The sequence below is a fragment of the Malaya genurostris genome, chromosome 2 (assembly GCF_030247185.1).
Source record: "Malaya genurostris strain Urasoe2022 chromosome 2, Malgen_1.1, whole genome shotgun sequence".
Lineage (NCBI taxonomy): Eukaryota > Metazoa > Arthropoda > Insecta > Diptera > Culicidae > Malaya > Malaya genurostris.
In genome coordinates this window covers 288,510,267-288,582,355 of record NC_080571.1, presented here as the reverse complement: position 1 = coordinate 288,582,355, position 72,089 = coordinate 288,510,267, and the positions used below count along the sequence as shown (strand labels likewise).

General features: G+C 37.2%; 1 protein-coding gene across 1 annotated transcript; it reads right to left on the bottom strand.

The window, feature by feature from the left end:
- Positions 1-21,085: 21,085 nt before the first annotated feature.
- LOC131430474 (uncharacterized) lies at positions 21,086-40,471 on the bottom strand. The gene is made up of 4 exons (XM_058595490.1): positions 40,219-40,471; positions 39,672-40,124; positions 22,683-22,929; positions 21,086-22,613 (listed from the first exon to the last, which is right to left on the bottom strand). The coding sequence occupies exons 1-4, from the start codon at positions 40,246-40,248 to the stop codon at positions 22,327-22,329; spliced, it is 1,017 nt and encodes a 338-aa protein (XP_058451473.1). The 5' UTR covers positions 40,249-40,471; the 3' UTR covers positions 21,086-22,326.
- Between the last annotated feature and the right edge of the window lie 31,618 nt (positions 40,472-72,089).

Here is a 72,089-nt window from a genome sequence, read left to right as displayed (position 1 = left end):
TCGGCTATTCGAAAAACAAAAATGACAGTTTAGTTAAAACAACAATCGATTAGTTGTACCAAATTTTAACCAATCGAATTCAGAAAATCAACTAATATTTTGGTTGAAATGGGATCGCGAGTGGTTCCGTGTAGCTACAACGTATTTATAGGAATCAATTATATATTCACGTCTCTAACATAACCAAATGAAACGGAAGAAAGAATCTATGATCGTTCTCTCTGTTGCACTGTAGTTGTTTTTATATTCTAGCTTTCAACGCGACTCAACTAGTATATAGCAGTATGTATGCGAGAAAGTAATTCTACAGGAACACACTAACACAATTACGATAGCGTCGCGTAGGATGTATGCTTAGTAGATTTGTATTTGTTGGAGAATCGCATGACACAAAATCATTTTATGACGGAGGGAAGCACATGAGTTCGCATCATTTTTGCGAATCCTCCGAAATAACAGCTATTTTAGTAAACCGAAAAATTCAGAAATCTATATAGAAACCGCATATTTCGAAACCTGAGAAATCCCATAAAAGTAATCATATGTCTTATCAAGTTTGTCCGGGACCAGACAGCTATTAATTCCTACACAAGCATTGTAGAAGAAATTTCTACCGTCAACCAGTATAAATCACGAAACAAACAAATAGAATTTTCCCAAAAAATAGCTTTCTACTGTTCATATTATCGAATACTTTTTGATATCAATGTTGAGCAATGTTGAGGAAGATACACTACTCTTAAATTATCACACACAAGCTTTTTTCAATCTTCTAACCAGTTTGTAAACGTTCGAAAAAACGATCTTAATAAATCAAGATTACAGGAATTTCCAACCCAGAATTGCACACCAGCGTCACCAAGTGAGAAAAATTTTTACAACTGTTGACACTATTTAATCTGTTTTTACCTCCTCTACTTTCTTTCCGAAAACACCGCCAATCTATATCATCAGGTTTTAGAGATATCACAAAATAAATTTTATACCGTAAGATTGTGATCAGACTAGGGCCGTTCTGTGGGTAAGTTCTCAACTAACATAGTTTTCATAATGTAAACTATAGCATTCCTAACAACTTTCCAACAAACAAAACCGCTCTATATCTTTATGTTTTTTTTATAAGAACATAATTCTGATAATTGATATTTGAATTCAAGCACACTAGCTACATCTGATGGAGTAAGTCCAAGTTAATACTTTTGCTGTTTGACAAACTTTGAATTCCCGCATTCTTCAAAATACTATAATTTGCGAGTTACTTGAAGTTCAAATCGTTTTGTCTGTGTTAAGCGAATGAATTATATCGTGCATTTTTCAAAGCGCCCCCAGCGGAGCAGTTCTCAACTAACTGTCGGTCAAACTACACTAAATTGTTGGTCTAAGTATCTACAACAAGTTTGCCGAAGATTCTGTCGACCGAAGCGAGATAATCGTTCACAGCCTCAATCAGTCGAAATCCCATATGTTCTGGGTCCCGTTTATCGCGGTTATCCGGCAATAACGAATCCGGCAACAACGAATACCGGCAAAACCAAATCCGCGTTGTACGAGACCTCACTGTATGTTGTTCCTTCCAAACTGGTATTGTTGCTATGGAATCCTACCGTCGTTTTCCAATGTTTAAAGCCTGTTCGCACTATACCAGGACGACTGGGACGGGACCATCCGGGACTACCAGGGACGTTTTTTTCCTCATCGGCGATGACTGAGCTGCCGGCGTGTGTATGTATTGGAATCCCGGATCCGGGAAAGAATCCAGTTGGTTGCCACCGATATTCCTCGCCGAGTTTTATCCAGCGCCGACGGTGCGTCCCGGTCGACCCGTTATAGTGCGAACAGGCTTTCATCGACGCTTATTAGGTCTTACACGAACATGACATAACCTTACAAAATGAACTTTTTTTGACAGCCGCCGTGTGTTTGTTTACAGTTCAAAAGTTCATCAGAGGTTCATCGTTTGAATTGAAAAACTGCCAATCGCCTCACACTAAACAGATTTATACAATTCGCGACTACGAAGTTGAGTTTGACAGCTTATGTGTGTGAAGTGGAAGTAAACAAGCAAAAGAAAAAGGTGATAAATTTTCAAACGTACCGTTTTCTTCGATTTTAGTTTTACTGTTTGAAATGGTAAGTACCAGTGTTCCTAAAATCTTTGAAGATACTAATTCAGTTAATGAGTATAAAAAAATCGCTTTGTGTGATGTCTAAGTCTAAGTCTCGATTCTTTTCCAATTGATAGTTTTTATCAGTAGACGGTCAAACAAACCGATTTCGGTCATTCTTTTAAGAATCGAAGAATATTATTTTGAAGAATACCACCGTATTATATATGATAGTATGATTGTTATCAGAATGGCATCATTACACCACTAAGTGGATTAAAACAGGTTTTTTTTTCTATACATTAACTTTTCTAGGCGATGGCATAACCGATTTCAACAAGCTTAAGTTCATTTGGAAGCTACTATTAGATTATTGGTCAAGTTCGATGATCACATTTGATTTGAGGAATGTTTCCGAATATGTTTGTTATCTACCCGAATTAATCAGAATGAATTTGTATCGAAAATGAGCCCTAATTCGTATTTAAAATTATCCTAATAGAACAATGTTTTTCCGAATACATCACTGCAGAAAAACTAGTCAGAACTTAAACCTATTATGTTTGGGAATGATGCACTGTGCTTTGAAGATTCTGCAAATCCGCTCACAGTTTTAAAACGAATAGATATTGTGAATATTTCATTCAATTTAAAGCTTGCTTCAGATAGAATTGGAACAAAGACAATTGCCTGTATTTCAGTTATCTATTATTGAATTCAAGATCTTTTTTATACAAATGTAGCGTTTCCTTCATACTTTGAAGAAAAAATACGGATAAAATTATTCGTAACGGTTTTGAAGGAATTCTCGAATTTTTCCTGTAACACGGCTCATTAGACGGCACACACCTTCTTCGTCCATCGTTTTAGCTGTCTTATTCCGGCAGGTCGTCATCTGATTGATGTCTTTGACAACCTTTCCATTTGCCTTGAATCTCCTCTCTATGATTGCTCAGTATTTCTCAATAGAGCGGAACTGGGGGCAGTTGGGTGGGTTAAGGTTTTTCGGAACAAACTGGACCCCTTTCTTTGCATACCATTCTTGAACGACTTTACTGTAATGACAGCTTGCCAAACCTGGCCAAAACATTACAGGATGGTCGTGGGATCGAATGAACGGCAAAATTCGTTTTTGGAGACACTCTTTTTGGTATAGATCCGATGTCATTGTCTTATTTGTAACGAAAACTTTCGTTTTTTTTTTGCCACAGCTGCAACTGCCCTGCCAAATCATAAGTTTTTTTTGCAAATTTGTCGGCAACAACAAATTAATATTTGGCTGGAACATCCCCCCGAGCTGTTGCCAAGTAAAATTTTTGACCTGGGATTTGCCCGAATTCAGCCTTGACATAGGTTCCATCGTCCATCAGAAGACACCCGTCGAACTTGGTCAGCACCTGGTCATATAGTTTCCGAGCACGAATTTTGACCACACTATTCTGTTTTATGGTCCGATTTGGCAGTTTGCTAGCTCGATTCGACTAAATGAAAAACTGAATGAATTTTAATGTAATTTTACATCAATCATGGTTTTAAATCAGATTTTCGTTTCAACTGATGTCTATTTCATAGTACTATCGGTTTACATGTCGTGTAAGTTTCATCTTTACTCTCTGTGTTACCACGCAGTTTCCGGTCGACAGTTCCACTCCGACGATTGGCTTGAGGCTTCCGAATAGTCGTCAATGTTTCCTTATACCGTTTGATAACGCGCCATACGGTATTTCTGGGCAATTTCAGTTGTTTAGTTAGCCTAGATGCAGACCACAATGGATTTTCGAAATAATTTGAGCACATTTTTGGCATTAAAAATGCCTTACTCTTCACTATATGGGGCCGGGTGTCAATTAAAAGTTTCAAAAATAGTCGCGTAACCTTTTTGTGTCATAATTTTGAACGTTAATAACTCGGTCATTTGTTGATGGATTGTTATAATTTAACAACCAATCGATTCGGAAACTTTTAACTTAAACATGTATGACGACGTCGTTTCAATATTTCAATAGCATACTCTTGAAAAAATGGTTGGAATCGATCTATGTTTTCATCCGCCAATCCCTGTTGGGCAAAATGACGTCAACTTCTTGTTCGGCATAGGAGGCTTTGTGTCATGCATAAAAAACACCACATCGTTCTGCGTAGTACGAAGAGAAATCTATAAATATAGGCTGCACAATATTTCTTTGCCTAGTTGATGTTTGACTGTGAATGAAACAAGTAGCTTGTCCAGTGAGCTGATGACTGGATTGTATATGCGTTCACTCGCTGGGTTGTCGCTTTTGCATTATGTGTTGGTGAAATTTCCTGCTGTCTGTGCAACACCGTGTTCGCTTGAGTATCTTATATTTCATTTAGCTATTGAAGAACCGAATCAGCATGGTTACCGATTCTTTTGAAATATCCCATGTATTTAGCAAATTTTTGGTCGATTTTGCCATTAAAAATGCTTTACACTTCGCTTCCCGAGGCTGGGTGTCAATTTAAAACATGTCAAACTAATCGCGTAATTTTTTTCTGTCATAATTTTGAGCGCTTATAACTCAGTCATTTGGTGATGGATTTATATAATTCAACAAACAATCGATTCGGAAACATTTAACTTAAACTTATGAGACAACGTCATTTGAATATTTCAATTGCATACCATTGAAAAATTGGTTTGAATTGAGTATTTTATTTTGGTTCTCTGGTAACTATCAGGCCAATTTAGAATTATCGGCAATAGATTTTTTGGATCTAATTTGCAGCGCTTGTTCCTCGATGATTTGTTAATGGATTTTCCTAATTTAAATGATTCCAAAGCTACAATATTGTAAGCTTAAAAATGTTTTAATTTGTCAACGGATCGGTTTGCATACTTAAATCTCCATTCCTATACGAACAAAACGTGACAATGTGACTGTACAAGTTGTTGTCCCACCAGGAATTAAACGCTTCAAAAGATTCGAAATTAAATTCTGAAACTTATCTAAAAGCGGTCTCCTCGGTTTAGTAGTATAAATGAGTTCCACAGGCTCACATATACAGTACAATTAGATGCAATATCATATAGTATCAAAAATAAACTAAAGGTAAGTTTAACTGCGATTTTACATGTATCGTTTGAATAGGAACCCTCGTAGAATTTGGTTAATGACCAGTTTCAGTTCAATTATTATTTGCTTCAAAAGAATAAGCGTCTGATGGCTACACGCGCTGTAACTGTTACAATGTCCATTCATGTGTTAATAACATCAAGTTACAATATGAACAAAATTTCGGAATTTCGTTGCGTATCCATTCCGTATATTCCTAATATGCCAAAGCGAAAATCAATGTAAGTAACTAAATATTTTATTTTACTGAGATTACTGGTACAACATTCTCTTGGATCGATTAACTGTTTATAAAATTAATAAGTTCACCCAGTGAACGACCATTATTAGGTTAAAACTGGGGGTAAATAATCGAATCAAATTAATAAGTTTGTACGTTTCTCGAAAATTATCATCATAAAATAAAATAGTTTCATTAAGGTTTAAATCTTTAGGTTGTTTTTATCTAAAATTGAACTTTAAAGTAACTGTGAAGTGTAGTGAAGTTTAGTGTATCATCATCATTATCATTTTTTTTTTGTATTTATTATGAAGACCCTAGAAACATTTCATTTTTAATGTTATTGTGCTCGGTCGTGTCTTGAATACAACCCTCTAATTTTTTCCCTTCTTTCGACTTCCATGTTGATTGTTTACAAAGTACAGTCGATTTGCGGAATGTCAAAAATCATACGTGAAGCTGAAAAAATTCCCAACACGTGGGCACCAAGAACTTCCAAATCCGTCCACCAGGAGCGCCACAATATGAGTAAAAGTTTGTTCCAACTCTAAATGAAGCAAGCTTTAGTTCCGTGTCGCTGATAATGTGAGTTTATATTTTTTGAGTTTCAAACATACTCCCGAAGGCAGGTGTAATACAAAACCCGTACATGTTTCACGTTCGAAACCACTGAGCCAATCATATCGCTGCAGTAGCTTAGATGTTGGCGATATAAATTCCTTTCGTGCATTTTGCCTGACATCTAGCGGTGACTGGCAGTTATGACGAGAAAACTTGTAAGCAAATTCTTACAATGAATTGCTATGAGGAATATAGGATAAATTTCATCTCCAAATCAAATAGAATACCGCAAAACCGCTCTAATTTTAACATCTATTGAGCTTGAAGGTTGTTTGTCTCGAATCTCTTTCATATCCTGAAATACCTGCGTCATATTCTGGTCGTTTGGGAGTTTGGTTAAAGATGACCTAGCACATAAGCAAGTTTATAATGGTCTCCTGTATAACCAATTCATTCAATAGTCCAACCTTTCTTAGGGGCTGTCCATAAAAGACGTCACGCCGCAAGGGGGAGGGGGGTGTTTCATAAACGTGACCTTTTGTGACAGGGGGAAGGGGGAGAGGTTTTTGGAATGTGACGTCCAATATTTTCAATGAGCGCATTTTTGAAATACCTAATTATATTACTGCTTTGCCCTATTTCCTGAAAAAATCTCCACAATAAACGTTTACATTCTATAGAAAAACGTGTATTTGTTGATGTAAAAGCTTCTTCTTGTAAATTCGGAAATGAATTATGCAGGAAATCATTTCTGTTTTGATCAGCAAAAGTGCACGGAGGAGCGAGTAAATTAGCGAAATTAATAAATTTTGCCTAATATGAGTAAAAAAAGAAAAAGATGCCTTCAAACGGTTTAACTTAAGTGATGCACTGACAATTTTTCAGTAATTTGATTTTCTAGCATTGATAATAGTATATCATTAGAATTTCTCTTATCTGATTCTGATGCAGTTTATTTAATTGTACTCCATTTGAAAAAGGGCAAGAGATCAAGGATTTCAGACGTAGATCATGTCATGTTTTATCTTGATCATATGTGATTTTGCTCCACCAACATCAAAGCTTATCGAATCATCCAATGATTGAACTTACATAAATCAAGAATCATTTTAGCTTAAAATCACTACTCATTGTGTGACGGAAGATCAGTACCGATATTGATCGATGTGATTTAAATTCCACTGATCAACTGATAATGAAAGGATTCTCCGGCAGTGATCTCGTTTTGATGAGGTTTGGTCTTTATTTTCTCAGCCCTGTATGCTACACTAAGGAAATATTATTCTTTACCTAAAACAATAATATATCTGTGTACCCCTAGGAGGAATAAAACAGATGATTTAAATGTTTCATCAATTCCAACCAAATACTTTTGTTAATTTAAATAATTGATATTAATCAAATAATTCCGATGATTTTGTAGTTTTAGGGATATTTTTTTATCTAATGACAGCATGTAGTAAATCGATTTCTCCCTCATATTTGTATGGTTTGTCATACATATTGAGAATGTATTGAGATGAATTTTATTTATTTTGAACTCGTGACATGTGACATAGGGGGGGGTGGGGGGTCTTTGCTTCTGTGACAATTTGTGACAAAGGGGGGATGGGGAGTCAAAAATCGTCAAAAAAGCGTGACGTCTTTTATGGACAGCCCCTTATATCGCCGACCGATTATTACTAACTAGGATTCAAATGAAAGGTCTCGCTATAAGATAGCCATCATTACACCACTAGGTGAATTAAAATAGTTTTTTTTTCTAATTAAATTTCGGGTGGAAGGTTCAAGTTCAGTCTAACTTATGGTTTGAGTAGATGAGATGACTATTGGAGCTTATATGAAGTGGGTACCTTCATTATATTTTCTTCATTAACATAAACGTAACTGGCCTTTTGAACACTTCTACCAGTATTATCTGATAAAACGAGATTTTTCTGATGAGTTTCTACTTTGTTTTGTAATTATAAAAGACTTGCCGATGTCCGGAAGGCTAAGTGTCATATAATGACCGATTCAGCTCGACGAACTGAGCAAATGTTCGTGCGTGTGTGTTGTTTACTAAGAGGCCGAGATCTCAGAGAAGGCGAGACTAGTCTTAAATGAAAGGTCGCCTCGTCAGACTGCACGCAATTGATAGGATTTGCGATTTGATGAGTTATGCATAGTTTTATGTAAAAGTATTCAGTTTTTTTTACAATATCTGTGACAACTGACTTTGAGACAAAAATGTGTTTCTAAACTGCATTTGCATTGCGTTGCATAGTTATAAGCCTTTTGGGCTTTATCGCAATCAGAAAAAAATATTCAAGACACGACCGAGCACAATAACATCAAAAATGGAACGTTTCTAGAGTCTTCATAATTAATACGAAAATAAAGATGATAATGGTGATGATACACTAGACTAAAAACTTATTCAATTGACTAATTACAAACTTGCTCTAGTTTAAGCGCTTAGATTGTTAGCGAATGATAAAATTGACAATTAGATTCTTTCTTGGTAATTGATTCTATTCAATTTTGATCCCTTTCCACAAATTTCTACATTGTTAAGTTTTTGAATAAAGTTTAACTAGAAGTCAATTATGATGAATTCAAAGTTACTTGAAAGCTCAATTTTAGATACAAACAACCTAAAGATTTAAACCTGAACAAATGAAACTATTTTATTTTATGATAATAATTTTCGAGAAACGTACAAACTTATTAATTTTATAAACAGTTAATCGATCCAAGAGAAGATTTTATTTATTTTAACGCAAAATGTTGTTCCAGTAAACTCAGTAATAGTGTAATTTTATTAATCCTTCTTCGGAAAGTGTCGGTAAATAATATGGCAACAATACGAGGAAGAAAACATGTGAAACATTCCGCATAAAAAATTTAGTTACTTACATTGATTTTCGCTTTGGCATATTAATGCCGTTTTTCATTGAAAAACACTGGTGGCGTGGATTGCTCTGGTTTTGCACTTTCGAGCAGAAATGCAATATTCTGACGGTGTTTCATTGCCATTTCTGCTCGAAAGTGCAAAACCAGAGCAATCCACGCCACCAGTGTTTTTCAATGAAAAACGCCATAAGAATATACGGAATGGATACGCAACAAAATTCCGAAATTTTGTTTATATTGTAACTTGATGTTATTAACACATGAATGAACATTTTCATAGCTACAACGCGTTTAACCATCAGACGCTTATTGTTTTGAAGCAAATAATAATTGAACTGAAACTGGCGGTTAACCAAATTCTACGAGGGTTCCTATTAAAACGATACATGTAAAGTCCCAGGTAAACTTACCTTGAGTTTATCTTTGATACTATACGATATTGCATCTAATTGTACTGTATATGTGAGCCTGTGGAACTCATTTATACTACTAAACCGAGGAGGCCGCTTTTAGATAAGTTTCAGAATTTAATTTTGAATCTTTTGAAGCGTTTAATTCCTGGTGGGACAACAACTTGTTCAGTCACATTGTCACGTTTTGTTCGTATGGGAATGGAGATTTAAGTATGCAAAGCGATCCGTTGACAAATTAAAACATTTTTAAGCTTACAATGTTGAAGCTTTGGAATCATTTAAATTAGGAAAATCCATTAACAAATCATCGAGGAACAAGCGCTGCCATTTGCTTCCAATCCATGACGCATAACTTGTCAGGTCAGTTCCAAAAACTACGACACCACCAAAAATTGGATCATTCGTAGAATCCGAGGAAAAGGAATTTTTCAAACGTGGAATCCGAGTCTTACCAGAAAGTTGACAGAACGTGGTACATAACGATGGACTATACTTTGAAAAATGGTACTGCAATGATCTCATTAAAAATTAGAGCTGTGCGCCGATCAAAATTGTCAACATCGGCGGCTGAAAAGTATTTTTGACCAGCGGCGGCGGCGAATCGGCGTGACGCTATTTCCTGAAAACATCGGCGGCGGAGGCGGCGCGATTCGGCGTAATCAATTTATTTATTTGAATCAACAGACATAATTTAGTCCAAATGATTATTTCTTAGTATATATAAAAAATTAGATCGTATGGCACGGCGTGGCAGATGGAAATCAAATCCTGATGAAACTCTGTTGAAGAACCGCTGCATTCCTGTAATAGCACCAATCCAAAACATATTAAAAATTTTAATAGGACAATTTCTCTATCTTATTGTTTTGTCGACCTACAATCAAAGATCCTAATGTTTATGTGATCCATTAAAGCCAACGTAGTGAATAGAGATGGTAAATGGTTTCGAATGCATCGAATTAGAAGAGAAATTGAGATGAGTATAAGTGCGACTATTTGGAGATGGTTGACTATTGTTTAAATAAATATTTCATTCATATACAAAGGGTTTTTTTTTATTATGAGCAAGAAATATAAAGTTTTATTCGGAACTATTTTTCAAATCGCTTTTTACATAGTTGATAATTCTCATGTATAAAAATCGTTTTATCAACTCAAAAAATAAGTATATCTTTTTCGTACGTATGTAATTAACATAAAATCGATTTGGCGCTCAAATTCATTCAGATATCAAAAATAATATCAAATTAACAAATTCAAATTTTAATTACTTCACATTTGTAACGATTTCTTATAAAAACTTATAAATTTGAAAAGTCATAGTAGAAGTAGAAGAAAATGTTTTTACTTTGAGTTGGTAACGTTGATCTTAATTTATTGTGCGAAAACTAACGTTTATTTAGAATGGAGCATGAGCAACTTTGTTCAATACCATTTTTCAAATGCGCGGAAATAACAAATAAAGTATCCAAAATAAATGATACTCGATCGCTAAACATTCTAGTACCCGAGAAATCAACACTACACTGGTTTCTAAAAAAAAAATGTTAATCCGAAAAAACCTAGCATTATTTTTTTTCGGAAGAACCCTCCTTTTCTTGGTTCCATTTTTCATTTTAAGATGTCGCGACCGATAATGTTGCGATAATGTGCCAATAGCTCAAAACCTTTTAAATAAAGACAGAAAATAGACTTTGAATCAAATGACATTGGCTTCGGTTGATAACGGTAGTGCTGAGTTTCAGTATAAGTAGGAGGAAAGTGACTGTACTGTAATTTTCAATGAATTTTCATGAAAACTGTAAACAATTTTCCACATTGATAAAATCATTTTTTCGGCTGATGTAATATTATCGGCGGCACGATTAAAATGGGATAACCGGCGCGCTGATCATATTTTTCTTAAATTGGCGGCGTGTCGAAATTATCGGCGGCGGCGGCGTGGCGCGACGGCGCACAGCTCTATTAAAAATCATGAAACTTAGCAGAAAAAACGCTACTAATTTATTCCAACGCCTGATATTATAAATAGATTTACATAACGACATTTATATAGGTGTTTTATGTTATGCATGTTATAAATATTCTGATTTTATTTATCATATAGGGACCGTGCACGAGGGCGTGGTTTAGTGGCCGGCGACGACAGCGCACGAGGCGGCGAGTGGATAAAATAATGCGACCATAGCAAAACTTGTAAACTGAGTTTGAAAATACTTTCTAGCGTATTTTCTCTGCGGATTTTTTTCCGAACCCTATGGAATTATTCGCGTGTGGTGCGAACGATTGTGCAACATCGACTGACTATTAAATTTTGAATCGAATTATTCATTCTGTATCTAAATACGGCCACGTCATTTTCTGTAATTGCAGTTGGATTTGTGTTTAATATTTGTCATATTCACTCAAATTCAAACACTCGAACGATATTCTCAGCACATTAAATGATTTTTCAATCGACTTGACCGGAAACACTGAAAAATATCTTGCTAAAACATTCTAATTTCAGACCATTAGTAAAAATTGCTTCTGTGTAATTTCTTTTTATACTTTCACTCAAAGAAAATAACCCCAATAAAAAGTTTAAATATTTATTAAATGAAGTACGTTTATCTCGAAGTTGTTCTTACTTTCGCTGAATTGCAATCATTACACCACTTGCTATTACTTTATTTTCAGAGCAAAAAAGACCCAAATAATTTTCCATCCGTCAAACTTTGAAATGGGTCACAGTTTTAGATAAATTTAGCTACTCGATAAAAAATAACTGCCCGACCGTCAAATTTTAACTAAAAGTTCAAATAATTCACAGGATGGTCCATAGCAAGAAAATAAATTGTAATCGTAAAAATGCTAGCAATCTCAGCAATAGCCATTTTGACGTATATTGAAAATACGAGTCACGAAGCTAACAACAACTAATCATTTTATTGAAACGCTGAACTGTTTTGCCTTTCTCATATAGAAAGGTTATACAATCACTTGAAAATCGACTAGTAAAAATTGACCAAGTGCCATATGCCATATGCCATATATTGTGTGTGTTTCTCGAAAATGACTTAATGGATGTTCACAAACATAGATTCAAATGAAAGGTTCTACACGGAATTCTTGGATTTCATCCGGATCCGACTTTCGGTTCCGGAATGATAGGGCAAAGTGTGTTAAAAATTGTGTACGTCACTTGAAGAGTCGAAACGAAAAAAGTAAAAAGTTTTCTAAATTGGTCTCGAAAGTATTCCCGGTTTTCGAAAAACGACGGCAGATAATAGTCATACACTCAAAAAAGGATCTCACTTACTTTTACACTTAGTCCGGTATTCCTAATCTTAGGTTCAAATGAATGATCTTATGCTCCTACCGAAAATTAAGCATATTTTTCGGTTGCAATTAAAATCATGTTAGTTGATGACCATACGAACCAACTTCGATTATATGTTCTCGGGTTCTAGTGCCCGAAATACCTACAATAGTGGAACTCCCTTCGTTTTCTCATCGATGTCAGAGAACTGTTTCATTCTGTAGGTTATACTAGTTAATGCACAAACAATCTCTTTGGTTTATTTTAAGAATCGGAGAGAAATATTTTTAATAGTATACCACAGTATAATATATGAGAATATGATTGATGTGAGAAAAGGATCATTACACCACTATGTTGTATTAAAACAGGTTTTTGACTATTTTATTCAGCGTGAACATATGGTAACCACAGATAACAGATATACAGGCTCGAACAAAATTTTTCAAAATCCTGTGTAAATTTCAAATTTGCTATACGTTGGAAACACTATTGCCACCTACTCGACTGTTCGCCGCTATCTTTCAAAACGTTCCACTACGTTCCGGAACGATAACAAAATCCTCCTGCCAGTTGTAGAAATATTCCAACTACAACAATTTTAACACTTATCACACGATTTCCCTAAGTGTTAAAGACAATTTTATTACCATGTCGCATAAATCACACGAGAATCCGATCGGAATAAAACAAAAATAAACTTGTCATTTTAACCAACAGCAAAACAAAAATCTAGCGAGAAGTGAATGTTGCACTCAGACCCTGTCAGCTTGGAGCGAAATCAATATTCAGTTCAGCAACGCCATCGCACGGCATCACATTCAACATATCATGTCAATTGTATGGGTGCGCAGTGCTGCTATTTTGGTGCGCACGAGTTATCTCCTCTACTTATATGCAAGGGATTCAATGCTGACTCACCTGAGGGCACCATGCTCGCAAAAAAGGATGTTGCCAATGATTTGTTCGGGAAATGTGAGAGCTGGATATCTTGTTAATATGATTTCTTTGGTTGCACCCAAAGTTGTGTCTCAAGTGAAAGCGGCACCCAAATAGCGGTGGCACCTCGTGTCGATCGTGGTGACATCTGCAAGTGTTCGCCATGCTGATTGAGCAAATTTTACACACAGTTCATATGTGAGCCTGTATATCTGTTATCTGTGTGGTAACAGTGTAAAGCTATGGTAGAGTTTTTTCGCCTATTCGCCGCTAATGGCGCTACTGCACGGTCCCTATAGCCGTTTATTTAAATGTTACACACACCGACCTCATTTACAAAAGTATCGCCCTTGTCTTTGTGATTTTCATTGTCGACACCGAAAACAATTGAAAATAACCTTTAAGGTGCAGAGATGTGCAGGATCGCATAGTGGTTTTTGGAAAGTAGAGAAAAAATGCTATAAAATCAAATACTATTGAACAGATGCTGCCCTTACCTATCTATATAGAACTCTAATCGCATTGGGCCATATATTTTGTATGGAAGGATGAAAAGAAAGTTTACCCTATCTTTGAGAGGATATGGAGAGATTATTTCTTATTCAAAAATTTTTATACTTTAAACTGTAATCCTTCTCTTATCTGAGAATTCAAAAAAAATTAATACAGTGCAGGAAAAAAATAAATTTATTTTTTGGATTTCTGCCACCTTGGTATCACTGTGCGGTGGTTAAACTGAGCTTCGGTAGAAAGAGAAACGAATGAAGGACGGGATGAAGCCCATTCGGTGCGACAGCGAAGGTTGTGTGTTAGAATGTGAGGTTTACTGCAGAAGAGTGGTCGTCAGTGTGTCCACACATTCGATTTCAATTGAATTGAATGAAATTTCACAGTACTGATGGTTAGTCTATAGCGGTGGAAATGGTCACGGGACGAAAATGACCACTCGCAATAATTCGAACATTAAATGCCATGTTTTGGTCAAAAGTAAAATTTTCAAGTTCCAGAATTTTCGTGTTGCAGCAAAATATTCCCTGTTATAAATCATATTCGGTAAGTGTTTTAGCTACTCTGATCTCTCTTCAATTGTCGAATAAATATTTCGCCTTTTACTAAAAAAACGTGATTAATCCACCTAGCAGTGCGATGATACCTTTTTTTTTATCAATCCGCATGTGTTTTATGCATGAATATTCTACGGTGTTTCAGTTTTCATAACATTATTTTAATGACCGTCGTTTTAAGCGACAATTTGAGATTTTAATCACTCATTACTCTGTAATGTCGAAACTGCAAACCGGATCGAATTTGAATCTAAAAGTATAACGATCGATTAAAGATCCCATGATATGTCGAAGAAAGTTCCACTTTAGAATTTACGGGAATTTAAGGTACTTCAGGAACCAGCATAACCCAAACCGAATTCGTATGGCCATATGACAATTAAATTGCAATAGTTTTGAGTCCAACTTTAAAGCTTTTCGGGATTGCCATCTTCTATATCGGTTCGAAAGTCAGGATTGGATAAAATTATTTATTTTGTATGGGACTAGTTTCTTTATTTTAATTTGAATTTTTGTTTCTGAAATTCGATTTGGCCTTTTTCAGAAAACGATTGAGCTTTGAGAAACGATTCGATACTGGGACCGGAATTCAAAAATCGGTATGGCCGAAGTCAGATAAATTCACCTGAGTAGCTGTATAGTTTACATTTGTTTCAAAATGTTTGAAAATCAGTGTAGACATCTTTGAGAAATCGTAGTACGAATTAAATTTTTGGGTGTCTTTTGAATCGAAAACTGAAATAAGTTTATTTGGTTATCGACTATCTAAATCTGCTAACCCAATAAATCTGATTAATTTATGTGAAATAGACATTTTTATACTAATCACCCTGTATCTCCGAAACCGGAAGTTGGATCTGACTGAGAAGCAAGATGTGTTATATAATCTTAAAACTTTTCATTTGAATCTTAACTCGGTTCAGCTATCTACGAGAAAAATGGGTTACGTAATTTTAATTTCGTTTCACATATCATCCTGTAGTTCCAGATCCAGAGATTGGATCCAAACAAAATTCAGGAACCTTGTTTGGAAGCATACGACTTTTCATATAAATCTGATTTTGTAGAAAACGGTTGAGTCATCTTTGAAAAAAAGGTAAAAATTTGAGTGAAATTATTTGTCACATACGCATTTGCTGATCTCGAAGAACTGATTCGAATGGTATATGGGTATTATGTTCTACCAGCATTTATTGCTGTGAGGAGCTTAAAACAATATAATTCTGGAATTGCTTTCAACTCGAATATTCTGCCATCATCTAAGTCTGAAAAGATATTCTGTTTTCAAGGTCAATTGTGACAGAAACTGTCAAAAATTTTGACATAAAACTTCGTATTACTCAAAAAGTAAATATCCGATCTCAAAACCATTCAATAGCGTTCTGGGGGACGGGGAGACCTTTCATTTGCGACTAGTTTGATCAAAATCGGTCATGCCATCTCTGAGATCTCGACCTCTTTGTTGACAACACACGTACAGACACACATCGTCAGTTGATCCAAAATATCAATTACAGTAGAAACATAAATTAATTGTTTCCTCCATCAGTTTTCATTTCTAACACTCTCAAGCACTTCTTATTACATTTCAAATAGTTCAAAATTATCGATTTAAACTTGCTGGTAATAATTCAAAACTGAAATATGAGCCACCATCCTCTATTTTTAGTTCCGCACGGAACCACCCGCGATCCCATTTCAACCAGAATATTAGTTGATTTTCTGAATTCGATTGGTTAAAATTTGGAACAACTAATCGATTGTTGTTTTAACTAAACTGTCATTTTTGTTTTTCGATTAGCAGAAACGATGGTTGAAACAACTAATTCAACTGTTTAAAAAAAAATGCTGTCAATTAGTGAGAACACATACCTTTCAATTTCAACAAATATTTTAGTTGAAATAACTGGTGTTGTTATTGAAACAAAATTCTGTTATTTGAAAAATAAATCGGTTTTATTTGTTTTAGAGATTGCAAATAGTTGAATCAACTCGAACAATGATCATGATCATGTCAAGTCGAGATCAGTAAAGATCTAAATTCTAAAAAAATACTTCTGATTCGATCGGAAATGATTGATGTAGAAAAACGTTTTTAATCAGCAAAAGTGCCCGGAGGGGCAAGTAAATTAGCGAAATTATTAAATTTACCTAAAATGATGCCTTCAAACGGTTGAACTAAAGTTATGCACTGATAATTTTAGTCAATTGGGTGCATCACCGCTGGGAATTGGAATTTTGCGACGACAATTCAAACGCGCCATTCAATCGCAGCGCGTTCTGTGTGTTTGAAACCCTTAGCTCCTGTTACTTTTATAAATTAAATTCATGTCAAAAAGCGTTTTATTTCTTATGCATGAACATCATCATCGGTATCAAACAGCTGGAAGTAAAACAGTCTGTTGGAAGTAAATCAATGATCGAATTTGAAGCATACCATTTTTGCGCATACCTGAAAGATTATGAGATGATCATTCATTAACATTTTCTAATTTGTCACCAAATCTTTTTCATCTCGAGGTTAAGTTTATCACAACACCGCTGTTAGATAAACACTTGCTATCATAAAGTTCTCAAATCGAATGAACACAATTTCACCAAACGCTTTAATCATCGATGTTGTTTTCGTTGACATTTTGAAGCGACGCGAACAGAGTTCAACTAAAAAAGTTGTTGATTTTGCATTGTGATTATTGTTTTGCTTTCAACTGTCTCCAGCATTTGACAGCATTCAAAACAACATATTTTTCAACTACTTGAAAATATGCAAATCAAAAACCATATTGGTTGAATCAAAGATTGATAGATATTGAAGGTGCCTTTGATAACGTGTCTTTCAATTCAATTCTGGAAGCAGCCCGTGGTCATGGCATACCTTCAAGTATCACAAATTGGATACACGCAATGCTTAGCAATCGACTTCTTTGTTCATCGCTTCGGCAAGCAGAGATTAGAAAGCTAAGTGTCTGTGGGTGTCCTCAAGGTGGTGTACTATCCCCACTTTTATGGAACCTTGTCGCTGATGGTTTGTTAAGGAAACTTAATAACCTTGGATTTCCGACTTATGGTTTTGCCGACGATTATCTTATTTTGATGACCGGTATAAGCATTAACACTCTCTTTGATTCAATGCAGCAAGCCCTGCGATCTGTTGAACAATGATGTTGTCAGGTTGGATTATCTGTAAATCCGGGCAAAACATCACTGGTGCTTTTCACTCATCGTAGGATAATCACAGGAGCTCGTCCGTTGCAGTTCTTTGGTTCAGAGGTCACTGTGGTCGAACAAGTTAAATACGTCGGGGTTATTCTTGACTCAAAACTGAATTAGTCTGCTCACATTGACTTCAGAATTAAAAGAGCTTGCATGGCTTTCGGTCAATGTAGACGAGCTTTTGGAAAATCATGGGGACTCAAACCCAGATATATTCATTGGATCTACACAACTATTGTTAGACCAATTTTAGCATATGGATGTCTTGTATGGTGGCAGAAAGGAGAAGTCGCGACAGTTCAGTCAAAGCTAAATCATCTCCAAAGGATGGTCCTAATGGCGATGACAGGAGCATTCACGACAACTCCTACGCTGCTCTAGAGGCGCTACTGTGTATTAAACCACTACATGTGTTCCTAAAACAAGAAACATTATCTTGTGCATACCGTCTTAAGGTTACAGGGCTTTGGAACAGTAACCAATTAGATTATGCTACCAGCCACACTCGCTTGTGGTCTCAAATGGTTACGTGGGATGAGTATTTACTCGCTCCTAGTGACCTAACTCTCACATGCAGTTTTCCTTCCAAAACATTCAATGTGAGCTATCCTCTTCGTGAGGAATGGTTGACTGGTTGTCTGGAACGACAACTTGATGAACACATAGTTTGTTATACGGACGGTTCTATGTTGAATGGTCGTGCTGGTATCTACTGTCGTGAAATGAGGCTGAAGCAGTCTCATTCACTTGGTAGATACTGTACTGTGTTCCAAGCAGAAATTTACGCGGTTCTGCGTGGAGTACAATCGGCACTTCAGCAGAGGATCTGTGGTAAACGATTTTATTTTTGTTCCGACAGTCAGGCAGCCTTCTTATAGGTACCCGGCCATCCTGGTATTACTGGAAATGAATGGGCTGATGAGTTGGCTAGAGCTGGTGCAACGAATGATTTCGTTGGTCCTGAACCAGCTTTACCACTTTCAACTAGTTGGATAAAGCACAAGATTCGTTCTTGGGCTGTATCCAAACATGCCAGCTACTGGCGCAGCTTGCAAACTTGCGCTCAGACAAAAGCATTTCTACCAGATTTAAATCTGAAAATGTCAAAGTGTCTACTGCATTTCTCCAAGCATCATTGCAGTATTCTGGTCAGAGCTCTGACTGGACATTGCAAACTCAATTATCACATGGCTACTATTCAACGTGCTGAGGATTATTCGTGTGATTTGTGTGAATGCGATTATGGTACTTCATATCATCTGATATGTAACTGTCCCGCATTGACGCAGCTACGTATCCGGGTTTTTGGTTCTCCATACATGGTTGAGTCTGTGTATGCGGAGCTAAAATTGAAGGATATTTTCTCGTTTCTTACCCAATGTGGTAAGGAGCTATAGTCAGAAGGGTTCATCGTTCTTCCTGGAGTGAATGAATCCCTTCTGTATTTACCTTAAATAGGGTTTAGCAGATTGTTTGGCATCTTTTAGGGGGTGCCGAATTTACTTCTGCTCGTACATACTGCGAATCGTTCTGCATTCTTCCGGGAGTGCAGAATGGTGTCGCTTTTGTAAGATCTTCAAATCCTCTCGGGGGTTGGAGGTTTTATTAACAGCGGACTGTTCGGGACCTCGTAGAGGTTCAGAATTTACTTCTGCTTCCACTAAATGTGATCCTCAGCAGATTGTTCGGCATCCCTTAGGGGTGCAGAATTTACTTCTGCTTTTATGTGTTTTTGTGTCGTCAATTTTTCCCATCCTCCTAGTCCAACCCTTACCATTTCCTTTCAATCCTTCCGGGAAAATGATGCTAAAAACAAATTGATGGCAAGGCACAAATCTCCAAATATCAAGGGGAACGTGCCATTTGAGCCAATTTGTTCTGATTCCTGAACATATTTTTCAACTACTTGAAAATATGCAAATCAAAAACCATATTGGTTGAATCAAAAAGAAATTAGTTAAATCAACTATCGCAAAAATCAAAAACTGCGATATCGCAATTTTATGATCGAAGGGTTCTCCGTGCGGCCGGAGAGAATCTCGTATTTCGAGTTGATGTTCATGCCTACTCATTCGAACTTGCTCACTACCAACAGCGAAGACAGTGAAGCAGCAAGAATACTTGGCACTTGAAAATGAACAAGAAAAACTTCAAATGGCTAGGTACGATTATTCAACTGACGATGAATTTTGGAAGTGGCACTTGAGTGTGGCAAAAACAGTCCAATACTGCCAGTCAGTGACCAGAACTTTCATTTTCATCTTATAATGTTCGATTGAAAATGAAATTTTACCGCATTGGTTCTGATGTACAGAAGCTTCATAATAAAATTAAAATAAGCAAACAAAAGAAATGTCTACAGAAGTATTTGGTATTCAAAAAATATCAGTTGGAAATTGATCTTCCCATGTACTGCTCAGGTGGTGGAAAATAGTGTGTCTTTTATTTTGTTTATAATAAATAAGTATAATTATGTCTGTGTAGTGACACCATTCTGTGAACTAAGTTTGAGGCGATTAGTACTGTTTCGTATTTTTAAAAGGAAAACTTCAAATTTAGACTTGTGTCGAAACTGTCGGACGCAAACAGAAAGGCGCACAAACCGTTTTGAAAGCTGTTTATTTAATGCTTCAACTAAAAGAGATTTACAATTATTTAATTCACTTTTCCATTTCATCATGCAAACTTACAATTTCGGTTTTCTAGTCGCGACAATACTTCTGCGCGTCACTTTCAATAATTCAAATAACTTTTTTCAGGTAATCTTACAGGTAAGTAAACGGGTAAGTGTAAAGTTAAATATATCGGGAAGTATTTCACTCTATAATCAGCAACCCTAACTACTTCTTTTTTCAGTAACTTTTAAACACGACTGATCACTTCCACGTTCGATTGGAAAAGAAATTATCTTCGCAAAAACTTGGTTTTGCTAGTGACGTTTTCCCATCTGTTGTCGATTGACATTTGTCATGTGATGACAGATCGGTACGTTGCTAAATGCCGCCTTGTGTCACCTTCACTTGAGCAGCGTGCCCATCTCGACGGTTTTCTGCGTTGACAACTTGGGATACCTCAAAATAAATGCGTTTCATAACTGAAGGTTGCAGCTTTCGAACAATATAAAACATTTCGAGCGAAAATATAATTTTTTGCTCGAGACCAAAAGCGGCCTCTATTATTGTGAAATGCTAAAATTTTGCTGTTCGAAAGTTAATATATATCCATAGATGTTCAATTTGAACTAGAATACTGAATATATTTCCCTAAGTCAATCAACAGCAATTATGATGAATGTGCCATCTGTCAAAAGCTTTGTCAAAACACAACGCACCGCAAATAGGGGGCGTCAAACGAAAGTTATACTTACCACCAACTTGTCACTCTTCGAAAGAAAATTATCACCAGTTTCAGTTATGCACATAAATTTATTACAGGTAATTTTTAACTTACATTGATACAGTTATCTACAGATGAATCAGAATAGCATTCTTGAACATTATTATGTTGAAAAATTTTGCTTTTATCTTATAGCTACATTGACTGTCGGTAAAAGTTAGAACAACTTTAAAGAAGTGTGAAGAAAATTTGTGCGAACGAATTTGATGTCGCTTAGCCACACGAAACTTAGCTGTGAGGAGCGTACGAAGTGAAACATGACCTCACACGATCGTTCCGACTTAATTTACCAAAATGATTGCGATGATATTTAAATTAACCATTTACCTAGGTTGAATCGTTTCGTTAGAATAGCGAACGATGGAGAGATTTATTTCGATTCGGAATTTATTCCAAGCCAACTGGCAAACGTTCGTTCGAACTTACTATTGCTCGTTTTCTGTCGCTTCGTGTAATCAAAGTAGCCCCTAGCCTTTAACTCGCTACTGAATGCGTGCTTTCTACTGGGGTTTAGCTCGTGGACTGATCAATTTATCACAGACACGTGTATGTACACATCGTACATTGACCTCCGTACGAACTTTTGCTTTTGTGAAATTTGATGCACTCTAACGAAAAAAGGTCATCAGTTCGATAGTATTTCTAGCAACATGTAAGAAAGCTAATTGTACTTATTTTCTATGGTTAAAAAAATCAACTTTTTGCTCTGTTGATTCCCGGTCGAAAATCAATGAATCCGTTTCCCGGGCCCACAACGGGGAAAGTAATTAAACGACTTCTTGGGGGGTGAAAACGTGACTACCGCGTGATTTTTTCGACCAGCCGATTCTGAAAACTCGCGGATCGTTCGGCGTTACTTAAATTTAATTATTAACAAAACTCCTCGTATTTTACTTTCAGAAGTTTCACGGTTCACGATGGTTAAAAATTAAAATTCGGTTTCCGGTTACCGATGACTGACGAAGCAGCGAATCTGTCTCCGATACAGGATGTAGAATAAATAAATCAGTTTCGAACCAAAACTGTCAGACTATGATAAATCGTTGTCCACTGTCCTGTCCGTGGAAATGACTTCCGATCGGAACTTAAAAGAGCGAAAAAAATCGACCACCGCAAGCTCCGGACTACGGGGCCCGATGTTTGATGGGCGGTGCCACAAACGCCTGCAGACTGAAGTACCGCTGGGTGTCGTTGGTCGTGACACTGGTCACGTGGTGAAACTGACAGGGCTGTGAGATTTGTGACTTTGGCGGCAGGATGATGGGTTTGGTGCTCTTCTTGGACTTTCGCTTCCGGCCCGGAACCGAGAGGGCAATATTTTCCGGATTGCTGATCAGCTCTTCGACGCGAACCCACATTTCGCGGGCCGCCTGGTTCGTGTCGAAACTGAATCCGATTACCTTACGATGGTCTACCGACGAAAGAGAAAGAACGGTGAGTGTGGTGTGGTACAATCGAACACAAAAACTCTGCAACTCACCTGCCGAGAGACACATGGTGTGGAAGGCAGCCGCTGCCACTTTGTAGTCGGACAAATTATCGATGGTGTCCTTCCAAAGCGCAAAACAGGTGCCCCGTTCGGCCAGGACGAAACTAACTCGGGGAGTGCACCGGGACCGGGTGCAGCCTTTGTCGTGAAGCAAAACAGGGATGCCAGTGTACACGAGGCGCCAATCTTCTTTGCCGATGCTTTCGTACAGGTTGGCCAACGAAGTGCTGACGTAGACCTGCGGGAAATAGAAAACGAAAAATAAAACAGTTACGCATTAATTCAGTTATTCTATTACACCACTTAAACTCTAATCAAATTCCAATTCATTTCACATCCCGACAACATCGATCAAGCGACACTTGGTTGATTCCGGAGTTCGATATGAATCACCTGTGTCTCACCGTGACTGCATAGCAAAGCAGATATTTGCTGTGAACCTCGAGACACTCCGGGGGCGGTTCAATAGCAGTATAAATCCCCCTCATGCATACGAAAGCAGTCCCGCGTACAAATCTTATAAACTTTTGCCATTTGTTCGCAAAGCAAAAGAAAAAAGAAATACTCGACTAGCAGGCGGTGCCACGTGTGACTTGTCAAAGATGGGACGGAGCAGTGCATTTTTCGCCTTGTCGTTGAATCAAACTCACATTTGCCGCAACCGCCGTCGGTCGGTCGGTCGTCGTCTCAGCCGTCGTGTGATTTCAACAACCGGCATCATAGGTAGGAAGAAGTTTTGCACTATTCTGTACTTTAATAGAGAATGGCAAACATTGTTCTATCCGGCGCTGCCGGAGTCCACCGAGATACATATCTAGTGCGGGAAGAACTCGGTGACTTTTGTGATGTGATGTGATCGTCGTTTTTAATTAGGGGCCGTCCGTCGTCCACGACGAAACGCCTGGAATCTGTGGAATGACGCCACCGAGACACGTGCAACTGCTCGGGTACTTCGCCTCTAGAGACGGACGGATATCACCGTTTGACGGAACTAGTAATCACCTTGATTGGCTGATTTGCAGTAATAATGTTCACATTTATTTACTCTTGGAACATCTCGTAGGATTACACTGAAATGTGTTTTTTTATTTCATGTTTACAGTATACGGTTCGATAGAAGGTATGATTAATTGATTGCGTATAATTATAGTGATTTGTTTATTAAACCGTCGTGACTCAGTTCGACGAATTCAGTTCATAAAGTCAAAGAAAATTCCTTTCCACAGTGTTAGATATTCAAATTTTATTCGATATACCGATAGTATTAGACTACAACAACAGAATTTTTTTTCTCAACATATGCTACTTAGCCATTGTAGACCAGCTGGCGCACCTTCTTGCGAGCGTTCCTCATTAAATTCCGTACAGACTTCTTGGCGACCAGTTTTGACACTTTTTTCCAATCTTTTTCGAACTGTTGAATGGTTTCGGCTGCCGAGACATGTTTCCTAAGAAGGGCCTTCGTGAATGCCCAAAATTCGTCAATTGGTCGAAGTTGTGGATTTAGTGGATTCATGTCTTCTGGGATGAAAGTGACATTTTTGGTAGTATACCATTCTACCGTTGATTCCGAGTAGTGCCTAGAAGCAAGATCTGGCCAGAAGACAACAGGATCCTTGTGGCTTCGAATCATGGGTAGAAGATTTTTTTTAAATAACTGTTTATTGGAATATGAGTTAAAATTAAATTATTAAGATTTATATTGGGTGTTCAGCCACAAGTGGTGACTTTTCAGCCCTATTATATATATGATTTGGTTGTTACCATGACGACATCATTTGCTTCCGCAATTTTGAGATTTTTGTGTAGGGAAAATTCTAAACCTACTTGTATTGCGTAATGGGGAAAAGGAACTTATATACTAACTTACTAACTAATACAGAGAGCGAATCGATTCAATTGAAGATTGCATCGATTTTTGTCGGAATTTGCTTATAATATTATGTGACATTACATCTAATGGTTCAATATTTGTGAGGAACACCGGCTCGTACGGGTAGCAATTCAGAGTTACAATTCTGATAGCTAACCTGAAGAGTACGATGAGCTAAATAATTTTGATTCATTTTGATCAAATAAATAGGAAACTGGAAATCAGACATTTTTGCTATTAAACCTTTGTGCCAAACACTGTCGAATGCTTTTTCTATGTCTAGAAGAGCAACTCCAGTGGATAACCCAGAAGATTTATTTGCGTTTATCATGTTCGTTACTCTGACAAGTTGATGAGAAATCCAAACTGCTCGGGTAAAAGAATTGAATTCTCATTTATATGAGACATCATTCTCAACAAGATAATTTTTTCGAAAAGTTTACTGATAGAAGAAAGTAAGCTAATTGGTCGATAACTTGATGTTTCTGCTGGTTTTTTATCAGGTTTGAGGATAGGAATTACTTTAGCGTTTCTCCATCTTTTTAGTAAGCTAATGAAAAACACTTGTTGGAAATTTTTACCAGAAGTCTCAAGGCAACATCGGGAAGATTTTTAATAAGAATTTTAAAAATTCCATCATTACCAGGAGCCTTCATGTTTTTAAGTTTCCTAATAATTGATTTAATTTCATCAAAATTCGTCTCAATAATGTCATCTTGTGATAACACTTTGGTTGAAATATGATCATATTTCAGTGAGACTTCATTTTCAATAAAACTCACAACGTTCAAATTAAAATTGTGGACACTCTCGAACTGCTGAGCAAGTTTTTGAGCTTTTTCGCCATTTGTAAGAAGTATTTGATTTCCTTCCTTGAGAGCAGGAATTGGTTTCTGAGGTTTCTTAAGAACCTTAGAAAGTTTCCAGAATGGTTTAGAATATGGTTTAATTTGTTCAACTTCTTTAGCGAAATTTTCATTTCGCAAAAAAGTAAATCTATGTTTAATTTCTTTTTGTAAATCCTTAACTACATTTTTCATAGCAGGATCACGAGAACGTTGATATTGTCGTCGACGAACATTCTTCAACCGAATGAGCAGTTGAAGATTGTCATCGATGATAGGAGAATTTAATTTAGTTTGAGCTTTGGGAACTGAAAGATTTCTAGATTCGATAATGTAATGATTCAAATTATCACATGATTTTCAATGTGAGATCTGTAATCCAACCAATTAGCTCTATGATAGTTGAATATAGAACTAATTGGATTAATTATAGCTTCGTTGGAAAGTCTGAATGTTACTGGAAGATGATCTGAGTCAAAGTCAGCATGTGTAATCGGTTCACTACAAATGTGACTTTGATCTGTTAGAACCAGATCAATTGTAGACGGGTTTTTTACGGAAGAGAAACAAGTCGGATTACTGGGATGAAGAACTGTGAAGTAACCAGCAGAGAGTTGATTATGAAGTATTTTACCATTACTGTTATTTTGCCTACAATTCCACTGGACATGCTTAACATTTAAGTCCCCTATTACGAAAAATTTCGGTCGATATCTTGTGAGTTTTTTCACATCGCCTTTAAAGAAATTTAATTTTTCGCCGGTGCATTGGAATGGCAAATATGCTCCAGCGATTAAATAAATTCCAAGAATGGTTTCAACTTCCATTCCCAAGCTTTCAATAACTTTAGTATTGAAAGAAGGTAAAATTCGATGCTTAATTTGACGTTGGACAAAAATGGCAACTCCATCACCCATTCCAGTAAACCTGTCAAATCGATGAACCACATAATGTGGATTACTTTTCAATTTGACATTTGGTTTAAGAAAAGTTTCTGAACAATGACAATATGAATTTGGTGAACTTTGAGAAAATTATAAAATTCATCTTCGCTCGATTTCAAAGATCGAGCATTCCAATTTAAAATATCCAAATAATTATTTAACATCACTGTTAAATTTTAAATTCATTATAATATTATTTGCAAATTGCCATCCGATTTGAAATGTTTCAAAAAGTGATGAAGTCGAATTCATTCGGATGTCAGTTATATCGCCTAAATCGACTTCATTTAAAGAAGCGAATGGAATTGAAGGAACATTTGTAGGTAGACTGCCATTAGAAGAAGACGATATGGCCGATCTACCTATTAATAAATTGTTTTCGTTAGAAGATGAACTGCAAGGCGTTCCTGTGTTTTGATTATTTACATTAGAAGAATTAAGTGATAGATTTCTACCTGTTATACTAGCATAACTGACTTTAGAAGAAGATGATGACGAGGTCGATCTACTTCTCAATAAATTGTTTTCGTTAGAAGACGAATTGGCAGGCGTACCTGTTTTTTGTTTTAAATTCGAAGAAATAAGTGCCTTAGAAGAATTAGGCGTGGCATTTGTAACGGTTTTTTGATTTTCAGGTATGTTCTGTAAATTTAAGATCGTTGATTTGACTTGTTGTCTAAGCGAACGAGCGTTTAAAATTTTTTCCCTGACAGGACATTTCAAATAATTGGATTTATGATTTCCATCGCAATTTGAGCATGAAAATTTATCAGTGGTTTCATTCATTGGACAAACGTCTTTCGAATGAGATTTACCACAATTCAAACACGACGACATTGCGTTAAGTTTGCAATACGATTATGCCGTTTATAATGTTCCCAATGAATTTTAATGTGGGAAATGAAACGTACTTTTTCTAAAGTCTTCAAATTTTTAACATCACTGGTTAAGTGATGTAGAAGTACCTTCCGTTCTTTTTTTTTCATAAGTATTACTTGGGAAGGGGCAAAACCAAGCAATTCTTTTAGTTCATTTTTAATTTCATCAGTACTTTGATCATTTGATAAGCCTTTCAAGACAGCCTTGAAGGGTCTGTCTGATTTTATATCATATGAATAAAATTTATGAAGTTTCTCGGACAAATATCGAATAAGACGTTCATAATCTTCCAATCCATCAACCAAGACTCGACATTCTCCTCTTCGTCCGATTTGAAATGAGACTTTTACTTCCGGGAGAAAAGTAGAAAGCTCAGTACGGAATGCTTTGAAGTCGGAAATCATCACCGTCACTGGTGGCATAGATTGTTGTTTCTTCCCAGAACGACAAGCGTCCATTTTGGGAATTTTTGAAGAATTTTCTTCTATGTTGCTACAATCGGATTCAGGAAGTATCTCGTAAATATTGTTAGACGGCATTAGAATCAACGGAAGGGAATTCCGTCCGTTGTCTTTTATTTTTACATTCAGTTTCTATAAGATCGTGAATGTTATTAGAAAAATGTTGAATAACGGATTGTGATTTATTCCGTATTGAATTATTTTTAGTCTTAGGCTTGCTTCCTTTCCGGTTGGACGCAGATATTTTTAAAATGAATGAAATTTTAAATTAAATTAACTAGGCTAAATTATTCTTCGATTAGACTCCTAGTTTGGAAAAGTCTTGATAAAGACTGATTTTGTGGTAGTTTGAAGAATAGTTCTTTGAATAGCTAGCCTTAAAAAAGGCTGATTAATTTCTTAGTCACTCTAATATCACTCTTTATATCACTTAGTCACTCTGATATCACTCTTTGTATAGCCTTGAGAAAGGCTGGCTGATTGTTAGTCTTTAAAAAGACTGTTAGTGATTCAGGTAGCCTGGAAAAAGACTGAAGCCTTGAATCAATGAAACTCTAGGTAGCCAGAAAGAAATTCCAGGAGCCAAGAGCTATACGTGTGCGGTGCGTACGACTGTTCAACACCGACTGTCATGGGTAGGAGTCGTTTTTGTAAACATTCTTTGATGTATATTTCGCTATTCATTGAGCAGTGGTGATGAAGGGTTTCGAAATGTTATCGCAGCTACAAATTGCTTGCCAGACCATAGCTTTCTTACCAAATTTTCCGACTTCAATCGATGTCTCGGACTGGTTTAACACTTGCCCTCCTCGCACCGTATAATATTGTGGCCCCGGCAAGGATTTGTAATCGAGTTTTACGTAGGTTTCGTCGTCCATGATTATGCAGTTTAAACTTCCAGCAAGAATCGTATTGTACAGCTTTCGAACCCTCGGCCTGATCGATGCTTCTTGTTTCGGACTACGTTTTGGTTGTTTATGCTTCTTATAGGTTCGAAGATTCTAACGTTCTTTAGCACGAAGAACATTTGACTTCGAAGTGCCCACTTTTTTGGCCACATCCCGAACTGAATCCTCCTTCTTTTTAAATAAAGAAAACTGAGTTAAACTAAACATTCTAAAATACCGCAGTTCGATAGTGAGTCCAATTACTACCAGCATCAATTATGACTTGACATCTCAGAAGCATACTTTCCCCTTAATTTCCGGCGTATTCGAGTGAAGGCGCCTTCCCATTGAGTTATTATAGTATTCTGGTCAGAGCTCTGACTGGACATAGCAAACTCAATTATCGCATGGCTACTATTCAGCGTGCTGAGTATTATTCGTGTGATTTGTGTGAATGCGATTACGGTACTTCCTATTATCGTATATGTAACTATCCCGCATTGTCGCATTGGGCCCCTTTTATCCTTCCCTTCCCATCAGGAAAATGATGCGAAGTTGGTACGCATCGGTACTTGCTGGTACGGAAGAAGAAGAAAAGCAAGGCACAAATCTCCTAAAATCTAGCGGAACGTACGGATTTCTGATTCCAGATTCGGTAGTTTTTTTTTGACGAAAACTTGTGGTAATCATTAGAAATAACCGATGTTTCGGTACATGAATTTCATTTTACTAAAATTTTGAATAGTTGGTGAGTACGATAAAAATCATACTGTCCGTATGATCTCTATATGGTATGGTAATTGTTTTCCAATTACTGAACTTCTGTAAACACTGATTGTCGTGAAAACTAGCTGTCAAACAGTAATTCAAATTTTCAGTAAATGTAATCTTGAGGGACGTCGAATGGATTGGGGTACCGATGCACATGTTTTCAAAACATTAGAACTACTAAAAGCTATCTTTTACTTATACGCAGAAAGTAACTTAATATCACTCTGTCCACTTGCTATATTTTCCGAAATTTCAGTAGAATATCGTTTCGCCGTTCGTTTTCCTTCTAGTATTCCCAAAAGATAGAAACTTCTATAACTCCCATATGAGATGAATGATGAAGTTGAGATTATTAAGGTACCAATTTATAACTTTTCCGGATATAATTCTTGCAATTGTTTGATAAAACGTTCTCTACTGTTGAATGTTAAATAATTGCGCTTAAAACATCTGAATTCATGTGACCGGATTGACTTTGTAGCACAATCATAGAAGCACAGAAATATCCATCGACATAAAAAAATCGGTTTTTGCTTCAGCTGAAACACGTCATTGCTTCCAGTTGTTTAAATATTGTGTGTTACAAAAGTATCGCAAATAATTTTGAAGGAAACTCTCGGTCAAATTACGCAAACAGCAATATACTAACGACATCGCTTGAATTTCACTATATAAATGCGATATTTTTTTCCAGATTCAGTAGTAACTTGTCGAGTTCAACCGATCCAAAATCAAGCAAAATGAAGTTCGCCCTTGTTCTTGCGATGCTGTTGGCCGTAGCCTGTGCCTTACCTACTCCCGATGAAGATCCTACTGTTAAGCAGTTAGCCGCCCAAAACGCCATCAATAATGACCCCGAGATTGTCCATGGTTGGTTGGATACATTAAAAAATTTTATAGAAACACTTCGTGCCAAGAATGCTGTCGAGGTTGACATCGAAGCAAGAAAACAGCATCCGACCGTGGAAGGTCGACCGATCTAACCTTATCCACGGGCGTTGTACTTGAATAAATTCCAAAAACTGAAAATAAATAATAATAGAGCTGTTGTACCAATTAATAGTGTCTCCATGTTATTTTGCGGAATGCTAGAGAGAATATGCTGAACACGTAAAAATTCTTTTAAAGTTCCTGTCTGACCCAGTCTTGATACGAGACGATGTTCGACCCCAGTATATACAAAGTCACCGCGATGTGCGGAATAGCAGTGCCGGAACTGTGCCAGACGAAACAAGTTTAAAGATCCCTTTTCGGTACATAGTTCCTAATAGTTATGTCTCCTATTCGAGTTAAATTCACCGGTTTAGGATGAGTGTGATATATTGAAACTCCCACCAACCGTATCAAGTTAATTCGAACTGGAAACGAATTCCAGGCATAACTTGAAACCACCTAATGACCAATTGTCTATTTCAGGCTCTCTCAGTCAATTTGCAATCAGCTTTACAATTTCCCGTCACCAACAAAGGATCGATTCCGGGTTGGTTCGACTGAGTACAACGTATTTACTTTTGTTTTTTTTTTTGTTGTAAGAAGTGTAAATTGACGGCTTAGTCGCATCATTCGTTGCCCAGGGAATTAGTGTCAGAAAATATCTTAGCAAGAATGTTTGAAGAGGCTGTGTGACATTGACAAAATAAAGACGTTATTACACCAATTGGTGGATTAATAATAGGTTTTTGTTTATATATATATATATATATATATATATATATATATATATATATATATATATATATATATATATATATATATATATATATATATATATATATATATATATATATATATATATATATATATATATATATATATATATATATATATATATATATATATATATATATAATAGCGGCAAAAGTGTGTGTGGACCGAGCAACAAATGATTTTTTTTGTTTCAAAAAGACGAAGAACAATCCTGCGGGAAAGTAGAGAAAAACTGGAAAATTGGTTCGTTTGGAATTGGAAATTTTTCACTCAACGCATGCTAGATCTCCGATAATTGTTTGGCGTGTATGGAGTTGTGAAATGCTAGCTGACTGTAGAGCAAGATATGAATACACCCAAACCTCCGTTCACGAACACTTTTTATCAACATCGTTTCCCAACAGCTACTCATCAATCCCGTTCCGAAAATACCCATATTGTTACGAGTTTTAAGCAATATCAAAAAACCGGAAGCCACCATCTTGGATTTTGAAACGAGCGCAAACTTCATTTTCTTGCACTTACTCTTCACATCCATTTCGAAAACAGCCTTATGATAGGCGGTTTCCACTTTCATTACACAAAACTTTTCGGTATTAAAAATGCCTTACTCTTCACTATACGGGGCCAGGGGTCAATTAAAAGTTTCATAAATAGCCGCGTAACCTTTTTTCGACATAATTTTGAACATTAATAACTCAGTCGTTTGTTGATGGATTGATATAATTTATCAACCAATCGATTCAGAAACTTTTAACTTAAACATGTATGGCAACGTCGTTTCGGTATTTCAATAGCATACTGTTGAAAAAATGGTTAGAATTGACCTATGTTTTCATCCACCAATCCCAGCTGACCAAATTGACGTCATTTTCTTGTTCGGCATAGGAGGCTTTGCGACAGGCATAAAAACACCGCATCATTCTGCGTAGTTCGAAGAGGAATCTATAAATATATGCTGCAAATCATTTCTTGGTTTCAGTTGATGCTTGACTGTGAATGAAACAAGTAGCTCGTCCAGTTAGGTGATGACTAGATTGTACATGCGTTCGCTCGTTGGATTGTCGCTTTTGCTAACTCTTCACTGTACGAGGCTGGGTGTCAGTTTAAAAAAATGCAAAAATAACCGCGTAATCTTTTTCTATCATAATTTTGAACGCTTAGAATTCAGTCATTTGTTGATGAATTTATATAATTTAACTACCAATCGATTCGGAAACAGTTAACTTAAACCTTTGCGGTAACGTCATTCAAGTATATAAATTGCATATCATTCAAAGATTGGATTGAATTGACCTATGTTTTCACAAGCCAATGACAGTCGCAGTGAATGATGTCAAACTCTCGTCCGATTTGCGCAGTATGAACTATAGCACAAAAGGAAATCTATAAATATATGGCCGAATACATTTCTGCTTTAGTTTACCCATGGCTTGCTTATCTTGATTCTCCGGTAACTAGCAGGCCTACTTAGAACTATCGGAGATAGATTTTTCGAACCTAATTTGAAGCGCTTGTATCTCTGTGATTTATTGATAAATTTCCCTCATTTAACTTAATTTGAAAAAAGTTTGAAAATGTTTTAATTCGTCAACGGGTAGTTTGCATACTGAAATCTCCATTTACATACGAACAACGCGGTGGCGCGCAAATAGATTCAGTATAAAGTTGTGTTATGATGATAATCATAGATAATTCTTTTTCATTAAATGTGGCTAAATACAAAGAACAATATCTCAGCATAATCCCCCAGACCCTATTATTATACCAAACAATTATCGTGTAACAGTTCGCTTTCACATCTCATCCAAGTCAGTCGATAAAACAAAATCGGACAGAAGAAACCAAGTACAGTATTGTGTAGTGAACAATAGAACGACCTCGAAATGAGTGAACCAAACGAACAAAAGCTACCGCCGACACGAAAGAATACAATTGTTGTTGACTTCAGGCAGTGCAAATTCGACCTTCGATACGAGAACTTGAAGGTTTGCTTTAGGAGCAAATGCATCTTGACATTAAACGTGTGCATTTACTTCAATGCAATAAGACGAATAAAGTTGTTTACATCTAGTTTTATAAAGAATTAGATGCAATTCAATTCGCTAAAGAGAATAACAATGTGCACTATGTGGAGCACGAGAACATTAAGTACAACATTCCAGTATATATGGATGATAGTGCTATAGAAGTGCGTGTGCATGATCTACCCTCATGCGTCCCCGATCCTTATATTCGCGCAACTATGTCCCAATACGGAGATATTCTCTCTATCGAAAAAGAAAAGTGGAATTTTTTCCCCGGTATTCTAAATGGCGTACGTTGTTACGCATGCGCTTGAGGAGGCCTATACCTTCTTATGTAACATTCGGTCAGGATACAAGAATACCGTGCAAATCACTTGTTACCTATGACAATCAGATGGCCACATGTCAATATTGCCAAAAAGCTGTTCGCTACGGTAAGCCATGTGATAAACTGGACAAGGAGACAACTACACCAAAGGACAACGGTGCTTCCTTCACACCAACCCCAAGCAACCCCAGTACACCTGTGACAGTCACCAACAACAGGGAAGTGTCCCCTTCAACGAAACCATCCAACGTAACCCCTATAGAACAAAGTACACCAGCTGCAGTTAACAGCTTACCATCCAACCAACCGGTAACTGCAACCAATGTACAACAAAGCGCATCTACAACAACTCTCAACGAGCCCAAATCTACGATCAACAAGAAAAACGAAAATAAAACGGAAATCACACACAACACCGACGATGAAGCAATGGATGATGAGATAAACCGCGGACGAAGTGACCCCCGATCCTCGTTGGGTGGAAATGGAAACTCATCTCCCCCTAGAAAAAGGGTGACACGAGATCCAATAGCAAAAAAAAAAATAATTAAGTAACACAAATGTAAGCCAATCGGCCACGTAAAGCTTTTACGCAAAAAGGCCAGAATAAAAATTTAATTATAAAAAAAACATTTGACTTCGAAGTGCCCACTTTTTTGGCCACATCCCGAACTGAAACCTCCTTCTTTTGCTCGAACGCCTTCAGTATACGTTTATCGGACTTTTTTTTCGACCCGTTTTCGGTTTATCCCCAAAGGTGTTATCCTCACCGAACTTCCTGATTGCGTTTCGCACGGCATTTTCACTTACTCCTTCCAGTTTTGCTATCTTTCTCAGTGACAGTCCGCGTTCTGTGCACCATTTGAACACAATTTTTCGACGTTGTTCTGCTGAAAGTCCACGCATTTCGAAACAAACTAATGAAAACGAATAAACAACTGCACAAGTGGTTAGAGAAGAGTGTAAACAACAGGACGCAGTCATAAAAATTGACAGATTCTGAACCATTGCGAAATGGCAGCGGTTTTTGGTTGCGTCCATACTTTTTGGGACAGTCTTTAGTACCAAGGATTTGCCATAAAAATTTTAAACGTCTCCAGTCTACAATGAAGCCCTAACATGCAATGACAAACAACAAGTCGTAGGGGACAGCTTTCGTAAATTTGCGGAATCAATTCAAAGTATTCATCTTGGTCATCTCTACTCCACCCTTCATCCCATAAGTCGAAACCAGTAGTCTGGGAGAGATCTACAATCTCTGTTCAATGCATTGACTCAAATGATGAGATGGCGATCGGTGCATTTGCTTAATTTTTGCATAACAAAAGCTTTTAACATGTTCACAATAATTTTTGACGATAGGTCTTCTTCGGGTCGAGTATAATGTGTTGAATATGAATTTGTTAAAAAAAATTAGAGGGTTGTATTCAAGACACGACCGAGCACAATAACATTAAAAATGAAATGTTTCTAGGGTTCCCATAATAAATACGAAAATAAAGATGATAATGATGATGATACACTAAACTAAAAACTTATTCAATTGACTAATTACAAACTTGCTCTAGTTTAAGCGTTTAGATTGTTAGCGAATGATAAAATTGACAATTAGATTCTTTCTTGATAATTGATTCTATTCAATTTTGATCCCTTTCCACAATTTTTTACATTATTAAGTTTTTGAATAACGTCCTTTAACTAGAAGTCAATTATGATGAGTTCAAAGTTACTCGAAAGCTCAATTTTAGATACAAACAACCTAAAGATTTGATACTGAGCAAAAAAAACTATTTTACATATATATACGGAATGGATACGCAACAAAATTCCGAAGTTTTGTGCATATTGTAACTTTATATTATTAACACATGAATGAACATTGTTACACAGTTACAACGCGTGTAGCCACAAGCCGCTTATTGTTTTGAATCAAATAATAATTAAACCGAAACTGGCGGTTACCCAAATTCTACGAGGGTTCCTATTCAAACGATACATATAAAATCACAGGTAAATACTATATGATATTGCATCTAATTGTACTGTATATGTGAGCCTGTGGAACTCATTTATACTACTAAACCGAGAAGGCCGCTTTTAGATAAGTTTCAGAATTTAATTTTGAATCTTTTGAAGCGTTTAATTCCTGATGGGACAACAACTTGTACAGTCACATTGTCACGTTTTGTTCGTATGGGACTGGAGATTTAAGTATGCAAACCGATCCGTTGACAAATTAAAGCATTTTTAAACTTACAATATTGAAGCTTTGGAATCATTTTAATTAGGAAAATCCATTAACAAATCATCGAGGAACAAGCGCTGCAAATTAGATTCGAAAAATCTATCGCCGATAATTCTAAATTGGCCTGATAGTTACCAGAGAACCAAAATAAAATACTCAATTCAAACCAATTTTTCAATGGTATGCAATTGAAATATTCAAATGACGTTGTCTCATAAGTTTAAGTTAAATGTTTCCAAATCGATTGGTTGTTGCATTATATAAATCCATCAACAAATGACTGAGTTATAAGCGTTCAAAATTATGACAGAAAAATTTTACGCGATTAGTTTTGCATGTTTTAAATTGACACCCAGCCTCAGGAAAAAACAACCAAAAATTTGCTTAATACATGAGATATTTCAAAAGAATCGGTAACCATGCTGATTCGGTTCTTCAATAGCTAGATGATATATAAGATACTCAAGCGAACACGGTGTTGCACAGACAGCAGGAAATTTCACCAACACATAATGCAAAAGCGACAATCCAGCAAAAGTACGCATATGTAATCCAGTCATCAGCTCACTGGACGAGCTACTTGTTTCATTCATAGTCAAACATCAACTAGACAAAGAAATATTGTGCAGCCTATATTTATAGACTTCTCTTCATACTACGCAGAATGATGCGGTGTTTTTATGCATGACGCAAAGCCTCCTATGCCGAACAAGAAGTTGACGTCATTTTGTACAACAGGGATTGGTAGATGAAAACTTAGGTCGATTCCAACCATGTTTTCAATAGTATGCTATTGAAATACTGAAAAGACGTCGTCATGCATGTTTAAGTTAAAAGTTTCCGAATCGATTGGTTGTTAAATTATAACAATCCATCAACAAATGACCGAGTTATTAACGTTCAAAATTATGACACAAAAAGGTTACGCGACTATTTTTGAAACTTTTAATTGACACCCGGCCCCATATAGTGAACAGTAAGGCATTTTTAATGCCAAAAAATAATTCCAGTCGAGACGAAGTTCAACGGGTCAGCTAGTCTGATATGTAACTGTCCCGCATCGGTGCAACTACGTATCCGGGTGTTTGGTTCTCTATACATGGTTGAATATGTGAATGGGGGAGCTGAAATTGAAGAATATTCTATCGTTTCTGTGGTTCCCAATGTGGTGGGGAGCAATAGCCAGAGGGGTTCATCGTTCTTCCTGGAGAGACCTTAAAAAGGTTTTAGCAGATTATTTGGCATCACTTGTACGGTGCCGAATTTACTTCTGCTCGTACATACAGCGAATCGTTCTGCATTCTTCCGGGAGTGCGAAATGGTGTTGCTTTCATAATATCTCTCATTCCTGAAGCATCTCTCTTGTTTTGTGCAGTTCTCTCGCCTCACCCACCACACAATTTCTTTCCTCGTTCCTTCGACTATATCGATTCCCAGGTCCCTGCAACAAAGGTACCGGAAACAGTGGTCTAAAACTCCGGTACCAGAATTACAGTGTGAAGTGTGAAAAGTTTAAGAAGTGGCGTCGTAAAAATTCTTCTAAATTTTGCCCGACTCCACAGTAATATGAGAAAGTCACCACCAGGTGATGGAAATAGGTTTGGAAAAAGTTAACACTTTCGTCTATTGATATCATTTCGTCTGGTGCAAGACAAATACAAAATCCGTATTAGGCCGACCCGACCGATCCGAATCCGAATTTTTCAAAATGTCTCTCGAAAACAGAAAGGTTTGCGTTATGACGCTCGTACAATTCTATAGCAATATATAGGGTAAGGGCTCCCTATTTCATCTCGTTTGAAAGGACGTTATCTTAAAACCCTGTTTTAGCCACGATTTTTTCATATTTCTGCCTAATTCGCTTTGCTCCACATTGGGAATTGATTCACATTCCTTGGAAATTAAAATAATATTATAAAATCAGTTAAAACACTTCTAATATGTTCACTACTTTGCTCCTACTTTTATTTCAAAGAATTTGTATTCATCCTATCGTTGGTCCTTTATTCATCCTATTAATGAGCAATGGCGACAGCAATCAAAGCAAAACATTCCACTATTACACTATCATGTTAAAAATGTCAAAATTCTTCTTAAAAAAGGGCCTAATGCCATCTATGAGACAACACACGATATTTTTAGAAACAGTTTGGAATCATTTCGACGTTTAAAATTTTTTGGATCGTTTTGAATTTAAAATTTTACTGTGCAGTTGATTTAGAGAACTTAAAAAAAAAACAAAAAAAAACAATTGTTACTATTTAGGCATTAGCCCTTCTAAAAACAAAATGCAGAACCAGAGATGCCATTTATACAGATTTATCTGTATTGTATAGAATTTGGCGTTTTCATACTGATTTAAATCAGATTACAGATTTTTTACGGATTTTCTAAATTTAATACAGATTTGTAAAGGTAAAAAGTTAGACTTTTCTCTCTGAGTATTTGTTAGTATTTGATTGCAGTACTTCTTTAAAAGTTTATTAATCAACAGACAAATCACATGTTAAAATGGAAATCTTTTGTGCAAATATTTGACGATGAACACTGATAAACATATATATTAAAATTTTAAACCAATTTGAGCTGATTCATTTTATTAGTGAAAACAGATAGAGCACATACATATTTTCTATGAAAATATCTGGCATCTCTGTGCACAGCTGATGAAACACACACACTTAACAGTATTATAGTGACGTATAACGGAAAGAAACCAGTGCTACTATATTTGCCACAATGGTTATTTGAATAGTATTTAACACGCTCTATTTGGTAATATTAAAATCCGAAACAGTTTTATTGATATATAAATATCAACAATATAATTACACTAATGTCACGGATACCAACAAAATACTTGTTGATGATAATTTGAAGAAGGAAAACCAATTTTTTTTTGTAACATTATGAGAAAACTTGGCAACTTTGCGAAACCAAATGAGATGAAAACAAAGCGCAAATAAGTGAACTAAGTGAAAAACTTTCATCTCATATTCTTTTCGGATAATTTTTGAAGTTTTTAATCGTTAATTAAACAAGTGGCAAGTGAACATTACTAATTATGAAGTCATCCAGCATTCAATTAGTAGTGTGATTGTGCGAAATAGTGATCATGTTTTTAGACGATTCGATTAGTAGATATTCAGAAACATGACGAACTATAAATCTTGAGACGAAAATGTGTCCTAAATTGAAAAGTGAGTTTGTTTTAAATGAAAAAAAAAACGATCACCGAAGAATTTAAAGCCATTTCTTCCAATGAGAAAGTGTGACAACATCTTGAATAATCATTTTAAAACATTCTACAATTTGGTTCAGGTACGTTGTAATATATTATTGATGTTCAAAGTAATGAGGTAAAGGGATGAGATGGAAAAAGGAGCTCAGATGAAATAGGGAGCCGTAACCCTACGACTGATTGAATTGTTTAATTTGAACCATTTATCTGATCTGGTTTACTAATGTAAATTATGAAATTGATTTCGGCACACCAGATACATGAAACTGCCAATTAAAGAAATATGGTACAATCATCAAATTTTGAGAATGAAATGAGAATACTGCGGAGAGGCAAATGCTAACGTTTCTATTGAAATCCCAAATTGAATTGAGTGCCGTCACTTCAAACCAACCAAGCTGGTGGTCTAATTAAAATTCCGAGCCTTTGGTACCTTTGTTCACGCTAATAATCCGCTACATTCCATCATGTATTTGAAAATGAATGGAGAATTGTCGCGCTCGGCACAATTCGGTTGGATGTATAATTGATGCCGGCTGAGCATCCTGAGCTGATGTGAATATTCAAGAGTAAATCGAATCACGCGAATCACACACGAACCAGTATTCCGGAAAGCATTAATTTTATCTTTTGTTTTGATCCCCACCCACCACGCATCGAAGATCCGTCATTCGCGTGATTCACGGACGATTCTCGGTAATCGTAATACTGCTATCACAAAGCCATAAAATCCTGCCTGGCAACGTCAGGCAATGTCATTTCCGCCACTTACCTCCGTGCCCAGACCGCTGAAGAAGCTTTCCACTTGGGCTCGCTCGAAATCCGTAATCATGCCATTATCCAGACTGATCAGATCGTGCTTGCCGTAGTCCAGTTCGGAGTCGTCTTCGTTGATGTAGCTTCCGTTCATGGCCGATATTTGATGTTGCGTTTGTTGTTGTTGTTGTTGTTGTTGTTGCGACTGTTGCTGCTGCTGTTGACGCTGATTGTGATGCAGATGATGGTGATGATGATGGTGGTGATGATGATGGTGGCTGCTGCCGCTCGAACTACTTCCGCTGCTAATCTGGCTGGGAATTGACTGCGATTCGGCGTCCAGAGACCACTCCTGAATTACTTCGCAGATCTCCGATGCGGATCCATCGGAACTGTCCGATTTGCTCGATGTGGACGGGGCACTGTTATCACTGGCCGATTCCATCCGGTGACGGTGCCGGTGTGCCATCTGAAAACAAAGAAAACCAAGAGTAAACAGTTTTAGAAGGTTTTCGCCATCGGAGGATTGCGGTTTTTTATTGGTTTTCTACGCGGATACTGACGTGTTTGGGTGGAGGCAGAAGCTTTCTCATAATCAAACGTGATTTTATGTACTGGAACTAATGGTAACCTAGGCACAGCCTACCGCGATTAGCAAAAAGACGACCTTTCTTGATTTGATAACGAAACCCGACTGGCGGTGGTTGAAAATTCCGACCAAGATAAGACTGACATCGGTCGAGAGGTGCGAGGGAGGTGAGAATGCATCGTTCGGTTTGCGCTATTTTCAGTGCGTGTTTTGCCGGGAAGTGATGTTATCTTATCTTTTTCGTTTTGGTGAGTAATGCGCAAAATGTGGGTATCCTTTTCCGATATCTTCCGCTTCCAGCGTAATAATTGTAAACAATTTAGTTTGTATCAGGGAGGTTGGAAATTCACACAGAGAACAACCAATTGAATTTTCGATATCTAGTTAATAAGACCAATACCCAGTCTGTCAACAATTGTCGGCTCCGAGCAAAGCAAAGCACATTGACACTACAATTCATGACATACTATTCAACTACTACTCAAAACCATTACCTAGAATTTCAACTCAACCCCATTGTCTGTGTACGTAAGCGTAAATGAAGCCACGCTGTTTGCAACGATAAGATAACGGCATTGATAGAATATCGTCGTTCTGAATTGTTCGCATTGTTGAGCATTCCTGCAAACGAAAGATAATCGAGCCTCTACTAGCTACTTCAGTACAAGCACTTTTGGAAAATGCCAAAATAAAACCGCCAGAATAAGCAAACACATTAATGTGTACACAGTTCGAAAAAATCTTGTGATTTTAAATCTTTTAGGATGCACTTGAATTGTGCGTCGTATTTCACACAAATTTATATAACAGAACAAGAAGAACTTTGTAGTTCGAAAATTACATGGTGTAGAAAACGAATAAAAATAAAAAATTAGAGATTTGTATTCAAGACACGACCGAGCACAATAACATTAAAAATGAAACGTTTCTAGGGTCTTCATAATAAATACAAAAATAAAGATGATAATGATGATGATACACTAAACTTCACTACACTTCAAAGTTACTTGAAAGCTCAATTTTAGATACAAACAAGCTAAAGATTTAAACCTGAACAAATGAAACCATTTAATTTTATGATGATAATTTTTGAGAAACGTACAAACTTAGAGCAAATTCAGCAGCTGTCAGATTCATATGGGTGGTCTATAATATAAATGAAACTGAAACAAACGTATCCCCAGCAAGTCGTTTTAGTTTTATTTATTCGAACAGTTCTACTGTCAAATTTAAAACTGGTATACACTGCCGTTCTATTTTTCCTATATTTGAAACACAGATAAAACGCTGCTGGGGCTGCCAGTTTATTTTGTTATAATTTCTAGATTTAAATTTTAAAACTGACTTAAATTATACATCTAGAACTAGAACACTCCTGAATATGCCCTTATCAATATTATTTGATTTATATCGTTTATTTACCCCCAGTTTTAACCTAATAATGGTCGTTCACTGGGTGGACTTATTAATTTTATAGACAGTTAATCGATCCAAGAGAATGTTGTACCAGTAATCTCAGTAATGGTGTAATTTTATTAATCCTTCAAAATCGTCGATAATCTTCGGAATGTGTCAGTAAATAATATGGCAACAATACGAGGAAGGAAACATGTGAAACAGTCCGCATAAAATATTTAGTTACCTACATTGATTTTCGCTTTGGCATATTAGAAATATACGGAATGGATACGCCACAAAATTCCCAGATTTTGTTCATATTGTAACTAGATGTTATTAACACATGAATGAACATTGTCATAATTACAACGCGTGTAGCCATCAGACGCTTATTGTTTTGAAGCAAATAATAATTGAACTGAAACTGGCGGTTAACCAAATTCTACGAGGGTTCTTATTCAAACAATCAATGTAAAATCGCAGCTAAGCTTACCTTGAGTTTATCTTTGATACTATATGATATTGCATCTAATTGTACTGTATATGTGAGCCTGTGAAACTCATTTATACTACTAAACCGAGGAGACCGCTTTTAAATAAGTTTCAGAATTTAATTTTGAATTTTTGAAGCGTTTAATTCCTGGTGTGACAACAACTTGTTCAGTCATATTGTCACGTTTTGTTCGTATGGGAATGGAGATTTAAGTATGCAAACCGATCCGTTGACAAATTAAAACATTTTTAAGCTTACAATATTGAAGCTATGGAATCATTTAAATTAGGAAAATCCATTAACAAATGATCGAGGAACAAGCGCTGCAAATTAGATCCGAAAAATCTATCGCCGATAATTCTAAATTGGCCTAATAGTTACCAGAGAACCAAAATAAAATACTCAATTCAAACCAATTTTTCAATGGTATGGAATTGAAATATTTAAATGACGTTGTCTCATAATAGGCATTTTTAATGGTAAAATCGACGAAAAATTTGATAAATACATGGGATATTTCAAAAGAATCGGTAACCACGCTGATTCGTTTTTCAATAGCTAGATGATATATAATATACTCAAGCGAACACGGTGTTGCGTAGACAACAGGAAATTCGCATATACAATCCAGTCATTAGCTCACTGGACAAGCTACTTGTTTCATTCACAGTCAAACATCATCTAGGCAAAGAAATATTGTGCAGCCTATATTTATAGATTTCTCTTTATACTACGCATAACGATGCAGTGTTTTTTTATGCATGACGCAAAGCCTCCTATGCCGAATAAGAAGTTGACGTCATTTTATACAACAGGGATTGGTGGATGAAAACATAGGTCGATTCCAACCATTTTTTCAATAGTATGCTATTGAAATACTGAAAAGACGTCGTCATACATGTTTAAGTTAAAAGTTTCCGAATCGATTGGTTGTTAAATTATAACAATCCATCAACAAATGACCGAGTTATTAACGTTCAAAATTATGACACAAAAAGGTTACGCGACTATTTTTGAAATTTTTAATTGACACCCGGCCCCATATAGTGAAGAGTAAGGCATTTTTAATGCCAAAAACAAAATATCGATGGTAGCAGCGCAACTTGAACCGAGAAACATTAGATCACAAAGCACGTCGGTTATACGACTGAACCAGAGAAGTTTGGTAGCCGATTGCAAATTACACTCGGAGCTTGTAAAATTCTATACGAGTGGAAAATTGCATCATTTGAAAAGTTAAGTAGTTATGAATTGTATCATTTGTAGAATCACGTCATCTGTAAAATTAATTTTTTTCTTCTGTGTAGGCTTCCCACACAAACAGCACGATTACTGATAACGATTTTTTTTGTTCCAAGTAGCCGATAGTAATAATTTTGTTTGAGAGGTGATATCTATTGAATTTAAATTTCGGTATTGTTTACCCGTTTTTGAAACCATGCCTTTTTCAATAACAAACTCAGTTAGCTTTGAAGCGAATGTACGACAGTACAGGGTCCGGCACTCGAAGTGTAACCAATTAAAAAGGCCATAAATTCAGTTTGGAAAATTACTTTTACTTAATTCAAAGTACAAAATGTGTAAAAATAATACAAAATTCAGAATCAATTCACTTTTGCTCGATATGACCACCTTTTGCCTTGACTTGATGACTTGAGAGAGCGAAGGAGTTGCTTCGTTTGGCCGAAAGCGGTCAATTTCCGAACATGGTATTTTCTGACGAGAAAATTTTTCCAATTGAGCAATTCGTAAACTCTCAAAACGATAGGGTTTACTTGACCGACCGTTCATACGATAATTTGAGCCATCGATTGGCCACCAGGAGGCAGCACCCGCAACAGATAATGGTTTGGGCCGCTGTAACCGCAGATGGGCGCTCTCCAATCGTTTTCATCGAGCCTGGCGTCAAGGTAAATGCGACATATTATCGGGAAAGTATTCTGGAGGTTGCTTTGAAGCCGTGGGCAGACAAACATTTCAGTGGCAGACCATGGACGTTTCAGCAGGACTCGGCACCGTCTCACAAAGCTCGAGTGAACCAAGAATGGCTGAAAAACAACGTTCCGAACTTCATCACGTCCACACAATGGCTCTCGAATTCACCACCAGATGCGAATCCAATGGATTATTCTCTTTGGGCCATTTTGGAGAGCAAAGTCCGAACTAAAAGATACACCAGTCTCGAGGCGCTGAAAAAAGTTATTGTCCGCGAGTGGGCCAAAATACACCTGCAAGTCACATTCGGGCAGCTTGCGATTCGATTTTTGACCGTCTCAAGGCCATAGTCAAGGCAAAAGGTGATCATATCGAGCAAAAGTGAATTGATTCTGAATTTTGTATTATTTTTACACATTTTGTACTTTGAATTAAGTAAAAGTAATTTTCCAAACTGAATTTATGGCCTTTTTAATTGGTTACACTTCGAGTGCCGGACCCTGTACACGGAAAGAAATTCGTTATCATTGTCATGATAATTCTTCTTATGAAGTTATGATAATTATTCATGGTTTTACGATCAAAATGATCCAAATCATTAGCGATAATTATTCTACTATGAAAATTGATCAATGTTCAGAAAATGCGTTACTTTCGAAACTCGTAACTCCAATCGCCGTTTCGTGTGATGGATTGTGCAACCAATTTTCACAGAAATATGTCTCAATTCTCATGAAGAGAAGTAAATCTTAAAATGTCTCTCTTCACAAAACTGTATTTTCTTCTCAACGAATTCAGCAGCTGAGCTTCGGTCACAACATTTTTGGAAAGAAATGAAAATTGCAAAGAGATTTCGCATATTTTCTTAATTTGGAATTTCAATAAAGTTAAAAAACTACAAGGATCAGCCCTATGGGGTTGTTCGCAGCCAATGATGTGGAACAAGGCAACCAAAATTTCTAATTATCTACAATCAAACAGTTCAATCAATCGTCACACTCTTGAATCCGCAATTGCACGAGAGTCTGCTTAGATTGATCTTGATTAGGAACCAACACCGACCATCGTTTTTTCTTGATTTGTATTATAGCCGACGAAATTACACCAATATCCCAAATGTATGCAATTATATCTTTGTTCATACTTGCGATTTCGATATTTAAGCTTCGCCAAGCTTGTGTTCAAGTTTTGTATGAAAGCAGTTATTTTTATAGCGGTTAGTTTCTCTACCATTCTACGATTTCGGTTGAAGTCATAAACTTTTTCTCATTATCATACACACTAAGATTTTATTTCGCTGTTCGGTAATTTCTTTGACAAAAACTTTCGGTAAACATCAGAAATAACCGAATTTCCGGTATACGAATTTTAGTTTACAAAAATTATGCAAATTTTTAGAGTACGATCAGTTGCACGCACATTTTTCTACAAGATTCTGTAAAAAAAAACGCAAATGATTCGGTAAATACGAATAGTCGCCGAGTACGGTAAAAAACATACAGTCCGCCCTGTAAAATAATTTTCGATTACCGAACTTCGGTAAATCTAAAATTCAACGAAAATTAACTGTCAAACAGCAACCATTTTGAGAATTTTAAACGCGTAAAATTGAAATCATTCCTAAAAATGATTTTATCCAGTGAAGATGGAATAGGTAATCCAGCGGTTACAGGAGGAAGACGCCTTATTGAAATTTTCAGTAAGTATCCTTTAATTTACCAATATTTGATTTTTTCAGGTAATAATATGTTTTTAAGCCGGAAGCATAACCCCGTGTATGTGTCTGGATTACATCGACACGTAAATAATCATATAAAAATAGGACACTTCTCAGTGTCTAACGTATTTTTTTATTGCACTTTTTGGAAATGAAATGCGCATCCATCCACATGCTAAAGGCACAAAAAGACACACCGGCCGTATATTCTATCATATGGAATACCTAGCCAGAAAATCAGATGAACGCGTGGTTGAACGTCGACGTATTGAAGGATCTCTGGATCAAAATATTGACTGCAGCATGGCAGATAACATTACAGAAAATGAGAGTCTTCAGGAATTGGTATATATAGGGTGATTTTTTAAGAGCTTGAGAACTTTTTTAAACAATAAAACGCATAAAATTTGCAAAATCTCATCGGTTCTTTATTTTAAACGTTAGATTGGTACATGACATTTACTTTTTGAAGATAATTTCATTTAAATGTTGACCGCGGCTGCGTCTTAGGTGGTCCATTCGGAAAGTCCAATTTTGGGCAACTTTTTCGAGCATTTCGGCCGGAATAGCCCGAATTTCTTCGGAAATGTTGTCTTCCAAAGCTGGAATAGTTACTGGCTTATTTCTGTAGACTTTAGACTTGACGTAGCCCCACAAAAAATAGTCTAAAGGCGTCAAATCGCATGATCTTGGTGGCCAACTTACCGGTCCATTTCTTGAGATGAATTGTTCTCCGAAGTTTTCCCTCAAAATGGCCATAGAATCGCGAGCTGTGTGGCATGTAGCGCCATCTTGTTGAAACCACATGTCAACCAAGTTCAGTTCTTCCATTTTCGGCAACAAAAAGTTTGTTAGCATCGAACGATAGCGATCGCCATTCACTGTAACGTTGCGTCCAACAGCATATTTGAAAAAATACGGTCCAATGATTCCCCCAGCGTACAAACCACACCAAACAGTGCATTTTTCGGGATGCATGGGCAGTTCTTGAACGGCTTCTGGTTGCTCTTCACTCCAAATGCGGCAATTTTGCTTATTTACGTAGCCATTCAACCAGAAATGAGCCTCATCGCTGAACAAAATTTGTCGATAAAAAAGCGGATTTTCCGAATGGACCACCTAAGACGCAGCCGCGGTCAACATTTAAATGAAATTATCTTCAAAAAGTAAATGTCATGTACCAATCTAACGTTTAAAATAAAGAACCGATGAGATTTTGCAAATTTTATGCGTTTTATTGTTTAAAAAAGTTCTCAAGCTCTTAAAAAATCACCCAATATAAAAAATGAAAGAAACGTTAATAATCATAAAATTATAGCTCTGTATTTGATTTGTGTTTCAGGTGTTTGCGTTGAAGATAATTGAAGGCAAACACGAAAAAAGGTCCCAAGTGCACATGACAGTTTCTCATTGTTTACTTTCTCTTTCGAGTAACAGATCGGCTGAAAAGTTCGTATCGTTTCTATGAGAGGGCGCCACTAGAATTAAATCCATACCATTTTCAGTTAGTACCAACCTTCAAAAGATATGTGTATAAATATGACAGCTGTCTGATTATTAGTTTGTGAGATATTGCATTTTGAGTGAAGCTACTTTTGTTATTGTGAAAAAATGGAAAAAAAGGAATTTCGTGTGTTGATGAAACACTACTTTTTGATGAAAAAAAGAGCCGCCGATACCAAAAAATGGCTCAATTCGTAAGTGGTTTGCAAAATTTCGTACTGGTCATATGAGCACCGAAGACGATGAACGCAGTGGACGTCCAAAAGAGGCTGTTACCGATGAAAACGTGAAAATAATCCACTAAATGATTTTCAATGACCGTAAAGTGAAGTTGATCGAGATAGCTGACACCCTAAAGATATCAAAGGAACGTGTTGGACATATTATTCACGAATATTTGGATATGAGAAAGCTTTGTGCAAAATGGGTGCCGCGTGAGCTCACAATCGATCAAAAACAACAACGAATTGGTGATTCTGAGCAGTGTTTGGAGCTGTTATATCGAAATAAAACCGATTTTTTTCGTCGATATATAACAATGGACGAAACATGGCTCCATCACTTCACTCCGGAGTCCAATCGACAGTCAGCTGAGTGGACTGCACGCGATGAACCGAACCCAAAGCGTGGAAAGACTCAACAATCGGCCGGTAAGGTTATGGCGTCTGTATTTGGGATTCGCATGGTATAATTTTCATCGACTACCTTGAAAATGGACAAACCATCAACAGTGACAATTATATAGCGTTATTAGAGCGTTTGAAGGACGAAATTTCAAAAAAGGGCCTCATTTGAAGAAGAAAACAGTTTTGTTTCATCAAGACAATGCACCGTGTCACAAGTCGATGAAAACCATGCTGAAATTGAACGAATTGAACTTCGAATTGCTCCCTCATCCACCTTATTCTCCAGATTTGGCCCCCAGTGACTTTTTCCTGTTCTCAGACCTCAAGAGAATGCTCGCTGGTAAAAAAAAATTAGAGGGTTGTATTCAAGACACGACCGATCACAATAACATTAAAAATGGAACGTTTCTAAGGTCTTCATAATATATACAAAAATAAAGAGATGATGATACACTAAACTAAAAACTTTTTCAATTGACTAATTACAAACTTGCTCTAGTTTAAGCGCTTACATTGTTGGCGAATGATAAAATTGACAATTAGATTTTTTCTTGATAATTAATTATATTCAATTTTGATCCCTTTCCACAATTTTTTACATTGTTAAGATTTTGAATAACGTCCTTTAACTAGAATTCAAAGTTACTTGAAAGCTCAATTTTAGATACAAACAACCTAAAGATTTAATCCTGAACAAATGAAACTGTTTTATTTTATGACAATAATCTTCGAGAAACATACAAACTTATTAATTTTATAAACAGTTAATCGATCCAAGAGAAGATTTTATTTATTTTAACGAAAAATGTTGTACCAGTAAGCTCAGTGATAGTGTAATTTTATTAATCCTTCTTCAAAATCGTCGATAATCTTCGGAAAGTGTCGGTAAATAATATGGCAACAATACGAGGAAGAAAAATGTGAAACAGTCCGCATAAAATATTTAGTTACTTACATTGATTTTCGCTTTGGCATATTAGGAATATACGAAATTGATACGCAACAAAATTCAGAAATTTTGTTCATATTGTATCAGGAATCCGGAATCAGAACAAATTGGCTCAAATGGCACGTTCCCCTTGATATTTGGAGATTTGTTCCTTGCCATCAATTTGTTTTTAGCATCATTTTCCCGATATATAAGAGGGAAGGATTGAAAGGAAATGGTAAGGGTTGGACTAGGAGGATGGGAAAAATTGACGACACAAAAACACATAAAAGCAGAAGTAAATTCTGCACCCCTAAGGGATGCCGAACAATCTGCTGAGGATCACATTTAGTGGAAGCAGAAGTAAATTCTGAACCTCTACGAGGTCCCGAACAGTCCGCTGTTAATAAAACCTCCAACCCCCGAGAGGATTTGAAGATCTTACAAAAGCGACACCATTCTGCACTCCCGGAAGAATGCAGAACGATTCGCAGTATGTACGAGCAGAAGTAAATTCGGCACCCCCTAAAAGATGCCAAACAATCTGCTAAACCCTATTGAGGTGAATACAGAAAGGATTCATTCACTCCAGGAAGAACGATGAACCCTTCTGACTATAGCTCCTTACCACATTGGGTAAGAAACGAGAGAATATCCTTCAATTTTAGCTCCGCATACACAGACTCAACCATGTATGGAGAACCAAAAACCCGGATACGTAGCTGCGTCAATGCGGGACAGTTACATATCAGATGATATGAAGTACCATAATCGCATTCACACAAATCACACGAATAATACTCAGCACGTTGAATAGTAGCCATGTGATAATTGAGTTTGCAATGTCCAGTCAGAGCTCTGACCAGAATACTGCAATGATGCTTGGAGAAATGCAGTAGACACTTTGACATTTTCAGATTTAAATCTGGTAGAAATGCTTTTGTCTGAGCGCAAGTTTGCAAGCTGCGCCAGTAGCTGGCATGTTTGGATGCAGCCCAAGAACGTATCTTGTGCTTTATCCAACTAGTTGAAAGTGGTAAAGCTGGTTCAAGACCAACGAAATCATTCGTTGCACCAGCTCTAGCCAACTCATCAGCCCATTCATTTCCAGTAATACCAGAATGGCCGGGCACCCATAAGAAGTAATCAGCATTTGAAATGCTGAGGCCTTCAATTTGAGTTCGACATGCGATCACTAGATTCGACCGAGAGTCATTCGAACTGAGTGCTTTTAAGGCTGCCTGACTGTCGGAACAAAAATAAATTCGTTTACCACAGATCCTCTGCTGAAGTGCCGATTGTACTCCACACAGAATCGCGTAGATTTCTGCTTGGAACACAGTACAGTATCTACCAAGGGAATGAGACTGCTCCAGCCTCATTTCACGACAGTAGACACCAGCACCAGCACGACCATTCAACAGAGAACCGTCCGTATAACAAACTATGTGTTCATCAAGTTGTCGTTCCAGCCAACCAGACAACCATTCCTCACGAAGAGGATAGCTCACATTGAATGTTTTGAAAGGAAAACTGCATGTGAGAGTTAGGTCACTAGGAGCGAGTAAATACTCATCCCACGTAACCATTTGAGACCACAAGCGAGTGTGACTGGTAGCATAATCTAATGGGTTACTGTTCCAAAGCCCTGTAACCTTAAGACGATATGCACAAGATAATGCTTCTTGTTTTAGGAACACATGTAGTGGTTTAATACACAGTAGCGCCTCTAGAGCAGCATTAGGAGTTGTCGTGAATGCTCCTGTCATCGCCATTAGGACTATCCTTTGGAGATGATTTAGCTTTGACTGAACTGTCGCGACTTCTCCTTTCTGCCACCATACAAGACATCCATATGCTAAAATTGGTCTAACAATAGTTGTGTAGATCCAATGAATATATCTGGGTTTGAGTCCCCATGATTTTCCAAAAGCTCGTCTGCATTGGCCGAAAGCCATGCAAGCTCTTTTAATCCTGAAGTCAATGTGAGCAGACCAATTCAGTTTTGAGTCAAGAATAACCCCGACGTATTTAACTTGATCGACCACAGTGACCTCTGAACCGAAGAACTGTAACGGACGAGCTCCTGTAATTATCCTACGATGAGTGAAAAGCACCATTGATGTTTTGCCCGGATTTACAGATAATCCAACCTGACAACATCATTGTTCAACAGATCGCAGGGCTTGCTGCATTAAATCAAAGAGAGTGTTAATGCTTATACCGGTCATCAATATATGATAATCGTCGGCAAAACCATAAGTCGGAAATCCGAGGTTATTAAGTTTCCTTAACAAACCATCAGTGACTAGGTTCCATAAAAGTGGGGATAGTACACCACCTTGAGGACACCCACAGACACTTAGCTTTCTAATCTCTGCTTGCCGAAGCGATGAACAAAGAAGTCGATTGCTAAGCATTGCGTGTATCCAATTTGTGATACTTGATGGTATGCCATGACCACGGGCTGCTTCCAGAATTGAATTGAAAGACACGTTATCAAAGGCACCTTCAATATCTAGGAAAACTACCAAGCAAGATTGCTTTTGTGAGAAAGCTTTTTCAATGTTGTACACAACATCATGTAACAGGGTTGTAGTGGACTTTCCACGCTGGTAAGCATGTTGCATTCCATGTAGCGGATGCAGGCCCAAACTAACATTTCTGATATAGTGATCGACTATGCGTTCCACTGTTTTAAGAAGAAATGAGCTTAGACTGATAGGCCTTAAACTCTTCGCTTCCTCATAAGTGTCGCGACCGCCTTTGGGAATAAATTTGACAATTATTTCCTGCCAGGCTTTTGGAATATATCCAGTCGCAAGACTAAAAGTAAGTATTTTCTTCAAAACATGTTTGAAATGTTCATACCCTTTCTGCAGTAACACTGGGAAAACTCCATCCTTTCCAGGAGACTTGTACGGAGCAAAACTCTCAACTGCCCATTTGACCGATTCAATCGTCACAACGCTTCGAGCAAGGGCCCAAGAATCGTAACTACCTGAAAAAGTCTCGGGAAGAGCTGTCGGTGATGGATCCATACATCCTGGAAAGTGAGTGTTAAAAAGATAGTGAAGTACATCACCTTCATCAGACAAGTGTTCACCATCTGAAGTTCTTAAGAAACTGACATTAAAGTCCTTAGACTTCGAAAGTAACTTATTTAATCTGCTAGCCTCGTTGAGACTAGAGACATTTGTGCAGAGGCTTTTCCAACCACTTCGCTCAGACGATCGAAGAGCATTTTTGTAAGCCCTTCGAGCCAACACGAATGCCTCCGACCCATTTCTGCGACGGTGGTTCCAAGCTCTTCTGCATAGTTTCCTTAGTCTAGCAAGTTCAGCATTCCACCAAGGAGTTCCTCTAGTAGCTCGCACAATCCGAAGTGGACAAGCCTCTTCATATGCTGCAACTATGAGTGAGTTTGTCTCGTCGACAACATTTTCCAAATCAATTGGGGTTTCAATTGTTGGTTGGTACCCGTAAAATCTAGTCGCCAAGCCCTCTTCATAGAGGTCCCAGTTTGTAGATTTGGGATTACGATATGTGATAATATCAAATTTAACGTTTGAATGATCAAAGAATATGTACTTATGATCAGACAACGAAGGTTCGAGCTCATCGGAGACGAGCCAATTCACCAACTCATGCGCAATTCTATCAGAGCAGAGAGTTACGTCCAAAACCTCCTCTCTGAAAGATCTCGCAAAAGTTGGACGGTTTCCTGCATTGACTATGTGCAGGTTTGTACTGCTCACAAATTCCATCATGTCAGAGCCTCTCGAATTTATATCTGTGCTGCCCCAAATGATATGGTGAGCATTTATGTCACTGCCGATTACAAGCGGTAAATCACTTTTGCAGCAGTATGATACAACCTTTTTGAAGTCATCGCTTGGCGAAGGTTGGTTATGCGGCAAATATGCCGAACAATAGACATATTTCCTGTCTATGCCATCAGTAGTCATACCAACTGTGACAGCACAAATATCCCGAGTTGTGAGCTCCGATATGAGAGAGACATCGAGAGCACTATTTGCAAGTATGCATGCTCGAGGCATTTCACGTGGATTAGTCATTCCGGTCTTGTTAAAGGCAACAAAGACTGGGTTTAACAATTTTCCAACGTAGAAGTTTCCCTTTTGGAAATATGGTTCTTGAACCAAAGCTAAAGAAGCTTTACCTTCGTGCAGAAGTCTGGATAGATTCATAGTTGCTGTACGTTTATGCTGGAGATTGATTTGTGCTACTCTAACCATTATCAATTAAAGTAACGAACACTCCACCTCCAGCACTTACCGTACAACAACTACAAGAAACCAAATATATTGGCTTATAATCGCCTATAGCGAACCATGTAAGGATTTTTTTAAATGTTTTAATCATTTAAATCCCACGAGTTGCGAAGAAAGAAGTCGTCCACTGTGCCAGAGCTTCGCTTAACACAGTAAGGGAAAATACCAAGATATTCCGTTCACGACTGCATTGTTTAACCTCCTGCAGCCATTCAGCCATCAGCACGGAAATACATCTTGACTTAGGAGTTCCTATTTTTGTGGCCTTTTACGACATGGAACAGGAAACCAGTGGATCAATTCTTGGTAAAAAATAATTCCGCCGGATGCCACACGGCTTACCTGTTTGGTGGACTTATACCACCGGTACAGGTGGACCGTAGCGTTATTCTTAGCCAGTTGGGAAACCGCTACCGACACTACACGGCTATCTAGGCTGCTCAGAGAGGGAAATTGACATTGATGGTCAACTTCCATGGATGGCCGAGCAGCCGACTAAATCGTCGATAATCTTCGGAAAGTGTCGGTAAATAATATGGCAACAATACGAGGAAGAAAAATGTGAAACAGTCCGCATAAAATATTTAGTTACTTACATTGATTTTCGCTTTGGCATATTAGGAATATACGAAATTGATACGCAACAAAATTCAGAAATTTTGTTCATATTGTAACTTGATGTTATTAACACATGAATGAACATTGTCATAGTTACAATGCGTGTTTTGAAGCAAATAATAATTGAACTGAAACTGGCGGTTAACCAAATTCTACGAGGGTTGCTATTCAAACGATACATGTAAAATCGCAAGTAAACTTACCTTTAGTTTATCTTTGATACTATATGATATTGTATCTAATTGTACTGTATATGTGAGCCTGTGGAACTCATTTATACTACTAAACCAAGGAGACCGCTTTTAAATAAGTTTCAGAATTTAATTTTGAATCTTTTGAAGCGTTTAATACCTGGTGGGACAACAACTTGTTCAGTCACATATAATGAAGAAGAAGTTTCTATGATTATCATAATAACACAACTTTATACTGAATCCATTTTCGCGCGACCGTTTTGTTCGTATGGGAATGGAGATTTAAGTATGCAAACCGATCCGTTGACAAATTAAAACATTTTTAAGCTTACAATATTGAAGCTTTGGAATAATTTAAATGAGGAAATTCCATTAACAAATCATCAAGGAACAAGCGCTGTAAATTAGATCCGAATTAGATCTATTGCCGATAATACTAAATTAGCCTGATAGTTACCAGAGAACCAAAAAAAATACTCAATTCAAATAAATTTTTCAATGGAATGCAATTGAAATATTCAAATGACGTTTTCTCATAAGTTTAAGTTAAATGTTTCCGAATCGATTGGAATGTTTCCGAATCGAATTATATAAATCCATCAACAAATAACTGAGGTATGAGCGTTCAAAATTATGCCAGAAAAATGTTACGCGATTAGTTTTGCATGTTTTAATTTGACACCCAGCCTCGGGAAGCGAAGTGTAAGGCATTTTTAATGGCAAAATCGACCAACAATTTGCTAAATACATGGGATGTTTCAAAAGAACCGATAACCATGCTGGTTCGGTTTTTCAATAGCTAGATGATATATAAGATATTCAAGCGAACACGAAGCGGTGTTGTGCAGACAGCAGGAAGTCTCACCAACACATAATGCAAAAGCGACAATCCAGCAAGTGAACGCATATACAATCCAGTCATCAGCTCACTGGACGAGCTACTTGTTTCATTCATAGTCAAACATCAACTAGACAAAGAAATATTGTGCAGCCTATATTTATAGACTTCTCTTCATACTACGCAGAATGATGCGGTGTTTTTTATGCATGACGCAAAGCCTCCTATGCCGAACAATAAGTTGACGTCATTTTGTAAAGCAGGGATTGGTGGATGAAAACATAGGTCGATTCCAACCATTTTGTCAATAGTATGCTATTGAAATACTGAAACGACGTCGTCATACATGTTTAAGTTAAAAGTTTCCGAATCGATTGGTTGTTAAATTATAACAATCCATCAACAAATGACCGAGTTATTAACGTTCAAAATTATGACACAAAAAGGTTACGCGGCTATTTTTGAAACTTTTAATTGACACCCGGCCCCGTATAGTGAAGAGTAAGGCATTTTTAATGCCAAAAATTAGAAGCAATGAAGAGGTAATCGCTGAAACTGAGGCCTATTTTGAGGCAAAGGACAAATCGTACTACAAAAATGGTATCGAAAAGTTGGAAGATCGCTATAATCGCTGTATCGCCTCTGATGGCAATTATGTTGAATAATAAAAACGAATTTTGGCAAAAAAATGTGTGTTTCTATTAAACGATACGAACTTTTCAGCCGAACTGTTATTACGGTCCAATCAGTAATCTTTCCATCTAACACTTCGCATAGGATAATAGCAAAAACCATCAACTTTCGATATGAACTGTAGAATTAGTTGGAAATGACTGGATTTTGCCGTAACAATTCAAAGAGAAAGTAAACCAAGAGAAACTGTCATTTGCACTTGGGACCTTTTCTAATGCTCATCGAGAATTGTTCGTAACCAACAGACAAGGAATCGAGTTTTTTAATTGTGGACCAAAACGTTTATCGTTCGTCAGCAATCCCGAAATCAAGGCAATATACCTTATGATAAAAAAAGAACCGGAATTTTTATTTTAAAACTCCCGCGCTTGTCCAATCGGTAAACTTTTATTCTCTCAACGTTGGCAACACTTTTATACACATTCTGTCAAATTTTGACGCATATCGTACGATTAGGCGATTTTTATAATGGATGAAAATTTAGAACAACGGCTCGCCTTCGAAGCGCCATTCGGTCGATGATTGTTGATCTTTGTATAGACGCCAAACAAAAACTAATCGTACGATATGCGTCAAAATTTGACCGAATGTGTATAAAAGTGTTGCCAACGTTGAGAGAATAAAAGTTTACCGATTGGACAAGCGCGGGAATTTTAAAATAAAAATTCCGGTTCTTTTTTTATCTTAAAGTATACGACATTATGCTGGATCTTCCAGTATTCACAGCCTATGATGGTGAATTGGTAATATTTTTCGCATTCTGCCAGATTTGAGTTTAAGAAGTTTTTTTTTTGTAGATCACAAGTGATTTTAGAAAATTGAAACCTGAGTCCAAAATGTTCACTGAGGTTTGGCCAATATATAAACAAAAAAATTTGGAGCAGTACAACGAATGCTCCAAGGATTTGAAAGATGGTATAGTTATAAGTTACGTCAAATGATATCATTAATCATTTTAAATCGTTCTTCTTTGTCTTACTAGATTTTATTCGAGCACTGGCAATCGTTCGATTGAAAAATCCAGGAAAAGTAGGATGAAAAAGCAAGAAATAATCCTCTAAAGGGGCTTGTCGAATGGATTGAGGTATAGATGCACATGTTTTCAAAATATTAAAGTTCCTCAAATTCTTTTGCATGCTCATAGGCAGAGGATGATTTCATAGCGGTATGTTCATTATTGCCAACACTTGTCGTTCGAGGTCAATTCTTGGTGGACTCGATCAGGCTTTCCAAATGTACCGGCGCGCGACATTATTATTGAGGCTGTCATGCTTCTCTTTCCATGACAGCCTTGTGATAGTTTTCATCATGACAGCCCTGAGAAAAACAGTACTGTACAGTCAACGTTGCCGTCATTCGCTTCGTTCGACAGTTCATTCCATCTCAAGACATTTTCTCGTGCTCCACGACAGCCGAAGAAGCATGAAGTTTTCGCTATTGCGACTGTCAACTTTCGGGTATCAGTCACTGCGTTGTTTCTGTCGAGAACAAAATATTACTCTCCCTTGACCAGCTCTGCGACTGTAGCCGGTGCGGTTTAAATTTGTTGCTCTTGGTTTGCTATGAAGATTCGAGGCAAGCATGTGGGTTTTTAGTTTTGCCTTTGGTGATTGCTATGCGCAATGGTTGACCGTTGCGCATAGCAATCACCATTGTCAGTGCATTGATTGTTATCAATAATAGATTGATAATTAATAATATATTGAACTACTAATACGAAACGGATTGAAGAACGAATTTTGGTTTTAATGGATAGTTAATTTTTATATTTTGATCGATCTTCTATGAATCGATCGATCAATGATGTTCAATAGAAAGAAAAGATTGTTTTCAAGAAATTGTCTTCGTAATTGAAGAGCAATGTATTTCAACAGCTGAGACAGCTCGGCGTGCTCGTTTCAGGTAGTTTACGTTCGGTTTGTGGGCTGTAACATTCATAGTGTATGCGCGTACTGATGTGCGTGAAGCATTATTTTCATCCTCTTTATCTCTACCTTCAGGATGTCCAAGGCGCGATCGTTTTTTATACAAGAGTGTATAAGTCAATTGAACCAGATTTTAAAATTATATGTAAACGGTAAATAAATGTCCGTAGCGAAAGATATATTCAAATCAAAGATTCCGTATTCGATACTCGTTAGCGTGATTCTGAATAGCCCTCGACTTTGTAGTCGACTTGTAAGTCTACGACACTATTGCATGGCCAGTGATGAAATACTACGGACAGTAAGAATCCTTTCAAGTCAGGACTGAAACATGAAAAACCTGGCTCGTTAAGTTCGTTGTACATTGAACCACCAATCGAATAAAAACCTTGAGTGAAAAAATTGGAGTCTAATTTGCAAGGCAAAAGTCATTTAGAAACATCTTATTTTCAGGTACTGTACAACAAAGCTTTGAATGCAAAAACTGAATGAAAGTAAAATTAACTTGGTTAAAGCGTACCTTTCATCAAGCAGAAACTTGTGTTCAGTATATTTTGAATTCTTCAACTTAATGTCGTTTTTTGCCACAAACCTTACTATAAAAGTAACTGAGGCCCAAATTTATAGCTGCAGTTAAAAGGACAATTTCATGTAAACTTCGAGAAGACTAGTTATAAAAAGTACATAGTGTGTATTCATTAGTTTTGATTTTGTTCTAAAAAAGGTTTGGAAATCATTTGAAAATTCGAGTAGTGAAAGTTAACATTCTACTTAGATAAGTTAAGTTCTTCCTCCGTGTTTGTATGTATGTGTATTGTATGTGTCAAATAATGTCACTCAATTTCTCAGGCATCACTGCACCTATTTTCCCAAATAAGGCTCAAATGAAAAGGCCGCATAGGTTAATATTGAATTTAATCCGGTTCCGCAGTTACAAAAGTTACAAAAAACACTAAATTTATCTCAAAACTGTTTCCGAATTGAAATAGTTTTTGCAAACACATTCTAATATAAGAAAGGCATCATTACATTACACGAAATTCTGGCTGCACAAATTACTTCCTTTTTCAACTTTTCAGTTTATATGAATCATAATTCTTTGTTTTGACGTACCAAGAGGAAGGGCTTTTGGTGACTGATATTCGCAACGGTTAACCGTAATCTGTTAGGACATTGATAACAGTATTAGCGTTCACAAGCTAGTGAAAAAAATTATTATACTGCGAATACCGAAATAGATATTCAATTTTACGAATAGACTTTGACTGTAATGGATAGTTTTTGTATTATATTTTCAATCGATTTCCTATGAATCCATCAATTAATAAAATTAAATAATTTTGAACATTTTCAATTGGCATTTAGTGGCTTGAGTTAATTGACTTAACACTTAACCAAAAATTAAAAAAAATAGATTAGGTTTAATAAATAATCTTCCTGTTACAAAACTGTAGCGTAAGTGATTGTATAACTTTCAATTGAAAATCATCAAACCATAATATAGTCAGCATCAGCATAGAGCATGTCGCATGAGACAACTCGGCGCTCGTTTCAGGCGTATACGTGCGGTTTGTACGCTGTACCATTCATAGTGTATGTGCGTACTGATTTTCGCGAGCTTTATTTTCATCTTCTTTATCTTGTTCTTCAGGATATCGAAGGCGCGGTCGTTTCTTAAGCGTCACGTGACAATATTATTGTCAATCCTAAGTTTTGTTATACCGTTAATCCAATTGGACTAGTAACTTGTGTCCGCATTAAAAAAAAATCAAACTTTGGAACTTCAAACATTGCAACTGAATAGTGAAACATTCAGGCCAGTCTTAGAAGGCCCTTGACGGAACCCACAGAGCAAAACAGTAGTAATTAAATTAGTAGTTAGTTAAGGCACACATATCAATCGTTCCATCGGGCCCATTAATACGTTAAAAGCTTAACGAAGTGAGTCGAACAATATATTAAACATGTCTTTCGAGGCCTCCATTCGAAATTCGTTTTTCAGAGTGACTGCATCAGTCTCGTCTAAAATACATCATTATTCAGAGATTTTCATTAAATGATTTGCGATTTAGAAACTTCTTCTGAACTTTTCTTCTCGATCCATTCGAGAGAACGAACATTCTTAATGCGCAGCAGCAGGAAAATGATCCATAAACAACCATCTGTTGAACTACTTTTTATCTGAGGGCTCTTGAATCAACTTCATGGGAGCGGACCTTATATTTGTGTAGATGGTACTAAAAGATCTGCCACCTCAACGAAAAAGAACTCAATTACAGTACATAGAAATTTGCAAGAGCAAAGGGAAAGCCAACTCAAGCCGCAATGAAGCTATATTAATAGGCACTGAGTTCCATAAAAAAAAACTTAAAAACTTATTTTTCTAGGTTTATGATATTTATGAAAACAAAAGCGGTTTATTGAAGATCGGTTCTCAAAGGTAACAAATTAAGAACTCAATGTTTTCATATTCTCATTCCTTCAACTGCTAACAAAAGCTATGTGAATGTTAAATGAACAACTAAATTTAAGCTATTTTAAATAAATTTAAGCTAATAGTTGATTGATGCTTATGCGAAAAAGAATACTAAATTTGTAACAAAGTTTGGGTAAACCAAAAAATTGGATGCATTTGAACATAACGGTTTCATTATATTTTTTCTTTTAAAACATTTTTATCGAAAAGCTGAAAGCATTTGTTCACATCTTGTAAAAGTTTCCTATTCAATTTAATGGTCGAAAAATATTCAAAGTACACCAAACATCTTATTTTGGTTCAGGTTATCATATTCAAAAATTTCAACGAAATCGGTGAGACACGGGCACCACAGTGTGCCGACAATTGGTTGAGTGACGTTAAATACACTAAATAATAAAATAGTTGTGAAAAGTAGCTACGATTCGATCGAAAAATCAAAACGTCTTTATTCAGAATAAGGGTGCATAAGACATTTTCGGAGTATTATTAATGAATGGTAGTGTATCTGTGTCTTTAGAAAAAAAAGAATTAAGCACTAAGGATCAATACTTTAGAAATTTAGATATATGAGCCGTAACACAAAACTCAGTGTTGATCTTTTAATATTCGTTAGTTTTTAAAATTCATTGCCTTCGCCGACAGTATATATAAATCTAAAACAATTTCTTTGTTTCACAATGGTAATGTGTAATGAAACCCTAATGTTTCCTGCAAAGGTAATCCCAACAACGCAATCATATGTGCAAGTACCGTTTCATTGAGGCAACCGAAATAGTGTGAGCGCCCTTTGAATCACAGCTCGTCTCCAGAAACAGCCGGTTTATTGCTTCAAGAGACATTGATGAGACAGCCGGCTCGCGACAGCCCTTCGTAACAGTAATTCCCTAAAAATCAAAGGATGTCTTCGATTTTCAAAGGCTGTCGCCGTAACAGTTCATGCGAATGAGCGAACATAAAGAAACAGGATACAAACAGCCCGTTCGGTTTGACTACTCTCCGGATAGAATACTCTCATCAAACTGGCGAGTAGAAACTGTCTCAGTGACAGCATTCATTTAGGCATGCGAGCGCTGTTGCCTTTACAGTTCGGCATATGCTTCACACATACTGTAGACTGTGGCTTTCGACTTTGCGCTCAGACAGTCCATGCTGTCTCGTGGCGGCTGTCATTGAAAAGGAGTACTGCTGAGAAGCCTGGGCTCGATAGATTGTGCAGTGTGTTGTAAGCCTCTGGTAATTCCTGTAAACCAGTACATGAAGTCAGCGTTTGAAATTTTAATTCAATTTTTTTACGTGGTGAACATATCACCGGCAACAACTGATAAAAATTTTTTCCTTTTTTCGGATCTTTATTGGGAAATGAAAAAAATTACCGAACCATCCGTAAGCTGACACTACTGCATTTACTGAATGTTCGGTAGTCGTTTGACATGTCAACAAAATTTCCATTGCCGAACGCTCAGCTGTTGAAAATTCGGTAAAATATTACCGAATTCTGCGAAAATTTCTAAGTGTGTATATAAATGAAAATACGTGGCTTGATTCATTCAAATCGAAACTTAGAAATATTTCCAATCAGATTATGAATTAATTTAAAATTTTCTGTCAAATACAGGAATCGTTTGTCTCAATGTTGGATATGGCAGTTTAAAAATAACCTGTTTTTGAACTAGTTTTGCTCATAATTTCGGTTCAGAATTGGTTTTGACAAACTCTAAAAGATGTTCAAAGATATCTAAAATACGAAAAGAGAAAAATATAAATGCTAGAGCAAAAAATCTGATTTTTTGAGGAACACCCTAAGTTGCTCTTTAAAAATAGCTGTAACACTAAAACCGTTGCAGATACTACTATGGTGTCCTCAGCAAAGCTGCTCGATATAAGTTTATCAACAATTTTGCCGAGGAATGCAGTCCTCTATCTCAACACATCCGGCAAATTAGTTTTGGATCAATACCAATACCATGTACATCGACATATGGCTTATCTTCACTGATCATTTGTTTTGAAGACATCATAGCCAGTGCAGTAAAACTTCATTCGATTCAATTGAAACTGAATGTGGAACACATTGACGATCTCTCCACTGAAGTAAACTTCACTCTCTGACACACACAATGTTTGCTGACGGCCCGAACGAGCAGCATTCAGTTCATCACTCGTTTCTCTTCAATCGAGGCTCAGCTTAACCACCGTCAATTGATCTCATGAGTGACAAAATATCTCTTTCAATAGTGTGAGAGCGGCCTTCAAATGAGGTTCATGTAAACATTCGAATTGGTTCAAGATAATAGATGAAAGACTAATCAGATAGCTGAAATATCAATCACAGAATACACATAAATTAGTTGTTTCCTCCTTCAGTTTTCATTTTTAATACTTTACTCCATTTATAATTCTATTCGTTCGAATCTGTTTACTACCAAGAGCGAAGACAATGAAGCAGCTCTACTACTTGGCACTTGAAACCGAGCAAGCAAAACTTCAAATTTTTTTTTATTCAATATTATAATATAATATTAAGGCACACTGCTTAAGCTCTAAGATGCCAAGGATATTTACTAATCTTAATTACGACTATATTAAAACTAGAATAGTATCATTATGTAATGCCGGTGAATTGGATATTGCATATGGGTCTTCCATATGGCGTTTGCAAATATCCATGTTGGCCGCATCCTTCGGTCCGTGTGGGTCCGCGGAAAACACCCCCAGGCTACGAAGGCCTGGCGGGTGGCCCGCATGCTGGTTTTCGACTGGAGCGGTCTTCCCTGGACGATGATGGTGATGTTACGGAAGAGATGAAGAAAAAAAAAAAATAAATATTGTGGAAACGGGGTAAAACAGGGGATGTGGGGACAAAATGTCTGAAAACGATAGAGATCTAATTAGTTGCCATCGAGATGGTGAAGAGACAGGGAAGGGGGAACGAAAAAGTTAGTGACAAAAAAAAAGATCTTGTTAGTTCCAATGAAGATGGTGGACAGGGACGGGGATCGAGAGAATCGGGCGGATGTTAGTGTCGAACCTGTAGGTGGAGTTTATACTTTCTGAACGAGGATAAACACATTACACTTGTATATCAATGTGTTTAAGGTACTGGTATATGAGAAGCATATATAAACTATCCCGACTCGCCAACACATCCCGAACCGGAACCTCAGGCGGTCTACCTCGGGCCCTAAGGGATTCCAGTAGCTTCGACCTGGCGTCACGATACTCTACGCACGACCACACGACATGCTCGATGTCCTGATAACCGTCGCCACAGGTGCAGAGACCGCTCTCCGCAAGCCCAACACGCCGGAGATGTGCGTTGAAGGTGTAGTGATTTGACATGAGCCGCGACATAACACGAATGAAATCGCGACTCACGTTCATCCCCCTGAACCAAGGTTTCGTCGATACCCTAGGGATAATGGAATGCAGCCATCGTCCCAGTTCGCCATTGCTCCATGAAGTTTGCCAACTTTCGAGAGTTTTCTGACGAGAGATACTGAAAAATTCATTGAAGCAGATTGGTCTTTCATAAATATCACCTTCCAATGCGCCCACTTTAGCCAATGAGTCTGCCTTTTCATTGCCCGGAATGGAACAATGCGAAGGGACCCAGACTAACGATATTAAATAAGACCGTTCAGATAAAGTTCTCAAATGTTCCCGTATTTTCCCCAGGAAATATGGGGGATACTTTCCTGGCTTCATTGCCCGGAGAGCTTCTATTGAACTTAGACTGTCCGTGACAATGAAGTAATGGTCTTTGGGCATGGTTTCAATGATCTCGAGGGTGTACTGAATAGCAGCTAATTCTGCGACGTAAACTGAAGCCGGATCACTGAGTTTGTAAGAAGCGGTGATGTTTTGATTGAAGATGCCGAAGCCTGTGGACCTGTCGATGTTTGATCCGTCAGTGTAAAACACCTTTTCACAGTTGACAGTTCTAAATTTATTATAGAAAATATTTGGGGCCACTTGAGGGCGCACGTGATCCGGAATTCCATGAATTTCTTCTCTCATGGATGTGTCGAAAAACACAGTAGAATCAGAAGTATCCAAGAAATGAGCACGGTTGGAAACAAACGAAGAAGGATTAATATTCTGAGCCATGTAATCAAAATACAAGGACATAAAACGGGTCTGAGAATTGAGCTCGACAAGCCTTTCGAAGTTTTCAATCACCATCGGATTCAAGATATCGCATCGGATAAGCAATCGATATGAGAGATCCCAGAATCGATTTTTCAACGGTAATACGCCCGCGAGCACTTCGAGACTCATCGTATGAGTCGACTGCATGCAACCTAAGGCAATACGCAAACAACGATACTGAATTCTTTCCAGTTTAATGAAATGGGTGTTCGCGGCGGATCGGAAGCAGAAGCATCCATATTCCATTACGGACAATATCGTTGTTTGGTACAGCCTGATCAGGTCTCCTGGGTTTGCACCCCACCAAGTTCCGGTTATTGTGCGAAGAAAATTGATTCTCTGCTGGCATTTTTGTTTCAGATACCTAATGTGACATCCCCAGTTGCCTTTGGAATCGAACCAGACCCCGAGATATTTAAATGTGAAGACCTGAGCTATGGTTTCACCCCCTAGTTGAAGCTGTAGTTGTGCTGGTTCTCGCTTCCTTGAAAATACAACCAGCTCAGTTTTCTCCGTAGAGAACTCGATACCCATTTGAAGAGCCCATGTCGACAAGTTGTCGAGGGTATCTTGCAATGGTCCTTGGAGATCGGCAGCTTTGGGTCCTATAATAGACACAACGCTGTCGTCGGCAAGTTGTCTTAGCGTGCAAGATGTGTTGATACATTCATCAATGTTGTTTACGTAAAAGTTGTATAAAAGGGGGCTTAAGCATGAGCCCTGAGGAAGACCCATGTAACTGAATCGTAATGTCGACAAATCACCATGCGCGAAATACATGTATTTCTCGGACAACAGATTATACAAAAAGTTATTCAAAATTGGTGAAAGACCTTGCTGATGCAGCTTCTCAGATAGGATGTTTATGGAAACTGAATCAAAAGCCCCCTTGATGTCTAGGAAAACTGACGCCATTTGTTCTTTACGAGCAAATGCCATTTGAATTTCGGTTGAGAGCAACGCAAGACAATCGTTCGTTCCTTTGCCCCTGCGGAAGCCGAATTGTGTATCTGAAAGTAAGCCATTAGTCTCGACCCAATTGTCTAGACGAAACAGAATCATTTTTTCGAACAATTTCCGGATACAGGAAAGCATAGCAATCGGCCGATACGAATTGTGATCGGAGGCTGGTTTCCCTGGTTTTTGAATGACGATAACTCTTACTTGTCTCCAGTCATGTGGGACAATATTATCCTCAAGAAGCCTATTGAATAAATTCAATAAGCGCCTTTTGGCAGAGTCAGGCAAATTTTTCAACAATTTGAATTTGATTTTGTCTAACCCCGGAGCTTTATTGTTACACGATAAAAGCGCAAGTGAGAACTCGACCATCGAAAAAGGTGTTTCGTTTCTGTTAGATGAGGCGACGCGCATGATCGTCTGTTCCGGAGCAGAGTCAGGACATACTATTTTAGCGAAATCGAATATCCAGCGGTTAGAATATTCCTCGCTTTCGTTCGTGGTGTTTTTGTTGCGCATTCGTCGGGCTGTGTTCCAAAGAGTACTCATTGATGTTTCTCTCGATAATCCGTCTACGAATCGACGCCAATAACCGCTTTTCTTCGCTTTAATCAAGCTTTTCATCTTAGCGTCTAATGCCGCGTAGTTTCTAAAATTATCAGGTGTTCCGTTTTTCCTAAACTCGATAAATGATGAAGTTCTCTCCGCGTTTAATTCCGAGCACTCTTTGTCCCACCACGGGTTGGGAGGACGGATGTTAGTTTTCGCGCCGGGTACACGTTTCGTCTGAGCTTGAATCGCGGTGTCGAGAATCAAGCCAGCCAAAAACGTGTACTCTTCCTCCGGAGGAAGTTCTTGTGTTGTTTCTAGTTTCTCAGATATCGAATTTGTGTAGCATTTCCAATCAATATTTCGTGTGAGGTCATACGAAACATTGATTGTCTCCGATGGTCTTAATCCATAGGCGATTGAAATCACGATAGGCAGATGATCGCTACCGTGGGGATCAGGGATCACCTTCCACGTGCAGTCCAACCGTAGCGATGTCGAGCAAAGGGATAAATCCAGCGCACTTGGTCTTGCTGGTGGTGCAGGAATTCGTGTCATTTCTCCCGTATTCAAGATTGTCATATTGAAGTTGTCGCAGATATCAAGGATCATAGCTGATCTGTTATCGTCGTGAAGACAACCCCATCCCGTACCATGAGAGTTAAAGTCTCCTAAAACCAACTTCGGTGCGGGACAAAACTTCAAATGACTAGGTTCGATTATTCAACTGACGATTAATTCTGGGAGCTTCACTTGAAAATGGCAGCAAAAGTCAAATGAATGAGTAAGGAAACGCTGACGGTCAGCGGCCATAAATTTTATTTTCATCTTATAATATTCGATTGAAAATGAAATTTTACCGCACTGATCATAGCTCTAAAGTATAAGGTTAAGCCACAAATGTTTTTGTCCCCCTAAATTGTGGATCCGGACCAAGTTGCAATGCAATTTAACTCGGAAATTTTAAAATTTCCGATCTTTTACTTATTTTTTGATATTCTACGGCAAACCTAAAACAAAATCAGAGTTTTAATAGTTATCAATTGCGTTTGGGTTGTGCTTAAAAAATGTTCAGATCTTTTGTCCAATACAAAAATATAACTATTTTTAGAGTTTTAGGTTATTTACCAAAATTCGCAAAATTTCACTTGTTTTGTGAAAATTTTGTTCATAATAAATTTCCAACTAAAATAATAAAAAAATATATGTCATAAAATTTGAAAATTTTGATTTGATTTGGTTTGGTAAAATTTTCTCAATAATAGAAATTCCCTGTATTTGGTCCAAATTTCTAGTGATTCTTTGAACAGATATATAATTTTGATCATGAATACATTGTTTCTGGTAATGATTCCAATATTCTGAATCAAAAAAATGTACATGTCATCGCTTTAATTTTTGAGTGATATACAAACATGTGAAAAAAAAAATGGAAAATTCATATATATATTTATAAATTCATCGATTTTTTAATGTTTTCTTTTGATTGTGCAAGAATGGTAGTTGAGCGAAAATTATAGCTGGTATCACTAGCAATCGAATGATGTGTAAAAATATATAGGTCATCGCTTTGAATTTCGAGATATTTACGATCACTGTAAAAAGTCTAACCTTTTCTTAGGTCATCTATCTACAGTTTTCATTATAACTTTGGGTGGACAACCCTATTTTTCGTTTGCATATTATTTCTGGAAGTAGTACCTTTCCAATGGTGAACAAATTTTGAAGATCGGTTGACTAACAACAAAGTTATGACTCGATAAAATTGAAGTTCTTAATATCCGATTCGCGATGCATGTGCCGCATGAATGCAGATAGGGCACATTTTGAGCTTGAAAAAAAACTTGGAACGGGAAAAATCAGATTTTCATTAGTTTTTCCCAAGCGATCGTCAATGATGATATACTTAAAATAATCTACAAACTTCACAAAATTCGAGGGTGTAAAACTTATCGAAATGGGTCAAGTAACAACTGAGCTATGATAGCTCCAAATTACCGTTCCAACTTTTCTTGAGGCTTGGTATTAGGAGTGTTAAGAAGCTTTGATTTGAATCATTGATTTGTGAAAATTGGTTTAACCGTTGCTAAGAAATCGAAGTGAGTTGCGGTTTTGGAGCTTTTCTTCACTATTATCGGTGCTTCCGTAAGCGCGGAAACCGCGAACTAGTAGTCCCAAAGTAGATTTATATATCCACCAACTTACAAATCTGCTAACTAGATGAATTTACTAGTAAGTTTTATATAAATGTGCACCTCGTTTCGCCATCGCTTGTGGAAAAATACTCATGAAATTGAAAATTTTCACTAATCGCTCTGTAATACCGAAGCCGGAAGTCGGATCTGAATCAACTTTCGAAGATTTTTTAAAGAATTTTAAGACCATTTAATTTGCATCTTAGTTTGTAAAAATCGGTTAAGAAATTTCCTAGAAAATTGAGAACATTATTTGTCACATACACAAATGTATTATTGAATAACTTTGAGAAAAAAGGCGGGTGGGTAATGTTAGAGATATAACTAGATGTCGTGAATACAAATACATTCCCCTTTTTCAAATTTTTCGCAAAAACAAAGAAGGCTTCACTTGATCTCGATTAGTGTGATTTTCACACAGTGAAAAGTGCTTAAATCTAATCAAATTGTTCTAGATTTGCACTAAACTGAGGATATTTACCTTCGATTTGCGAGCAAGAGATACTAATAGTTCTTTAGAAAACTTTTAGAGCCATTTGAACGGCTGATTTTGTGTGATGCTCCCCACCGTTGTCCTCTTTTCGTTGTTTTTTCACCAATGCAAACAACTGGCAGCTGTGACGTAATCGTTCTTTTCGGAAGCAAAACTAGCTTTGCAAACGACACAAAATACATCTGCTCGCAGTGGCGATAGAATCCAAACTGATCAAATTTTTGTTAAGAGGTTTCTTTTTACGTGATTTCGTTTGTAGTTTTTTCACTAATGGGCGGTCCTAACGGCTATAAAAAAAAGCCGCATACAGAACTTTAATGTCGATTTCATTTTGGATTTGCATTTCATTGAAAGAAACTATCAGGATGCTGTACGGGATTCATTTCTGCCTTTCAGAAGGACTAAATTATAAAACTCACTACGATATTAAGCACTGTTCGGAACATTTTTCTCGAACGATTTGTTGTACAGCAGCAGATATTTTGTTCATTTTCTCAGAACGCGTTCTGATTGGCTGGTGTTGACATGGGTCAAATGAGACCGGTTTTTACAATAGTTTACTATTGAAATACTTCAATGCTATTGTTATACACGTTTATGTTGAGAAATTTCGATTCTATTGGTAGTTAGATTATATAAATCCTTTCACAGTTCCAATCAATAGTATTGTCTTTTCGTCGCAATATATTTGCCATTATGCAGGTTGAGTTAACACAATGGAACGATTGTTTCCGATGTAAAGTGTCACTATTTTAGTGCGTTGTTTCCGTGTCACGCAATCCATGGCAAAAATTTAGCTGAATTGACGTTTCCAAACCATATCTGAAGCAATCGCTCGGTTGGTAAATGGAGATGGAGTACCCTGTAAAACTTCCGATATGATTAGAATTCAGGTCCCACTATCCGAGAGCTGAATGTCTTCACTGTGGAGGATGTAATAAAATGAAAAAAAAAAAAGAAATTGGCTGGTGGTCACGACATTCACTATCAGATTACTCATTGACAAAACCTTGCGCATCTCCTACGCATCGTAGATCGTCCGGTAATTAGATCCCTAGTTAGAATGCTTTCAAGAAAAACTTACTTGCGTGTTCATAGAAATCATCAAACAGATCATATCTCATCCATATAGAGATTTTTTTTTTGTGAATTCAACTTTGTTTAATCATTCCACTATCATCCAATTAAGCGACACGGGAATTATCAGTTCATGCATATTAAGCCCCGTTTGGCTATAGGAATTGGCCCATTGCAAACAATTGTAGTCGAATTATAATCGGAGCCAGTCAAGCAAAACCATTATTATGAATAATCCGTTCCACTCATATTATTAACAAAATGAAACGAAATGAACCATGAATGTGTACAGTGAAATCAGCACCTCATTAATGCAACCAATTATTTTATACACTCGGAAATAATTAACCATTCTCGTCAGTCATAATGATGTTTTCCTCTGCAGTTGAAAAAGATCATATTTTGAGTGATAAAGTTTGTTTTCAAAGTAGAATACTTTTAAAATGTTATTTTTCGATGAAATTGAAATTGAAATTCTCATCCTGGTATTTCGTTTACACGCCAACTACGATTCACGCCTGTCACTTGATTATCGGCCGTTGTGACTTGTGAATAATGACATTCGTGTGAAAACTTGTGTTTGGATGAGTATGTGCCATGTACTTTCACCACCTCAATCTGTGCCATTTGTCTAGGTTTATTTATAGTAACCGACATTCATCAACCCGATATTCATCGCATCGGAAACCCCCAAAATCCATCGCCGACTGGTGTTCGCGGAACAACCTGTCCCATCCACGTAGATCCACTCTAGGGGCGATAGCAAGGACCTAGCTGGTGGAGTATCTTCCCAATAACCAATAAATCCTACTCCCATCCGCACACATCACCAATCCACCTACCGCAGATCGCTTCCGTAGTGTTGACGGACGACGACAGAGTACCTGAGGATTTCGGTGGAATTATATTGAGCTTTGTTATCGAAAAACAGCTCTCTCACAGCAGGATCTGATGTTGCTTAGCCCCAACCTCCGGCAGACCAAAAGCAAAGCCTACTTCACTCTAGTGGCTGGTGAAATTTTATTCCATTGATCCAACGACGACGACGATGATGATGATGATGATGATGATGATGATGGTGTCACGGACAGCCCAGTTGCGCATCAAAATCCTTTTTATAGGTTAGGTACGTACGTAACCAACTGGCAGCATTAGGGCAGCATGCGAATTGACGAATGTTTCCGTGTCAGAGTTTGTCCGTGACACCGATCAAAACTGGCCAAGCGAAAGGGAGAAATTGATCTTTGTTTGATTGATGTAATCCAGAGCTAAAATGAAATGTGCCGAAATTGCAATCAATTCAGACAGTTTGAGGTTTTATCGGTTCAACTGCTGGGCATTTGTTTGAGTAGTGTACGTGAGGCAATAAACATTAAATAAACTTTTTTCTTTAATAACAAAAAGGACAACGAAAACAATTACCAATTTAGAACATGTTACTCTCTTGTTTGAATACTAATCAAGCCACTTTGGCGACTGCAAACCCGCAGCTAGAGAATTTGAACACCTCTTCTGTAATGGAATGTTTTTGCTATTGGGATGCATTTACTATGAGTTCGAAATCGAAAGCAGAAAACAACCTATATTTTTGATCTAGTTTTTCCCACAATTTTGGCAGTGCAGTCCGCCCCAGTCGAGCGATAAATTTTCATTTTTAAATTTTGATTTCATCATGGCTCTCTCTCTCTCTCTCGCTTTCAACTGGGGAACTGAATAAAATGAACAGTGTTTGTCGGTTGAAGTTCGGAAGCAAAAATGACTCTTTGTTACCGTGCTTAAACTGGACCAACTTAGCTCGAAGCTTCGGGAATCATGGGACTTAATTCTGTAAGGGTGAAAATATCGATGATTATTCTTTGAAAGAAGTGTAGTAACTGCATCTAGTAGGCTAGGTGGTATCGCTCAGCTAGCTATATACCAAGTAGTCTGGCACCCAGGCTACCTACAATCAGCAAAATCGACCGTCCCACGACAAAAGGGCCTAACTGCGAATGACAGTTTCTCTTTGTTTACTTTTTTTTTCGCGATTTACCGAACTGATTATATATTTGACGCTTTACTCTTCGCAAAACTTTCAAGGTAAAACTACAAGCTTTTGATTCATATTGGAAACTTTAGAGAATTTGCAAAAATGGCTCCGTAATAATCAAAAGAGAAAGTAAACAAAGAGAGGCTCTCATATGCAGTTAGGCCCTTTTGTCGTTGGACGGTCGAAATGATCTTCGAAAATCACACACGCTTAAAAATAGTTAATCAAAAAGTTGGGTGGGTAATGCCAGAGACATAACTTGATGTCGTGAATACGAAAACAACTGCCATGTTCCTTAACACTTCCGAATATCAATTAGTTGATCAATTGTATGAAATTGTATGTAGAATTTGAAGCGATGCACCTAAACTAAAGTACCGTCATCTAATTCCAGGCTGAACTGTTGTACGTGGGTGCGATACTGATATGGTTGGTGTAGGTGTAGCGTTTACAACCGATTACAATCTTCCAATAAAGAAAACATTAATTCGCTGGGTTGATCAATGATACAATAGGCCTAATTTATTGAACGAAACTATCAATATGCTATAGGGATTCGTTTCTAGCATTCAGAAGGGTCAAATTGCGTAATTCTCTACGACATTAAACTCTGGAACATTTTTCGCAAAAACAAAGAAGGCTTCACTTGATCTCGATTACTGCGAACTTCACACAGCGAAAAGTGCACAAACCTAACCAAGCTGTTCTAGATTTGCACTAAACTGAGGATATTTACCTTCAATTTGCGAAC

What these genes read in the sequence shown, in the direction of transcription:
- LOC131430474 (XM_058595490.1), bottom strand. Translation starts at nt 40,248, where the DNA reads ATGAGAAAGCTTCTGCCTCCACCCAAACAC. An exon ending in TTCTGCCTCCACCCAAACAC is followed by an intron (nt 40,125 to 40,218) that starts GTCAGTATCCGC and finishes CTTTGTTTTCAG; the next exon opens with ATGGCACACCGGCACCGTCA. An exon ending in CACCATGTGTCTCTCGGCAG is followed by an intron (nt 22,614 to 22,682) that starts GTGAGTTGCAGA and finishes TTTCGTCGGTAG; the next exon opens with ACCATCGTAAGGTAATCGGA.